Raw genomic sequence first — 72,089 nt, 5'->3', positions numbered from 1 at the left:
AAGATACCTGGCAAGTGAATATACCAGGGGATCTGCAAGGCCCAGAAGGGGAAGAGAACATTGTGAGAAGTCCTTTTGGGAAAATATATCTGGCAGGAGAGTACACCAGGGGATCTGCGATACCCAGAAGGGAGATTCCGGCAGGGGTGTATACCAGGTAAATCCTACACACCATATGAAAGGAAAAGACGTTATGGAAACGATACCTGGCAGAAAAGTACACCAGGAGATCTAAAACTTTATTGAAGAAAAAAAGGCACTTTTTGCCATCCTGAACAAAGACTCATTGAGAAAGAAGCATTTCATCTACTCTTAAAAGACTCAATTAGAAAAAGACATTTCATCTACTCTTAAAGGGCCTCATTACGACCCAGGCGGTAAGGGGTTTACGGCGGCGTAAACAGCGCCGACCCTTACCGCCTGATTCCGAGGTCCCTTAGCGCCATGGAGGATTTAACACCTGCTTTTAGCAGGTGTTAAAATCCATGGCGCTAAGGGACCTTGTTGTTAATTACGCCACCGTAATTTACGGTGGCGTATTTAACGCCTTCCCCACTCCCATTATGCCCTATGGGGCAAAAATGGGAATGGGGAAGGGTAAATGGGGATTGGGGACTTACCGCCCCGCCAACCTCGGAATGGGGCGGTAAGTCCGCCAACCACCATGGCGTAAACATAGTTTACGCCATGGTGGTAAAGGTACGACCCAGGCGGTAACTTACCACCTGGGTCGTAATGAGGCCCAAAGACTCATTGAAAAAGAGACATTTCATCTACTCTTAAAAGACTCATTGAGAAAGAGACATTTCATCTACTCTAAAAGGCCAATTGAGAAAGAGATATTTCACCTACTCTTAAAGGCTCATTGAAAAAAGACATTTCATCTACTTTTTTTAAAAAAAACTTTATTTATCATTGCACACAGGTAATGCACATACATATAAATTCCTCACCACAACCCCACATCATAAGCAATTAGTTTCCTTCCGAGTCTGATTTTTGAAGTTCTGCCATGTCCGCCAAGTATTGTTTGTACCTTGCCCATATATTTCTGGGCCTGGAGGGGGGTAGCACTGAGTCTATATACAATTCTTCGGTGTCGTTTGTCCATACCATGTCTCTGCCCCAGTCCGCCTTGGTTGGCGGGTGTGGATTTTTCCACTTAATTAATATTGCTCTTTTAGCTATTAATAGGCTCAGGTTCAACAGTCTTCGCCATGTCGGGTTCATTTTCCCAACTGCCCCCAACAAACATATCTGCGGGGACCAATACACTGGTTGATCTGCCATCCCATCTATACCTTCGCAAATCTCTGCCCAATATCCCCTCAGTTTTGTGCAAGTCCAGAGCATATGGAATATATTAGCGTCTTCCGTATTACTTCTCGGGCAGGTTCCCAGTGAGGCAGGGTATATTCGTTTGAGCTTTGATGCAGTATAATGTGTCCTGTGTATTATTTTATAGTGAATTAGTTTGGATCTGGAGTTGCATGATATTTGTTTGGTCAGTGTGCAGATTTGGGACCATTCTTGATCGTCTATTTGTTGCCCCAAATCTTGCTCCCAATTGCTTCTGGCCGTATGCTTCTCGACTGGGCGAGTCTGCATTAGGACTTTGTAGAGGGCTGAAACTGTAATTTTCTGAGTCCCTCCCGTGAACATATAACCAAGCCCCATGCTTATCTCAGGTTCGTTATTGAAGGTAGGGCATGCGTTCTGTATGGCGGTTTTTACCCTGATATATTGTTGTTTATAATTATTTGTATTTCCCACTGTATCCTTAATATCTTCCCATTGCACAAAGCATTTCACTGGAAATAGCTGTCCCCATTGTGTGATAACCCTGGAGCTCCAGTGCATTGCCACTTCACTATCTAACACAAAAGGTGTATGGGGATCCCCCCAAAGCGGCATACTTGGGTGGTATAGCCTGTCAGTACCAAAAATGTCAGCTAATTTAGCCCATGCAGTGGTCGTTACTTTTGTGGGGTCTGTGGTGTTGTAGTGCTTGGGGTTGGGTCTGGTCATCCTGTGTAGTGCTGTGGTAGCTTCCCATTCTTTCAGGGCGGGAGGTGTGGTTCCTGGGTTGATAAAATGTGTAGCCCATTGTGCCGCGTGGTGCGCCTGTGCTGCCAGGTAATATAATTCCAGCTCTGGTGCCATCAGCCCGCTCCTCGAGTAAGTGTCAGTTAGTGTCTTCCAGCTTAGTCTAGGATGTCCTCCCCAAACAAACGCAATGCAGGCGCTGTTCATTTTAGCAAATAGGGCGCGACCCGGCCAAACCGGTACTATGCTAAACATGCGCAGTTTTGGCAATGTTATCATTTTGATTAGAGTGATTCTCCCCATCATTGATATGGGTAGGGCACTCCAGCTCTTCATTTTAGTACATAAAGTGTCAGCTAATGCACTGTGGTTTAGGGCACGGGATAGTTGGGCCGTTCTAGCAATGCTCGCTCCCAAATACAAAATATGCACCAGGCTCCATATGAGACCATATACATTTTGGGGTTGTACTGTGGTTTCTGTGAGTGGGAATATTTCTGATTTGCTCGGGTTGAGGCATAGGCCAGAGTATTCACCGAATCTTTTGACTTCCACCAGGGCCTTGCCCAGTGAACGATCGGGGTTTCTCAAATATATTAAGATGTCATCTGCGTATAGTGTTATGATTTGTAGTTTGCTCTCAAGCCATAGTCCATATGTACTGTAACGTGTTCTGAGAATATCAGCCAGGGGTTCTATTACTAGGGCAAACAGTAAGGTTGACAATGGACAACCCTGTCTGGTGCCCCCACGCAACTCTAGCTTGTCTGTTAGGGTGCCGCTAATTCTAATCTTGGCGTAGGGGCATGTGTACAATATTTGAATTCATTTAATGAAATTCAGGCCAAACCCATAATTTCGTAGTACCCCAAAAAGGAAGGGCCAGGAGAGAGTGTCAAATGCTTTCCGCATATCGAGAGATACCGCTATCCCTTGTGTGTCGGGGGGTATTTTGGCCAGGACTTTGTGACATCGTCTTATGTTTGTTGCTGTGGATCTGCCCACAATAAACACAGCTTGGTCTTCATGTATCATATAGGGCATAAGTGGTGTTAGTCTAGTTGCTAGTATTTTGGCTACAATCTTTGCATCTGTATTTATTAAGGAGAGTGGTCTATATGAGCCACATTCCTCTGGGGGTTTCCCTGGTTTTAGCAACAGCGTAATTACTGCCTCTCTAGTGGTTTCGGGGAGTTCCCCCTTATTTAAGGATTCCATCCATACAGCATGCAGTCTGGGTGCTAACAGGTGATTAAATTCCTTATAGAACTCAGCCCCTAAGCCGTCCGTGCCGGGAGCTTTCCCGTTTGGGAGTGCCTTGATTGCTTCCACTATCTTTGCCTCCGTAATCGGATTCTCAAGTGAATCCCTGGTGGAATCGGCTATGAGTGTCGTTGGTATCTGAGAGAGATAATGGTCTAGCTCTTCATTGGAAATGTTGCACTGATGGGAATACAGTTCTTTATAGAACGCGTAGAATGTTTCTTTCACCATACTATGGTCTGTGGACACCATGCCGTTTGGGGTTTGTATGCATGATATGGTTGTTGGACCTCTCTCTCCTCTCACCGTTCTGGCCAATAGTCTTCCTAGACGTTCACCTTCCCCTGTATCAGCGTGCCGCGATTGGCTTATCGAAGTATCGGATCTCCTGATCCGCTGCTTCTGTGTATTCCTCTAGTTTGGACTTAATGTCTGCGCTAAGCTGTATTGATTGGGTGAGAGCGTACTGGGATTGCAGGGAGGTTATTTGTGTTTCTAATCGTGCCAGTCTACCCCTGATATCTTTGAGGATGCCGCATTCGGTGGATATCGAATTACCTCTAATGCATACCTCAAATGCCTGGCACAATATTGCTTGACTGGACACGGAGCTTTCATTAGTGTCAAAGAATTCTTGTATTTGCTGCACCATAGTGTTTTTGTATACCAGATCCCGCAAGGCTGCGGGCTTGAATCTCCATGGTGGCCTGTTAGCTGTACTGCCACGAATTTGCAATGTTAGCTGTATTGGCGAATGATCTGAGTATGTTCTGGGGTAGATATGTGTATTAGTAACCCAAGACAAGACTTCATTGTGTACTAGCCATAGATCTATTCTAGAGTGCATGTCGTGCACGGTGGAATAGTATGTGTATTCTCTCTTGGAAGGATTTAATGTCATGCATGCATCTTTAAGGTTTAAGTCTGACATATGGGTATTTTCTGTGCTGCCTTGGTTAACAATGTTGATGTGCGATCTAAGTGTACGTCAAGAATGGTATTAAAATCACTGCCACTTATCAATAGGCCGTGGGATAGTTTGCCAGTTTTTCGAATATTGTGGAGTAGAATTCCGGGGCATCAATATTCTGGCCGTAAACATTAAGAAGGACTATCTCCTTGTCACATAGGGTGCCATGAAGTAGCACATACCTCCCTTCGGGGTCGCATTCCGCGTACCTTCAATTAAACGGTAAGGTCTTATGTGCTAAAATCGCCGCTCCCCTCGCCCGTTTGGAGTATGTAGTGAAATACTGGTGCGTTCCCCAGTTGCCCCACCTGTTGCGGTCCTGTGTGGGTTTCCTGTAGGAAAATTATCTTAGGGTTTTGCCTATTGATGTATGCTAGAACCTTCATTTTCTTGATTCTGGAGCCCAAGCCTCGTACATTCCAGATCAGTATTTTAATAACGTCAGAGCCTACTTTAGCCATTATCTATGAGGAAATTGTAAGCATATGCATACTTCTGTTTTTCCGTTCCATACTTAATAACCTTTGCGCTCATTACCTGTGTGCCTTTTTTATTAATGCCGTTCATTCCATAACTGAACCCCAACAATCCTAACTCGTCCCCTCCCCCCTCCCTCACAGTTCCCCTAACTTCAACTGTGTCTTTAGAGTCTCAACCCTCCTCTCCCAACAACTTCACGTGCACCCGCTACAGGGGGGCTGTGGCAGTTCCCAGTGCCCATACCAACATAGGCTGCGTTTAATGTGACCGGTTCTGCGGTGTTACTCTCACTCGTATGTGGGCCAGTGGGGCTGTGCTCATCAGCACAATTTATAGCGTAAGACATGTGCCCCCAGAATGCGAGCCTCCCGACGGAGGGCCATTGCTATTATTAATCTATTTTTACCAAGAACGTGCTTGCTATATATATCCACATGTCCTCATGAGCTTCCTTCCGTTCCAGATTGTCGAGGTGTGGCGGGGATATGTGTTTCAGCAAAGTTTGCTGCCTCTTCTGGGAATGTAAAGAAATATATCTTGTTCTGATGTTGGATTTTAAGTCTGGCTGGATAGAGCATTGCGTATTGAACTTTCCGACTCGTAATAGTTTTTCGACTCCCGTGAAGCGTTTCCTTTCTTGTTGTACCGCCAAGGTGAAGTCTGGGAAGATACGTATGGTGTTGGCCTCCCATCTTACCTCTTGTTTTTCCCTGGCTGTTTTCAGAATCAAATCTCTGTCTCTGTAATTTATCAAGCTGGCTATGATAGGTCTGCGATATGCCCCGGGTTTAGGCTTTGGGGCGATTGATCTGTGTGTCCGTTCCACTAGGAACATTTGTGACCATCCGGGATCACCCAGGAGAGTGCGCAACAGGTCTTTGACTGCTTTTTCCATTGACCCTTTCATTGCCTCCTCCGGAACTCCAATTATGCAGATGTTGTTCCGCCGTGACCTCGCCTCTAAATCCTCGCATTTGGACTTCACTGTTCCTAGATCTATTTCCATCGTGGAGACAGTGTTCTTCAAGGTCTCCAACGCGTCCTCTGTGCCTGAAATTCTCGTCTCTGCCTCGGTCATACATGATGTTGTTTTGTCTAGCTGTGATTTGATGGAGGACATGTTGGCTGTTATCCCGTCAAGTTTGTCGTTGAGGGCTGAGAAGCCCTGTTGCATAGCTAGAAAGACCGCCTGGGAGTCCATCATCGGCGCCGAAGAAGCCTGTTCTTCTTGTGGGGGCATTTCTTCATCCATCTCAGTTGCAGTGTCCCTCTGTATTGCAGTAGTATATTTTTCGATGATTCCTCTCCCCTTTTTTGGGCCAAAGCTCTTGGGCATCGTTCTTACTCCGATGGGATATATCCAGTGGAGGGGCCCTAGAATCAAGTTTTCAGAGTTTCTTATACCCGGTGGGTATGGTATGGAGCCAAGCTAATCGAGTGTGGTGTGTTCGGTTCGCCTGCTGAGGAGGTTCTGTGCACCTGCTAGTATTGGTACTGCCCGTGCCTTATCTCCGTCCCCGGGGTACTTTCTTGCCATCAGCCCTATCCTCATATAAACTTGCAGCAATTTTGTAATAGCTTGGAGGCTGGTTGGTTGTCGGGACGTAGATCTCACGTTGGTCTTGGCCAGAGATGTGTACAGACGGTGTTTTTTGGGGTATGTCTTGCTCCCCCCTTTGTTCCCTGATTCTCACCCAGTATGAGCCAATTACAGTCCCCAGGGGGTTCAGTGTCTGTCTTCTTATTCACTGCGGGGGTTGCAGACGCCTGTTTCTGGTGTCCCCCTCACCCCTTTCAGATGACCCCCTACTTAATCTCTTCTTCTTTTTAGGGGGATAACATGGTATTGGGGGTACAAGATTGGCATTTGCGTGATCCCTCTTTGTGTAGGAGCGCCTGTTGTTTTGGTGCGGGCTGATATGTTTCGGCGTGGTCTGCAGATGTCAGTGCCGTTTATGGGAGCCGGCCTGGGTGGGCCCAGACCCAATCTCTGGGGAGTGGTGAACTGTGTCCCGGAGGGGAGAGCGTTTAGGTTACCCCCAGGAGGGGCAGAGGGGGGGTGATGTCTCGCCGCTCCCCCACTCCTGCTTTTGAAAGTTCTGGGGGCCCGAGGGGTGCACGGCCGGTCCCCCCAACTGCCAGGTTCACCGCCTCCTCCCACCCGGGTTTTCGATTGTCTTTGGGGCCCGCTGCGGGGTTAAGGGCCGTGTGTGGAATGGGCCCCGTTGGGCGCGCGATCTCCTCTCACCTTCTAGATGCTTAATACTAGCGTCCCGAGTCACTCCACGACTACCGTGGTATGTCAGGGGGTCTGCAGGCGCTCAACGGGATCCGGAGCGCCCACTACTCGCCCCCAGTTGCTGCAGGCCGTGCGTTGCTTTGCCATCTCTCACGCTGGGCTGACGCCGGCTCCTCCCCATGGCGGGTCTCCGGCCCTCGTCCTTCGCTGCAAGCGGGATCCAATTGCTGTTGTATCTCGATATCTCCTTTGCCTCTTGCCACGAAACTTCGTATCCAGGTCAGAGGGTGTTGGGGCACATTCTTTGCAAAATGTATGAAGAACCGGGCCTCATTTATGTTTATTTCGGCATTTCGGGTCTGGGTACCGCCAGAGCTTACGCGGGAGCGTCCATTTCCATTTGTGCGCAACAGCGCCCCCCCCGACATTTCATCTACTCTTAAAGGCTCATTGAGAAAGAGGCATTTCATCTACTCTTAAAAGACTCATTGAGAAAGAGACATTTTTTTTTAATTGAAATTTAGCAGAAATCAATCTACTTTTTTCAATTTATAAAAAACATTTCATAAATTCATACTAGGTTACAGAAAGGGAAACATTCTAAATTATTTACAGACAAACATCTTAGCTATTTACATATATCCAATAAAATGAATAAGGTAACATAAGTGACATCAGAACTGTCAAAGGATCTAAACATTCGTACAATAACCAATTCCATTATCAGAAAGAAGTGTAGTAAGAAAGTTCACACCGCTATGTTTAGGCTCATATTGGCAGAGTTAAGAAGGAAGGCCCATTTAAATTCAGGCTGCACGTTTGCAACTGCGGCCATATGTTTCTCAAACAATTTATTTCTCAGAGGAATCAGAGCTGTACATTCTACAATTAAATGTAATAAGGTTTCTTTTTGTGCTAGATCATTGCAGAATCTACAGAAATTCTCTGACACACCAATTTGCTTACGTTGGGCCAAGACATCTCGAGTGAGCCATAAATAAATCGTATTCTTACAATTGCCATGCGTATTTGTGTTGAGGGGGCTCTAGACAGATAAGGTTCAACAACTCCCATTCTCTTTTCAACATACCGTTTGTTATTAAAGTGCTTGTACTGCAGGCATAATGAACGCGTGAGAATCCAATATTGAAGAAAGATTTTTTTTTTTAGCTCTCACAGGATTCATTATAAGTGTTTCCAAGTTGACATCTGCCATCACCAGGACTTGATATACATATTTAGTCAATTTCTGAATGAAAATATGGTTCGATGTAAACAGATAGGAGGCTGGTACAGCAAGAATTGACAGTTCATTGATATTCACAAGACATTTACGCAGAAGAACACATAGCTGCCAATGGTATTTCGCACTTAAGGATATAATGCCCAAATCATATCTTAAACATGAACCAGGGGTGGAGTGAGGAACATTGAGAATATGTCTCCAGAACTTGGCTTCAAATTTATTCAAGGATTGGGTTGAGGTTATAGCTCTTGATTCTAACCCATACAACAAAATAGGAGAAACATTTTGTTGCCAAAAGAGGAGCACTGGATTGATGGTAAATTTGCCATAATTATATAGTATTATTTTGGTTTGGGATATGGCTGCTCTTAACTTATCTTGTAACGTATGTGTATGCACTGGGGCAGAATTATGACCTTCAAATGGTAAACCTAGGTATCTATAGTGAGATACAACATCTAAGGTGATATCTTTGACCCTCCATACAAATGTATTTCTGCATGTTAGTTTAGAGGTGTATGCTACAATTTGTGACTTTTTTACATTCATTGACAGTTTGTTTCCATCATAGTAAACAATAAGGGCAGATAGTAACTTTTGCAGTCCTGTTGGGGTCTTAGAGATAGGAACAAGATCATCAGCATACCATAATGCTTGTATTGCAGTCGAGTTAATCTTTGGCGAGTCTGATGCAATATGGGAGAAAATATCTCTAACATCATGGATGAAAAAGTTAAAGAGGGCCGAAGCCAGGATACAACCCCTGCTTGAGCCCTCTTGAAGTTCCTATTACAGCAGACAGCAATCCCATAATGGTCAGACGGACCTAAATGGAGGTTGAGGAATGCAACATAAAGATGATGTCAATCAGATCCTGGGGACATTGGGCTTTGATCAATTTCTCAATTAATTTCACTCTTGAGACACAGTCGAATGTCACGTTTAAAATAATAAACACAAAGAACAATGATGTGTTTGTATTTTTTGCTTGTTCTTTTAAAGCATTAAGTAACATTAAATTGACTGTGGTCCCAAGACCTGGAACAAAGCCTGTCTGATTTCGATTACGAGAATTGAATGACTGTGACCATTTGTTGAAATCTCTTAAGACTAGCCGGTTAAAGATTTTGCCTGGAGAGTCCAAAGGAGCTATCGGTCGATAGTTTGACGGAGTTCCACGGCCACCCTTTTTAAAAATCAGTACTATAAGTGAAGAATGACATGTATCTGGAATTTTCTTTGTAATAAGAATTTGTTGAAAAATATTATTAAGAATGATTGCCCAATGTTTAGGATACTGTTTCAACATTAGGTTGGTGATTCCATCTGGTCCAGCCGCCCGTGAAGAGGATGATTTCAATATGAGTTCTCTCTATTATGGTCTCCGAGCATTCTAAGTTCCACGATGATGTTGATTGGGTTTTGTGATGAAATGAATCAAAGGACTTGTCCGCATAAAGAGCTCTAAAGTGTGCAATCCACTGGGTTCCAGAAACTCCGCTTACTTGTGAATGGAATTGATTATGATTTGAATTTACATTTAACAGTTGCCAGATTTGAGACAAGTTTTTATTAGATGAAGCTACAAAGCTTTGCCATCTCGCTGGAACAATTTGCCTTTATAGGATCTAGCCGAGGTTCTGAAACGAGATTTAATAATCTTGCGTGCTTTGAATTTCTCAGTCGAAGGTAGGCGGTTAATAGCTTGCAGTTCTCTACAATATGCTTTCTTTGCTTGTTGCATATGCTGGTCATATGCATGATTGTATTTATTCCTGGTAGGAATATAGATATTTTTATACATTGACAAAGCATCTACATAAGATTGTGATTGACATGATGTTAGCTGCTCACACAAGGTTTAATTGAAAGAAAGTAAAGACTCTGGAGTCCACTTAAAGCGTGTTGTAGCATTGTTTATAGTTAGAGTTTGGGACATCCAAGAGCGCTTTTGTTGGTTATCAGGGCTAATCGTAGGCCAAGTTAGCATTAACATATGGTGATCACTTGCAGACTGCCTTATTATTTTAAAACGTATTGACTGCATGAATTGCGTATCAGATAAATAAATGTAGTCGATCGTACTAGACATTTCATCTGCTCTTAAAGGCTCATCGAGAAAGAGACATTTCATCTGCTCTTAAAGGCTCATCGAGAAAGAGACATTTCATCTGCTCTTAAAGGCTCATCGAGAAAGAGACATTTCATCTGCTCTTAAAAGACTCATTGAGAAAGAGACATTTCATCTACTCTTAAAGGCTGACTGAGAAAGAGACATTTCATCTGCTCTTAAAGGCACATTGAGAAAGAGACATTTCATCTGCTCTTAAAAGACTCATTGAGAAAGAGACATTTCATCTACTCTTAAAGGCTGACTGAGAAAGAGACATTTCATCTGCTCTTAAAGGACTCATTGAGAAAGAGACATTTCATCAACTCGTAAAAGACTCATTGAGAAAGAGACATGTTATCTATTCTTATAAGTCTCATTGAGAAAGAGACATCTTATCTACTGTTAAAAGCTCATTGAGAAAGAGACATTTCATCTACTCTTAAAGGGTAATTGAGAAAAAGGCATTTCGTCTACTCTTAAAGGCACATTGAGAAAGAGACATTTCATCTACTCTTAAAGGCTCATTGAGAAATAGACATTTCATCTAATCTTAAAGGCGCATTGAGAAAGAGACATTTCATCTACTCGTAAAAGACTCATTGAGAAAGAGACATGTTATCTATTCTTATAAGTCTCATTGAGAAAGAGACATCTTATCTACTGTTAAAAGCTTATTGAGAAAGAGACATTTCATCTACTCTTAAAGGGTAATTGAGAAAAAGGCATTTCGTCTACTCTTAAAGGCACATTGAGAAAGAGACATTTCATCTACTCTTAAAGGCTCATTGAGAAAGAGACATTTCATCTACTCTTAAAAGACTCATTGAGAAAGAGACATTTCATCTACTCTTAAATGCTCATTGGGAAAGAGACATTTCATCTACTCTTAAAGGCTCTTTGAGAAAGAGACATTTCATCTATTCTTAAAAAACGAATTGAGAAAGAGACATTTCATCTACTGTTAAAAGCTCACTGAGAAAGAGACATTTCACCTACTCTTAAAGCACTCATTGAGAAAGAGGCATTTCATCTGCTCTTAAAGGAGTCATTGAGAAAGAGACATTTCATCTACTCTTAAAGGCTCATTGAGAAAGAGACATTTCATCTACTCTTAAAAGACTCACTGAGAAAGAGACATTTCATCTACTATTAAAGGCTCATTGAGAAAGACATTTCATATACTCTTCAAGGCTCATTGAGAAAGAGACATGTTATCTACTCTTAAAAGACTCATTGAGAAAGAGACATTTCATCTACTCTTAAAGGCTCATCAACAAAGAGACATTTCATCTGATTTTAAAGGACTCATTGAGAAAGAGACATTTCATCTACTCTTAAAGGCTCATTGAGAAAGACATTTCATCGACTCTTAAAGGCTCATTGAGAAAGAGACATGTTTTCTACTCTTAAAGGCTCATTGAGAAAGAGACATGTTATCTATTCTTAAAAAAACTCATTGAGAAAGAGACATGTTATCTATTCTTAAAAGACTCATTGAGAAGAAGACATTTCATCTACTCTTAAAGGCTCATCAACAAAGAGACATTTCATCTGCTCTTAAAGGAGTCATTGAGAAATTGACATTTCATATACTCTTAAAGGCTCATTGAGAAAGAGACATTTCATCTACTCTTAAAGGCTCTTTGAGAAAGAGACCTTTCATCTACTCTTAAAAAACTCATTGAGAAAGAGACATTTCATCTACTGTTAAAAGCTCAGTGAGAAAGAGCCATTTCATCTGCTCTTAAAGCACTCCCTGAGAAAGAGGCATTTCATCTACTCTTAAAGGCACATTGAGAAAGAGACATTTCATCTACTCTTAAAAGACTCAATGAGAAAGAGACATTTCATCTACTCTTAAAGGCTCATTGAGAAAGAGGCATTTCATCTACTTGTAAAAGACTCATTGAGAAAGAGACATTTCGTCTTCTCTTAAAGGCTCATTGAGAAAGAGACATGTTATCTATTCGTAAAAGACTCATTGAGAAAGAGACATGTTATCTATTCTTAAAAGAGTAATTGAGAAAGAGACATTTCATCTACTCCTAAAGGACTCATTGAGAAATAGACATTGCATCTGCTCTTAAAGGACTCATTCAGAAAGAGACATGTCATCTATTCTTAAAGACTCATTGAGAAAGAGATATTTCATCTACTCTTAAAAAACTCATTGAGAAAGAGACAATTCATCTACTGTTAAAAGCTCAGTGAGAAAGAGACATTTCATCTGCTCTTAAAGCACTCCTTGAGAAAGAGGCATTTCATCTACTCTTAAAGGCACATTGAGAAAGAGACATTTCATCTACTCTTAAAAGACTCATTGAGAAAGAGACATTTCATCTACTATTAAAGGCTCATTGAGAAAGACATTTCATCTACTCTTAAAGGCTCATTGAGAAAGAGACATGTTATCTACTCTTAAAGGCTCATTGAGAAAGAGACATGTTATCTATTCTTAAAAAACTCGTTGAGAAAGAGACATGTTATCTATTCTTAAAAGACCCATTGAGAAGAAGACATTTCATCTACTCTTAAAGGCTCATCAACAAAGAGACATTTCATCTGCTCTTAAAGGCTCATTGAGAAAGAGACATTTCATCTACTCTTAAAGGCTCTTTGAGAAAGAGACATTTCATCTACTCTTAAAAAACTCATTGAGAAAGAGACATTTCATCTACTGTTAAAAGCTCAGTGAGAAAGAGACATTTCATCTGCTCTTAAAGCACTCCTTGAGAAAGAGGCATTTCATCTACTCTTAAAGGCACATTGAGAAATAGACATTATATCTACTCTTAAAAGACTTATTGAGAAAGAGACATTTCATCTACTATTAAAGGCTCATCAACAAAGAGACATTTCATCTGCTCTTAAAGGACTCATTGAGAAAGAGACATTTCATCTACTCTTAATAACTCATTGAGAAAGAGACATGTTATCTATTCTTAAAAGACTCATTGAGAAAAAGACATTTCATCTACTCTTAAAGGCTCATCAACTAAGAGACATTTCATCTGCTCTTAACGGACTCATTGAGAAAGAGACATGCTATCTACTCTTAAAGGCTCATCAACAAAGAGGCATTTCATATACTCTTAAAGGCTCATTGAGAAAGAGACATTTCAACTACTCTTAAAGGCTCATCAACAAAGAGACATTTCATCTACTCTTAAAGGCTCATCGACAATGAGACATTTCATCTGCTCTTAAAGGACTCATTGAGAAAGAGACATTTCATCTACTTCTAAAGGTTAATTGAGAAAAAGACATTTAATCTACTCTTAAAGGCACATTGAGAAAGAGACATTTCATCTACTCTTAAAGGCTCATTGAGAAATAGTTATTTCATCTATTCTTAAAGGACTTATGGCGAAATAGACATTTCATCTGGTCTCAAAGGACTCATTGAGAAAGAGACATTTCATCTACTCTTAAAGGCTCATCGACAATGAGACATTTCATCTGCTCTTAAAGGACTAAATGAGAAAGAGACATTTCATCTACTCTTAAAGGCTCATTTAGAAAGAGACATTTCATCTATTCTTAAAAGACTCATGGAGAAATAGACATTTCATCTGCTCTTAAATGACTCATTGAGAAAGAGACATTTCATCTACTCTTAAAGGCTCATCGACAATGAGACATTTCATCTGCTCTTAAAGGACTAATTGAGAAAGAGACATTTCATCTACTCTTAAAGGCTCATTTAGAAAGAGACATTTCATCTACTCTTAAGGGCTCTTTGAGAAAGAGACATTTCATATACTCTTAAAGACTCATTGAGAAAGAGACATTTCATCTACTGTTAAAAGCTCAGTGAGAAAGAGAGTTCATCTATTCTTAAAAGACTAATTGAGAAGAACAAGTTACTTACCAACAATAACGTTATTTCAATTGGATGTTCCTCCCACGTATTCCTCATCTTAGATATTTGTATCGTCAGCTTTGCTGCTTCGGAAAAAATATTTCCACACCAGAGGGCATGTGCTCGATGTCGTGGTTTTGATGTCCCTCAAGGGCTGCCGTAGAGTGTCGACGTCATCCGCAGTATAAATTGCTCGAGCCGCGCCCGCTGGCTTCAGTTATGTTTTTTTCGATATTCTCAACTGATGAGTTGATAAGGCGTCCCCTTAGACCGTAAGGTCAAAAGGAACATTGAGTGTAAAATACGTAAACTGTACGGTGGGGTAGGCTGGGAGGGTCGATGAGAAATACGTGGGAGGAACATCCAATCGAAAGAAGGTTACAGTTGGTAAGTAACTTGTTCTTCGAATGGATTGTGTCCTCCCACATATTCCTCATCTTAGATAGACTCCCAAAGCAGTGAAAATTTGGAGGAGGGAGTACTAATTAATTTTACTCATGGAGCGTTTGTAGAACAGCCTTAGCAAAAAGACCCCATTGGCATGAGGTGGAATCTAAACAATAGTGTTTCACAAAAGTGTGCACTTACGACCAGGTGGCCGCTGCACAAATATCCTGCACCGGGACACCCCTCTGAAGAGCCAGAGAAGTTGCCATGCCCCTAGAAGAATGAGCTCTTAGCCCATCTGGAGTTTCTTTACCTGCCAGTCTGTAACACTCCCCAATTGCTAGAATTATCCATCTGGATAAGGTCTGTTTCGTTACTGCCAGGCCCAATTTGTGGCCAGTGTATCCAATGAAAAGTTGGTCACTTTGCTGAAATGTTGCCAGTCTAGAAATATAAAAGCTGAGAGCCCTTTTTGGGTCCAGTCTGTGGAGCCTTTCTTTCCCCTTACTTGCATGAGGGGCAGGATAGAAAGATGGCAATGTGATCTTCTGAGACAAGTGAAAGTCAGAGACTATTTTTGGTAGAAATGAAGGTTTGACTTTAAGTATAACTTTGTCTTTATGAAAGATGGTGTGGGGAGGCTTACATGAGAGAGCCTGTAACTCACGCACCCTGCGAGCAGATGTAATAGCCACTAGTAGGATTGTCTTGAAAGTGAGAAGCCTAAGCGGACAAGAATGCAAAGGCTCGAAAGGAATGCATGTATGGAATTTTAGTACTAAATTTAGATCCCAAACAGGGACTTGAAAAGGGACTGGAGGGTACATGTTAGTGAAACCCTTTAAGAATTGAACAATCAATGGAATTTTAAAGTAAGATACCTCTTCTGAGGAGTGCTTAAAAATAGAAAGCGTAGCCAAGTATCCTTTTATTGTACCAATCTGGAGGCCTCAATTGGCTAAATTTAATACGAAAGAAAGTACCATAGGTGTATCACATAGAAATGGATCCACATTCTAATCTTTGCACCAGTTACTGAACTTGTTCCAAGGACACCGGTACAAAGATGTTGTTGCCGGCTTTCTGGCCGATAGCAAAATCACCATTACGTTGTCCGGAAGGTCCCAATCCTTATATATCAGTCTCTCAGAAACCACGCCTGAAGACTGAGTATCGTGACCTCTGGATGAAGAACCTGACCTTCCTCTTGCGAGAGAAGATCCTCTCTTAGTGGAAGATGTATTGGAAGGCAGATAAACATGTCCAGAAGGTCCGGGTACCATGTCCTCCTGACCCAATCCGGGGCAATTTGGATCATGGTTTCCTGATCTTTCTCAACCTCCTGATTACGTGAGGAATCACGGGGACTGGAGGAAATGCGTACAGGAGTGGAAATTCCCAGTCCACTACGAACGCATCCCCTAGAGCTCCTCTTGTAGGAAATTCCCTTGAGCAGTACAGTTCGCACTTCCTGTTGACACTGGTCATGAACAGATCCACTTGTGGGGTTCCCCAAAGGGAGAAGATCTCTTGAAGGACTTCCTGAGCCAGTTCCCACTCGTGGGACACTGTGCTCTGCCTACTCAGAGCGTCCGCCGCTGTGTTCTGCTCTCCGGCTAGGTGAACTGCTGACAGAGAGATTCCTTCTTATATAGCGCAAAACTAGAGCTGCATTGCCTCTCTGCACAGTGATAGTGACCCTACGCCTCCTCTCTTGTTGAGGTAGTACATGGCCACTGTGTTGTACGTCATTATCTGGACATTCTTTCCCTGTACAGAGGGCAGAAAGGCCTTCAGAGCTAGTCTGATTGCCCTCAGCTCCAAAAGGTTGATATTTAGTTTGGACTCCGATGGAGACCAACGACCTCTGATTGTCAGATCGTTGGTGTGGGCTCCCCACCCCGTGAGTGAGGCGCCGTCACTATTGTCATCTCCGGCCATGGTTGCCAAATCTCCTTTGAGGATATTGTCTTTGCAAGCCCACCATAGAAGATCTTGCACCACTCTGGCCGGAACATGCAAAATATCTGACATATTCCCTGAAAATTGGGACCATTGAGTCCTGAGGGTCCATTGAAGGGATTTCATTCTCAATCTGTCCTCTGGCACCAGAAAAATGCAGGATGCCATATGGCAGAGCAACCTCAGAAAGTCGAAGGCCGGCAGATGCTGGGCATTCTGGAACTTTGTTACCATCTGCAGAATGTGAGGAGCTCTCACCTCGGGAGGCGAGGCTTTGCCCGAGGAAGTATCCAGGACTGCTCCAATGAATTGCAGTCTTCGGAATGGTATCATATTTGACTTCTTGTAATTGAGGGAGAAGCCCAGTCTGTGTAAGAAGTGGCAGGTCATGCTCAGATGTTCCTGGGCCTGTTTGGGTGAACATGCCCTGATTAACCAATCTTTTATGTGAGGGTAGACATGAATCCCCATTCTCCTGAGACTCGCAGCCACTACCGCCATCACCTTGGTGAAAACCCTTGTGGCGGAGGTCAACCCGAATGGCAGAACTCGAAACTGATAGTGAGATCTGCCAATCGCGAACCTCAGGTACTTTCTGTGCTTGGGATGGATTGGCACATGAAAGTAAGCATCCTGAAGGTTCAATGATACCAACCAGTCTTGGAGTTGGAGAGCCTGAAGGATCTTAGAAAGAGTAACCATCTTGAACTTGCCCTTCCTGAGGAACTTATGTTTCTACATGTTCTTTTGCACCTTTCTCTAGCAGGGTTAAAATTTCCTGCAACAGGAGCAGATCTGGAATTTTGACAGAGCTGTATCCCAGTGGATGGTTGTAAAGACTGGAGGAGGGTGTCTGTACCTCTGCTCTCTATATGGTAGAGGAGAGGCACAGAGGACTCCAGCCAAGATTCTCTATTATTGGTAACGTAGTCGAGCAATCAAGGCCTAGCTTCTCAGGAGGCGATGCAGGCTGGTTCTTAAGTACAGTGTAGTCCCCAAACCCCCACAAAGGAATGTCCACACACTGTATTACTGAAAACACAGTCTTTATATAATTAATATTCAAAGGTATGTACACTATCACAATAACGCACTTTGTACTCAGAAATCAACAATGATAAATATATACAATTCTAAAGTGGTACTACCAATATTATCAGATCTCATTAAAGTGAATCAACTATACTGTTAGAATGTCACACAGATCAATAACAAGGAAACCAACAATAGAGACAAAGAAGTAAAGCAAGATGGTTGACACAATTGGCAGACTACTGGCCCAGCTACCTAGACACAGTTCTGTGTGGAGATCCCCCCACCTGGCAACCTGTAAAATAAAGATATAGCACAAGCCCAGTCCATATTGATCAATAGTCTTATTCTCTCCTATAATGTTTTTACCCCCCAATGTACCTGGTGGAGTAGAGTTCTTCGAGGAAGCATCGACGGATCCTTCTTGAGTGACCCCCTTTCAAGCAGGAGCCACAGATCGTCGAGAGTCGTCGAAGAAGGTGAACATGGAGTCGATGGCGTTGATGAGAAGTTCGAGGGTGCCGAGACCACGGTGTCGATCCAGGCGGTGCTCGTCGGCGACGTCTTGCGAGGATGAGGTGAGCGGGGCACCTCGGCGATTGATTGTTCAGGACCGCAAAGAGTTTCGGAAGAACTGTGGCCCAGCAAGGGCGTCGAGTCGGCAAAGTCTTTGTGGTCTCTGGGTGGCGGGAAACCCACCGGCGGATTCTCCTCGGCGCGTCAGCGGCCTTGACTCTCTCCGGCAGGATAAAGCGGTCGTCGGTGCGGACAAGTGAGTCCTTCGATTCAAGTGTTCTTGGGCAAAGGAGCGGGCGGCTCCGGTCGTCGGCGGCACGGCATCAAGTTGTCCCCTCTTCTGGGGCAACACGACTTCGACGGGCCTCCAACGGTTACACAAACCTGCGAACCCTGGTCGACGGCAATGGACTTCGACAGCGGCAAAGTCCTGGTGCTTGACTTCGTTATCCTCGGCGGTCCCGTTTCCGGTCGGCAGCCTTTCGAGGGTCTGACTTCCAGGGAGCTTCGGCGAAGGTCAGTGGTGCTCGATGGTCCCTCGGAGCACGGGAAGAGGGCGCCTTACCAGGTCCTCTCTCGGATCAGTCTTCGACTAATTCGGCAGCTTTCAGATCAGGTCAAAGCAAATACAACAGCAAGTCTTCTTCTTCCAGCTGGGCGTCGAGGATCAGCAGTTCCAGTTACTCTTCAAGTGTAGACACAGCTTCTGAACAATTTCCAATGGTGAGAGGTCCCCAGATATACTATCCGGTCTCTCATCCACACTGCTGGGTCACACTCAGCAGCCAATCATACAGAAGGGCATTCATGCAGTCGGTCAGCCAATCAGGCACATAGTGCATTCAGGCCATCCTCCTCCCTCTCAGACACTCACAACAAGGAATGTGGATTGGGACAAGTACCCAGCCATTCAACACTACACACTGCATTCAGGCCAGTTTCGGGCAGGGCTGTCTCAGTCTTTGTCTCGCATACCAGAAACCAGACAGCCACAACAAGAAGTGCATATTGGTCACACACTCCATTCACCCAGGTCCCACCCACAGGGTGTACCCACAACATACAGTCACTGGGAAGGCTCCAGCCAATCTGGACTGGACTTCACAACAACACCATATATGGAACTTCCACCCAACAGCCAGTCAGGGGGAAGGGACAGAGTCAGGGCTTTCCAGGACTTTGGGAAAACAAGGTAACAGGCAATAGAAAGCAAGAGGCCACAGAGGCCATCTTGTTTTCCATTAGGAATCAACTGATTCCAATGGCAGGGCCTGGGTATCCTAAAATGGAGGATACTCAGAGCACCTGTCTAATTCAGCATGGAGCTGCCACCAGCCCATACCCTGCTCTGTGGGCCACCCACAGGTGCCCAAAAACATACACTAGGGGTGCAGGGTTGTACCCCCACCCATGTGTGCCATAAGGGTATCCCATGGGTCCGTACACCAAACCAAAAACAGGAAGAGCTGCATTGCCAGGAGTCCCACATGGACTCCTGGGCAGAAAACAATACAGAACACAATGAAAAAGGACTACAGGACAAGGACAGGGAGGCCCTGTCCCTCCAATGCATTTCCAGCATCACAGTCGCCCCCCCCAGACTGAGGTTAGGGTGCCTAATCTCCCACGAGATAGACACCCTCATTCAGATGGTCAACATACCTTCTGGAAAGGCCATCTGCATTATCGTGACTCTTCCCTGGTCTGTGCTCTATGGTGAAGTCTAGCCCTTGCAGGCTAATGGACCACCTGAGCAGTTTTGGGTTTTCACCCTTCATCTGCATAAGCCACTTCAGGGGCTTATGATCTGTTTGGACCTTGAAGGTAGACCCCGTAAGGTAGGGCCTAAAACTCCAAACTATACTGAAACATTCCTTCTCAACAGTAGCCCACCTAAGTTCTCTACCCTTAAGATGTCTACTGATGAAGATGATAGGATGTTCCCTCCCTTTGTCATCTAACTGGGACAAGACAGCTCCAATTCCGGTGTCGCAGGCATCCGTCTGGACGATAAAGGGTCGGCTGTAGTCAGGTGCACACAACACAGGTGCCCTACACAGACTTTCTTTCAAGCCATCAAAGGCCCTCTACAGTCTTCAGTCCAATTAACCTTCCTAGGTTGTTTGGGTGAAGTCAGAACTGTCAGGGGTGCAGCTATGGTTCCATAGTCTGCCATGAAATTGCGATAATACCCAGTGAGGCCCAAAAAGGCTCTCACCTGGGTTTGAGTAGTGGGAGACACCCAGTCCTGTACATCCTGTACCTTACTGGGTAGAGGTTGGATTTGACCCCCTCCTACCTCATGACCAAGATATGTGACTTTCCCCTGAGCTATCTGGCACTTGGTGGCCTTGATATTGAGGTTAGCCCTTTTCAAGGCCTGCAACACCTCATCCAGATGTGTCAAATGCTCTTCCCAGGTGGAACTGTACACGACAATGTCGTCTAAGTAAGCCACTGAGCGCATGGTTGACCAATCTCTGGAAGGTTGCAGGGGCATTCTTCAACCCAAAAGGCATGACCCTAAACTGGTAGAGTCCCTCTGGTGTTGAGAACACCGTCTTTTCCTTGGCATGGTCCGTCAGAGCTATTTGCCAATAGCCTGAGGTGAGGTCAAAGGTGCTCACAAATTTGGCAGCACCTATGGTGTCCACGAGCTCATCAGCCCGGGGCAATGGGTGCGTGTCAGTCTTGGTGACGGCATTGACTCCTCTGTAGTCCACACAGAACCTCCAATCCTTGGTACCTGCCTGGGAACTTGCCTTGGGGACAAGGACCACGGGACTGGACCAGGGACTGGATGAGGGTTCAATAACACCCAGATCCAACATCTTGGCGACCTCAGCCTGGATGTGGTTCTTAACAGTATCCGACATACGGTAGCTCCTGCTTTTGACAGGCACACTGTCACCAGTATCAATCTTGTGCTTACACCACGGTGTAAGGCCTGGCGTCAGTGAAAACAGAGAGGCATACTGCTGGAGCAAAGTCCTGCAGGCCCTCTGCTGCTCTGTTGTCAAATCGGGAAAGTGATGCACTCCCTCCACTGAGCCATCCTGAGGGTTGCTATACAGCAAATCAGGAAGGGGCTCACTCTCATCCTCTTCTTGCTCTGAAGCTAGCAAGAGACATGAGACTTCTGCTCGCCTGTGGAAAGGCTTGAGCCTGTTAACATGGAATACCTGAGGGGCTACCCCTGGGATTCCCATGTCAACCAGATAATTGACCTCGCTCATCTTGGAGATTATCCTGAAGGGTCCAGTCCACTTATCTGCCAATGCCCGAGGCTTGGTGGGCTCCATCACGAGGACCTCCTCTCCCGGAGTCCAATCCACTTGCAATGCTTTAAGGTCATGCCAGTACTTATTCAATTCTTGGCTGGCCTTGAGATTCGCTGTTGCCTGACCCATCATTTGTGTCATCCTCCGTCTGAGGCCTAACACATAGTCCCCCACTTGCTTGGCGGGACCTTTAGGGATGGCTTCCAAACCTTCTCTGATCAAGGCGAGGGGCCCCTCACGAGATGTCCAAAGAGTAACTCAAAGGGGCTGAAACCAACACCCTCTTGAGGTACCTCTCTGTAAGCAAACAGCAGGCATGGCAGCAGGAGATCCCATTTCCTCCTTAGGGGCTCTTCCAAAGCACCTATCATGCCCTTAAGAGTTTTATTAAATCTCTCAACTAGACCATTTGTCTGAGGATGGTAAGAGGTGGAGAATTTATAGGTTACCCCGCACTCTTTCCACATGGTTTTCATGTAACTAGACATGAAGTTGGATCCTCTGTCAGAGACAACCACCTTAGGGAATTCAACATGGGTGAAAATGCCCAGGAGAGCCCTGGCAACCACCTTGGCAGTTACAGTCTGAAAGGGTATAGCCTCAGGGTAGCTGGTGGCATGATCAACCAAGACCAGGATGAACCGATGTCCACCTGAAGTGGGAGGGTCCAGGGGACCGACAATGTCGATGCCCACCCTCTCAAATGGTGTGCCAACCACTGGCAATGGCTGCAGTGGGACAATGACACTGCCCCTAGTTTTGCCAGACAACTGACAAGTTAGGAAGGTCCTGCAGTGGGGCTCCACTTCTACTCCCATCCGAGGCCAGTAGAAATGGGCAGAGAGCCTCTGCTTAGTCTTCTTGGTACCAAGATGACCAGCTAAGGGCACCTCATGCGCCAACTGCAGTAGGAAGGGCCTGTAAACCTGGGGTACCACTAACCTCTTGAGGGTACCAGGTTCAGGCTTAGTGGGCTCACTAACAAGGAGCACACCCTCCCAATATATCCGGAAGGTCCTAGGCACTTCTCTTGTGCCTGGGACAGGGCCTGTTTCCTCTGACCCTCGAGAGAGTGGCACTCCCTCTGTCCCTTACAGAAGTCTGCCCGGAAGGGTCCCCCTTCAGCTAACAAGCATTGAAGATCGGGATGCTCCTCCGGGTTGAGAACCTCTCCCACAGCAGCGTCTTCTGGCTCTTCTCCCACAGGAGTTTAGACGGGGTTTACATACTTGCCAACCCTACATATTTAGGCGGTAGGCTGCTGCTTTTTAAGCAGTCCTACCTCCTACCAATTTCATATACAGATCCCTCCGATTTATGGCTCTCCCAGGCCTGGCTGTCTGACTGAGGAACAGCCATGAGCCCAGCGAGCACCATCCATTCATGTGTGATGGAAAGGGGAGTGGGTTAATGGCCCATAAATGTAATTGATGCTGACAGTATTTGCAGTCTAGAACTGACCTCATGTGAGACAGGGACAGACACCTACTTCAAGGCCAAGGCAAGAGCATCAGCGTAGGCGACACCTGAGTTCTGTTCTCTCAATGTGTCCATGCAGAGATGATTTACTCCAGTTCATCCCTGGCATATGAATGCTTCCCAGTGTCTGCCGGCAGCTGCATATAGCTACACGTCTTCCAGCTAATTGTTTGTTATTCAGGTGATTACACTGTGTAAATGAATACATTTGATTAAATAGATGATATAAATTAATTTCGCAAATCAGAGTGTCAAGGTTAATGTCAAACTGAACTTTGCCTGGCTGTGTCGGGTCTGTGTAATCATGAAAACTGAAAGTCTGCCAAGTTACACAGGTGTGTACTCCAAATTATACATTATAAAGAAAAGTTTCAAGTGTGACCACTTACAAATATTTCCCTCAAGTGTGTGATTGGCTGTATTTGAAAGAAAGCTCCAGTGGCACTGGAGTTGAGTGAGAAGTGAAATAGGTTTGTCAGAATATCTTTGCTGGAGGGATTAAAAGCCAATGAAATACATTTAAAGCATTATACTGTGTTGCAAAAATGCTATGTGAACAGATACATATGAATAACCCTTGAAGAGGCTGCAATGTCCAGTGGCCCTCAGGGAACACACAGACCTTTCTCTGCAGAGTTCTGCACATATGTCTGCTCCTTGGTGTATGTAGTCAGTGCCTGTATATAAAATATCATTAACTCCATGTGCCTCTTTCTGGTCACAGTACTTAATTAAGGTGGTACACTTGGCTTCCGTAGAACCCTTTTCAATTTTTTGTATAACGCGACCCCCTCAAAGCACTTGATTCAAAGTACATAGCATAACCCACAATGCTCCTGCCATCCCTGCTTTTCCTGGGACTTCTGTGATTCTGTGGGGTCCCTTGGTTTGGTTTGTCTTGTTGAGCGGCCTGGATCTGGGCCCATCTAGAGCATTTACCTTTTTGGCCCCTTCCCGGTTGATCTCTGTGAAGGATGACCTCCACACTCCCTTTTTTAACTTGGGGGGTTGCTTGCAATTCTCCATGGGATGCTACTGCTCCCACTGTGCAAGGGGAGATCATTCCTTTTCGGTCAAAGTATGTGTCAGTCTGATCTTGGATCTTTGGTATACTTCAATAAGTACTGTGAGGAGGAAGAGGTACATGGAGGTAATACTCTGATTACTTACTGGTAGTCTGTATTACTCATATTCCTACTCTTCCTTGTCACAGTACTGACACCCGCACCTCCCTCTCCAGTGGTAAAATTAAAAATCCAAGTTAATGATGAATCAGATCATTGTTATTGGTGTGGTATAAGAGAAATAGCTGCTTTAAGGAGGCAGAAGGTGAGCACAGTGCTCACATGTCACTCATTTGGTAATTGTTTTGATCATGATAGGCAGAGGGTCTGGGGTAGACCACACCAGGCAGTCCTTTCCTGTGATTTCTTCAGGGTCAATTATCAGGTGAGGCCATTTCTGGTGATGTCATAAGGTCAAAGTTCACGTGAAATTTCCTGTGATGCTATCATGCTAATTACAATTTTTGAAACTTAAAGAATCCTACAGATTTTTGATCAAAGAATGTTGGCATGTATGGGTTTACCACTGGACCCAGCCCATCCGGAGTATGGATCCCAATGGGTGCTGTAGGAACAGCAGGAAGAGTAGGAGCTCCCTCTACAGAGGTGGCCTTCTTGTTCTTCCTTCATCTTGCCTTAGGCCGTGCCTTTGGCTCGGGTACCTGACTCACAGCCAGACCCGGTGTCACCTGTGACCTAGTGACTGCAGCAGCAGTCATGGGAGGACCATCCGAGATCAACCCCAACTCTACTAGATCATTACCTAACAGAATGTTGGCAGGGACATTGTCCTGAACCAGGACAGGAAGCTTTGCCGTCTTCTGTCCAATTACGAGTGTGACTAAGGCTACAGGCGATAATTTGGGAGGCCCACCAGCTAACCTGGTGGTTCTCAGAGGAGCACCTACATTGTCCTCTGGCTGGAGCAGGGTCCTGTCCACCACTGTCATGCTTGCCCCAGTGTCGCTCAAACCAGTAGAAGGCTGGCCATTCCAGAGGACACTTGTAAAAAATCTACGGGTGTTCTGTGGGATAGTCGCCAGTACTTCTGCGTACTGGTCCTAGGCCCCAAGAGGACACTAAGGAAATCTCTACAGGAGCACCAAATGTGATCCCTGTAGAGGAGGGGAGGACAGTGGCCTCCACCTCAGACATAGGGTAAGGGTAGGTCAGGCTGACAGCCTGTACCCCAAGTGCCTTACCTTTACACTTGGAGTCACCCCTCTTGTGATCCAAAGCCCCACAATCCCAACAAGTGCCAGGAGTGTGGGGTACGGTACTGGAACCACCGGGAGCCTGCTTTGCAGCAGGTGGACCACTACTCTTATTCCCACCCACAGATGACTTATCCCCACTAGAGTTTTGGGTCTTAGGAGAGGAGGGTTTAGGTTTACCCGACTGTGACTGCTTTTGGGACTCCTCAGCTTTCTGAGAGGCCCCCTTTTCTTTGTCCTTGTCCTTCCCACTGGAGTCCTTAGGGGACACCTAGTGGGAGACCCACTTGTCAGCCAATCTACCCAGCTTAAAGGGATCCAAAATGTTCTGGTCAGCAACATACTGACGCAGCTCTGGTGAACAGGCTTCAGAAAAATGCTAAAAAAATAACAGGTGGGACAATTCAACAAACATTTTCACTTTGTAACCATCAATCCACCCCATCATGTTCATGTGCGCAGCACTCACCCAGTCAACCCAAGACACATTTTCTCTTTTCTTAAATTCCCTGAACCTTTTAAGGTATTGGGTAGGTGTCTTGCCAAACTTGGCAATCAAAGCAGATTTCATACACTCATACTGACCCCTGTCTTCCACACTCAGCTTCAGAATACAGTCATACCCAGTCTGAGGCATTCTGCTTAACAAACACTTAGCCCAATCTCTTTTGTCAACATCATGAATTGCACAAGCCATTTCAAATACTTCAATCCATTGGGGGATATCAGAACCCTCCACAAACACACCCACCAAATCTTTCATAAACTTGGTGGCTGGGGACTTGCCACTCTCAACTGGTTTAGCTGAAGTCTCCACTCTAGCTTTCTCTAGCTGGATTCTTTGGTGCTCGTGTCCCTATCTTTGAGTATCACTTGTTGTGCCAACTCCTCTTTCTTCAACTCAGCTTCTGTTGCGAACTTTTTGTATTGAAAGGCTAACTGTTCCCGTTGTAGCTCCAATTTTAAAAGTTCAATCTTCAGGGCTTCCCCCTGAAGAGCAGTGCTGGGGTTTGGAACAGAGGCAGCAGGAATGGTGGCATTCCCAGAAACAGATTCTCATTGGTTGCATTCCCCCCTCATCAAGAGTTTCACCATCAGTCTGGTAGTCCACCAGGGCAGCTATCAGCTCAGCCCTAGACTTATCCACAAAGGGCCTGATCACGACTTTGGCGGTAACCCTTAAATCCGGCGGTAGCGCTATTACCGCCAGATTTAAGGGTCCGCCAAATCAGGACTTTGGCGGATTTCACCCCAGCTCGGAGATGGGGGGAAATCCACCAGAAATTCGCGCTATTACCGCCGGTGGGAAATCCGGCGGCGGTAAGAGTGTGAAAATTCCCCATTGAGCCCAATGGGGAATGGGGCATTCCCGAATGGGCTCAATGGGGAATGGGGATTAACATTACCACCAAACTCGTGATCTGGCGCTATTAGCGCTGGGGAGTTCGGCGGTAGGGCTAATACTGCCGGCGGTAATACCGCCGGCGTTACCGCCCAAGTCGTGATCAGGCCCAAAGTCTAATTCCCTGGCTTCACAAGCACTCTGGAGAGCCTCTAAGCTCATCCTAGTCAATTTACCATTTGCAATCGACCCCATTGCTTGTAATGCAGTTATTTGGTACACAACTAAACCTTAATTTAATAAAGTGCAGATATTTTGTAAGTGGCACGGTTATACACTGATTCTTAAAACCATAAGCTTCCCTCCGCTGCCACCAGTGTAAAGACTGGAGGGGGGTGTCTGTACTTCTGCTCTCTATATGGTAGAGGAGAGGCACAGAGGACCCCAGCCAAGATTCTCTATTATTGGTAACATAGTCGAGCAATCAAGGCCTAGCTTCTCAGGAGGTGATGCAGGCTGGTTCCTAAGTACAGTGTAGTCCCCAAACCCCCACAAAGGAATGTCCACACACTGTATTACTGAAAACACAGTCTTTATATAATGAATATTCGAAGGTATGTACACTATCACAATAACGCACTTTGTACTCAGAAATCAACAATGATAAATATATACAATTCTAAAGTGGTACCACCAATATTATCAGATCTCATTAAAGTGCATCAACTATACTGTTAGAATGTCACACAGATCAATAACAAGGAAACCAGCAATAGAGATAGAAAGGAAAGCAAGATGGTTGACACAATTGGCAGACTACTGGCCCAGCTACCTAGACACAGTTCTGTGTGGAGATCCCCCCACCTGGGCAACCTGTAAAATAAAGATATAGCTGTCATGCACAACAAATCAGTTACACAACTACGCACCACACTGCCTTATACCCCGACACACACTGCTAGACTCCCCGGGCCACAGTACGCCTCCCAAGCCATCACTTCACCTATGGTGCGAGGGAGTCGTCATCACCGGCGGATTCGGGCCGTGCGCAGAGCCCGGCCCAGTTTGTTGCCTCGTTTCCATTGGCAACTCCCGTGGAGACTGCGTTTGGGCTTGAGTACCCGATCGCGGTTACTTCCTGGTTCCGCGACGGCTTCCCGATCACGTGTTCAAGGTTCCGCTCACGTGACTGGGAGCCGGCGCACGTAAAAGCCGGGAAGTTCGAGTTGCTCACCGCTTCACAGCGGTTTCACAACTCTGTTTGGCGCTTTCAGGATTTATGTTGTTTGCTGCATCGGATTTTGGACTCAGGCTTATGAACCACGGATTGGCTTTCTTGCTCCACGGATACTGTCACTCGGAACTCTGTACGGATATTGGTACTCTGGACACTTTTTCTACGCTCAACGGATTGCTTTTGGATTTTCCCTTCTGGATTTTGATCTTCCGACCATAGACTTCGTGATCAGTTTCAAGTTCCCTTTGGCTACGGAAGGGCTACAGGTATCAGCCGGTACCTACCATCTGGGACACGGCTGCCCGGATCTTTGACGCTCCCTCGCATCTGACCCCAGGTACCCTAGCTCCATCCCGCTAGACTTAGGTAAGAACGTTTTACACACTTTTTCATATCAAAGTACTGTGTTTGCCTGTGCTAACCCTAACTTCCTTTTAACAGCCTCTGGGGTCCTCGGCGTCATCAGATCCGGCAAATCATCAAACCACCTGTGGCCTCAAAGCTCGCACAGGGAATTCCTTTACTTTCTCCCTGTGGGTGATTTGTGGACAGAGGCTCATTTACTCTTCACTACGCGGCAAGTCACGACAATAGCACAAGCCCAGTCCATATATTGATCAATAGCCTTATTCTCTCCTATAATGTTTTTACCCCACCAATGTACCTGGTGGAGTAGAGTTCTTCGAGGAAGCGTTGACGGATCCTTCTTGAGTGAACCCCTTTCAGGCAGGAGCCATGGATCATCGAGAGGCGTCGAAGAAGGTGAACTTGGCGTTGACGGCGTCAATGAGAAGTTCGAGGGTGCAGAGACCACAGTGTCGGTCCAGGCGGTGCTTGTCGGCGACATCCTGCGAGGATGAGGTGTGCGGGGCACCTCGGCGATTGATTGTTCAGGACCGCAAAGAGTTTCGGAAGGACTGTGGCCCAGCAAGGGCATCCAGTCGGCGAAGTCTTTGTGGTCTCTGGGTGGCGGGAAACCCACCGGCGGATTCTCCTTGGCGCGTCAGCGGCCTTGACTCTCTCCGGCAGGATAAAGCAGTCGTCAGTGCGGACAAAGGAGTCCTTCGATTCAAATGTTCTTGGGCAAAGGAGCGGGCAGCTCCGGTCGTCGGGGGCACAGCGTCAAGCGGTCCCCTCTTCTGGGGCAACACGACTTTGATGGACCTCCAGCGGTTACACAAACCTGCGAACCCTGGTCGAAGGCAATGGACTTCGACAGCGGCGAAGTCCTGGTGCTTCACTTCGTTCTCCTCGGCGGTCCCGTCTCCGGTCGGCAGCCTTTCGAGGGTTTGACTTCCAGGGAGCTTTGGCGAAGGTCAGCGGTGCTTGATGGTCCCTCGCAGCACGGGAATAGGGCGCCTTACCAGGTCCTCTCTCGGATCAGTCTTCGACGAATTCGGCAGCTTTCAGATCAGGTCGAAGCAAATGCAACAGCAAGTCTTCTTCTTCCAGCTGGGCGCGAGGATCAGCAGTTCCAGTTACTCTTCAAGTGAAGACACAGCTTCTGAACAATTTCCAGTGGTGAGAGGTCCCCAGATATACTATCCGGTCTCTCATCCACTCTGTTGGGTCACACTCAGCAGCCAATCATATAGAAGGGCATTCATGCAGTCAGTCAGCCAATCAGGCACACAGTGCATTCAGGCAGTCCTCCTCCCTTTCAGACACTCACAACAAGGAATGTGGATTGGGACAAGTACCCAGCCATTCAACACTACACACTGCATTCAGGCCAGTTTCGGGCAGGGCTGTCTCAGTCTTTTGGCCTCATTACACGGACGGCGGTAAGGGAATAACAGTACCAGTAAGCGATTACCGGTACCGCTAAATTCCCTATCTAATTACGACCCGGACTTGCCACTATTAGCGCAACCGGTAAGTACGGTGCCACTAATAGCGGCAAGTCCGTGGGCGTGCGACCTCCCGGTCCGAAATAGCGGCATGGCGCTAATAGCATCCCATCACAAGCTAGGCAGACATGGCAATAGCGGCATGGGAAAGACCCAAAAACCCCTTACCAGCATGGCGCAAATACCAGCATCGTGAACCACCCGTTAAGAGACCTGAGCAGTGTTTCCACCTGCCACAGGTGGACACATCCAGCACAGGTGGAGGCGATGGAGACTGTGGCAGCACAAAAGAGCACACCACACCCCTTCCCAAACCCCTTCCCACACATAAATGCTTCCAATACTGCCAGCATTACATGGGCTGGAGGACATGATTGCAGTGCGGCAGCACCAACAACAGGCAGCACAGAGGAGACGCAGGAGGAGGAGGAGGAGGAGAAGGAGCAGGGCAAGAGAGGCGCAGCAGGCACCACCAGGGCACCCAGAAATACCACAGAGCCAGCCACCAATCTCCAGGATCCAAGCCAGTCCATTGAACCAGACACCTGAGCACATACAAGCCCTGTACCGTCTGCACTGGGATACCATCACCATCATCGTGGATAAGATACATGACGACAGCGTGAGACTCATAGACATCAGAACTGCAATCCCCCCTCTAATGCAGGTGTTGACTGCGCTCCACTCCCTGGCCACAGGCTCGCAGCAGCATAATGTGTGGCAGATGCATGGCATCTCACAACCAGTATTCCTATTCACGCCGAACCAGGTACACAATGCCCTCCTGAAGCTTGGACATGAACACATTTCCTGCCACGGACTGCCCAGGAGATTGCAAACACCAAAATATGCATCTATTCACTTGCAAACATACCAAGTAGCATCGGGGCCAGCAACTGTACCCATGTGGAATTGGTGGTCCCACATCCCAATGAAGTAGTCCACAGAAACAGAAAATATTTTCACCCAATCATTTTCCAAATGGCATGTGATGCAAACAAGACAATCACACATTGTTGCGCCAGACATCCCGGATCAACGCATGATTCAATGGTCCTGCAGAACTCAACCATACCAAGCAACATGGAGCGACAAGCTGGCCAACGATTGTGGCAACTTAGTGAGTAGCAGGACATGCACAGGGCGGTGTGATTGGGGGGGAGAGTACGATACACCAACTGTGAAATGTCTGGCGTGCGTGGGACAAATGGTCATACAGATGTACTTCAATGTCCATTGGGGGACTTCACAATGTACTTGATAAGACCCCACATGAAATGTGAAGCTGCACAACATTGCATACATTCCAAAATTTCAAAGATGACACATCCATCCACAACCACATTTCACATCATGCCGCACCACATAATACACAAATCATCATCTTGCCCTCAGGACAGTCATACAGAATTCGTGCAGCACAACATCATTAGCGCAATGTGCCCTAGAATGCATGCAAAGGAATCACCCCTAGCCATGGCACATGACCACAAACCCATAGCACCAGTGAAGTGATGCCCCGCAGCACAGCAACATGGATGTAGGGATGGCTGCACACTGGCATAGCGGTACAAAATTTGCCTGGGCCCAAGGACACCTGAGGCCTGGCCTCAGCCAGGACATTTCCATTACTTGCGGAGGCATGTTTCGGGCATGTCGATTTGCATGGTTGAGGCCAGCTTTGTAATTTGCAGTCACGCAGATTGTCTGCATGCATGCTGTTAGATGTGACTTCCAATCAGAATGCAAAGAAGACATGTGTGACATGTACAGTCCACAGCAGGGTGGCCGATAACAGGTACCCATTCTTCACCCCACACAGGCAAAGCCGGCTATCCCCGGAAGAGGTTGCACCTAACCCCTGTATGGAACCCACAGAACCAGCAGGAAGAGGACAACAATATTGCACATACCCGTACCTGCGTCGTGATGGAGCAGGCATTCGGCCTCCCCAACACATAGCTCTGGTGCCCAAGCCTGCCGGGTGATGCTCTCCTGTATGGCCATGACAAAGTGCCGAAGATAACCATGGCATGTGTGATGCCGGACTAAATTTTCATCAGACGGAATGTGCCTATGCCACCTGACATGCAAGCGCCAGATGAGGATGATGTGGATGGTGATGAGGATGGGTCAAAAGGCCCGCAAGGACATGCAAGTGGCGATGGGCAGGAGGGACACGATGTGCGTCAGCATCTGATGTATCAGATTCCATGACATCCAAGGTATGACTATTATGGATGCAGATGGGTATTACTGCCCTGATGCATGTGGTCAGTCCCAAAAAGAACCATCTCCCCAATACAGTACACACACACAATGATGAATACCAAGCCTGTGTTTCAACTTTTCAACAGTGTATTGTGAACAAAAGACAAAATTTAAGTGCATGGCCCCAACTGTGCAAATGACTTTACCCCCCTCCACCCCACAACACTCCCAAGAACACCCTTACCCCCGCCCCCCACAACACTCCCAAGAACACCCTTACCCCCCTCCCCCCACAACACTCCCAAGAACACCCTTACCCCCTCCCCCCACAACACCCCCATGTGAGCCTCATGGTGTGAACGTGTCCTTCTCCACATGTGCCACCTAGTCCTTGCTGGCCCTAATTGTCAGTGCCTCCTCCGCCATTTGGTGGTTGGGATGTGGTGCGCCTCAGGTTGCGCAGAGACCGGCGTAGGGGGCTAGTTTGCCGGGAACTCCCAGAGGAGGTGGTGCCCGGTTCATCCTGTGTTGTCAGTGGGCATCGGCGCTCAATTGCGTCTGCTATGCGGATCATGGCCTGCCTGAGTTGGGCCATTTCATTGCAGATCCTGTTGGTGCATGCCTCCATGCCCTCCCTTGTCGTGCATACATACTGAGGTCCTCCCTCAGACGGCCTGCCTCAGCCACATGCTGCCCTACTAGCCCAGTGATCTCTGCCTACCTCTGGATGATGGATGAAAGGTCCTGTTGCATGCTAGGTGCTGGTGGGATGACTGCTGCGCCTTGATCCATGGCACTGGCATCAGGTGAGAATACCTGGGGGCTCCATGACCCTTCCAGGGTGGGGGTGGGTGATCCACCATGGCTACCCGGACCTGATGACAACCTTGGGCTTGCCAGTATGGAGCGTGTTGGTCTGGGAGTCTGGCTTTGATCCACAATGCCATGTGCTTCCTCCTCGTCCGAAAGTGGGGCAGTGGCTGCTGCCTCACCAGTTGAACTGGTGGCAGCAGAGTGTGTGCTCTCCATGCTGGTTTCACTTGCAGGGAGACACACTACAGTGGGTGCTACGATGGCAGCAGGCATGGCCTCGGGCTGCGTGGAACTGGTGCTCCTGCTGCCTTTGTCCCTCTGGTCATGGTCACTCCTCCCGGTTCCCCTCGAGGCTGTGGCAGTGTCCCCTGTGGCATCTCTCCTGGGTTTTTTGGTGGATGGGGGAGCAGGTGTCGCAGTGCGTGGCTCATCAGTTTCTGTGTGTGATCCTGTAGGGGTGGGAAATTGGGATATTCATCATTTATGGTTCGACCTGCCTTATGCTGGATTATTACGTCATGCCGCTCTATGCATTTGGGCCTCTTTATTGTGGATTCAGGTAATGGGGATGTTGGGTGGTTCATGCATGAATGGGTCTGTGTTGCACGTGTATGTGGTGATGCATGCATGTATGTTTGTGGCTGGATCCACGGAATTAATATGGACACATAATTGGGGGGCCCCTCCCACTTCACTGTGCATTTTTTGATGCATACACTCACCTCCATCGGACGAAGTGGCCACGCCATGCTCCATTTCTCCAACTCCCTCTGTGGATTCCACTCCAATTGTGGATGCACAGGTCTCCTCCCACTCACTGAGTTTGATAGGCGATTCGCTGCCTCCTCCTGTGCCCATAGCCAGGTTGCGGTTCGCTGCCAGTATGTTCCTGACACGGAGCCGGAGGTCGTCCCACCTCTTACGACAGTCTTTAAATGTGCGGGAGGTGGTGCCCACCGCGCTGTCCTTGTTGGCAACCTCTGCCCAGATGGCCTTCTTCTTGAGGATGGTCTCCTGCCGCATGTCGTTGCTGAAGACAACATGTGCATTTGCCGCTAGTGTCTCGGTCAGCATTATGAGCTCCTCATTGCAGAATGTTTCCTTGCGTTGCCGCTCTGTCGATTTCTTTACGGCCTTGGGCATCTTTAGGCTGTCCTGGAAAAGTGTCCTGGATACGGAGGATGGCAATGGATTGTGTTTTTAAAGATGGCCGCTGCGCTCTTTCCCGTTCCTGTGCGATGACGCTATTTCCGCTTCCGTGTTTTTACGGTGACCGCTAATAGCGGTGACCGCAATTTACATGCAGTAAGAAGGCGGAGGTGCTATTAGCACTTTGGTCGAATCCGTTCATGGACTTTTTGGGGGCTTTTACGACATGGCAGTAGGAGGATTACCGGCATGGCGCTATGCTCGTGTCCGCGTACTCGTAATAGTCTGCAATTTGCGGGCTCTTACGAGGGCGGAGACGCAAATAACGCCATGCCGGTATATGCCTTTTTTTACCGCACAACGTGTAATGAGGCCCTTTGTCTCTCATACCAGAAACCAGACAGCCACAACAAGAAGTGCATATTGGTCACACACTCCATTCACCCAGGTCCCACCCACAGGGTGTACCCACAACATACCGTCACTGGGAAGGCTCCAGCCAGTCTCAACTGGACTTCACAACAACACCATATATGGAACTTCCACCCAACAGCCAGTCAGGGGGAAGGGACAGAGTCAGGGCTTCCCAGGACTTTGGGAAAACAAGGTAACAGGCAATAGAAAGCAAGAGGCCACAGGGGCCATCTTGTTTTCCATCAGGAATCAACTGATTCCAATGGCAGGACCTGGGTATACTAAAATGGAGGATACTCAGAGCACCTGTCAAATTCAGCATGGAGCTGCCACCAGCCCATACCCTGCTCTGTGGGCCACCCACAGGTGCCCAAAAACATACACTAGGGGCACAGGGTTGTACCCCCAACCATGGGTGCCATAAGGGTATCCCATGGGTCTGTGCACCAAACCAAAAACAGGAAGAGCTGCACTGCCAGGAGTCCCACACGGACTCCTGGGCAGAACACAATACAGAACACAATGAAAAAGGACTACAGGACAAGGTCGTGGAGGCCCTGTCCCTCCAATGCATTTCCAGTATCACAATGGTCTCGAGGCCTTTTTTGAAAAGGAAGGCAGTAACCTTGAGCCACTGTTTCCATTGCCCAAGCATCTGAAGTAATGCCCCGCCATTCGTTCAGATGCTGTGAGATCCTACCTCCCACCGGGGTCTTGTGGGTCAAGGCCTCAGAGTGGCTTGCGGCAGCTGTAGCAGCGGCTGAGGGGACAGATGCCGCTGCTGGGGCTGATTTATCACCCTTTCCTCGACTACCACAAGGAAATTTCCTTTGTCCTCTTTGACTGGACTGTCCTCTTCCTCTTCCAAATGAGGAATAAAAACGAAAAGGACAACCCCTCCATGAAGATGAGCCTGAGTAGGAGTGTTGCTGAGGTTGTCATATGGAGGCGCCAAGTGACTTAGCCGTCGCCTTGGAGGTCTGCAGCTTCTCCAAACTTTCATCAGCCTTGCTGCCGAACAACCTCAAGCCATCAAATGGCATATTGAGAAGTCTGGCCTGCACATCCGGTGCAAAGCCCAACTTTCTAAGTCACGCAAACCTGCGTAGCACTGTGCTAGACGCCATGGACCTGCTAATGCTGTCAGCAGTGTCCAGTCTTGATTGAAGGCATTCCCCCATAGCCTCCTTTCCATCTTTCACAATCGCAAGGAAGCCGTCTCGCTCCTCGCCCTCAGGAATGTGTTCAGCCACTGCACTAATATAATCTCACATGGTGTATATGAATCTTGTAAAGGTGCAAGTCACATTTGTTGGCTTTAAAGCCATACTGCTCAAAGAAGGAATCTTGCAAGACCAGGCATCAATTCTCTTATCGTCCCTTTCTGGGGGAATAGAAGGGGTATGCAGACTGTCCGGTGGATGTAGCTGCCTGGACTACTAAGCTCCCAGGTGAAGGATGCTTAGTTAGATAGTCAGGGTCAGAAGAAGAAGGTCTGCATTTCCTAGCAAAATTTTTGTTCACCGCTGGTCCAGATTCTCAGGTTTCCCATGCGGCCATAACCTTCCTTGGAAGTGAAGTGTGAAAAGGAAGAACAGGATCCTTTTGAGGACCTTAGCTGAGAATGTCCGTTATGTCATCCTGTTCGTAAGTGGGTCAATTTCTGTTCCACCCCATTCATTATATTTCTATATGCTGAGTCTGCATGATCAGCAGGGTCAGGTTTGACAAATTCCAATTCAGGTGATGTGTCTATTCCACTAGCTGTTTGTAGACAGTCATAGAGGTCAGACATTTTGGACTGAGGGTCAATTAGTTCTTCAGGAACATCCCTTGTACCATACTTTATCCCAAATGGGGAAATCTTCTCTTCAGAGGATTGTTACTCATAAATAGAGGCCATAGACTTGAAAAAGTATTTTCTTGGCACATGGTGAAACATTTTACCCGTGGTTTGTGAAGGCATTGACCTTAGTTTCGCAAAAGGCGTCGATATTGGTGCCGGAATCAATGTTGCCCTCGACAAAGGCGTCTATGTTGTCGACGCTGGCTTCGATAAGGTCGAAGGAGCCTTAGATGTAAGCACCGTCGAGGAAGAAGTCGATGCTACCTTCGACACTGGCGTCGAGTAAGTCTTCGACAGATGCGTCAAGGGGACCTTCGACATAGACTTCGATTACGGTTTGTCACCTGCCGGCCTTTTGTCTGGTGTCGCCTTCGGTTTATGCACCGATAGACCTGTCTTGCTCTCCTTATGAGGTGTCGTAGAGGTCTGTCTCACGACACCCTCAACGATTTTTCACCGGATTTAGAGCATCTTGTCTCTGCTCCTTCTGTCATTTTTAGAATGAGCCGGGGCATGGTCTTCACGCGATTTCTTCGAGGGGGTCTGGGACGCGTTCTCGAAGATTTGCATCATTGAGGCTCTAAAAGCATCCCATTTTCTAGGGGAATCATGTTTTGAATTACAGGCGATAGCCCCTGTATCAGAAGACGATGAAGAAGAATAAGCAGAGGGAGATCAGTGACGCCTCTTCTTCGCCTTCTTTGAAGAAGATGAACATTTTCTTGAAAAACTCCTAAACCTAGATATTTTCGATTTACATCACAGCTTTTCCCTGAAATCTGCTGAGTTCTTATTTGTCTTCCAAGAGGCCTTCAAAGATCCTCCACCGCCGCCAATTTACCTCTTCGTTCCTTGAGAGCTTTGTTCGTCGTAGCCTGACAGGAACCGCACTCGTCAACTCGATGGTCCGGACCGAGGCACCAGAGACAAACTCGATGGGGGTCAGTTATAGACATTTTGTTACTGCAATTCTGGCACTTCTTAAAGCCAGTTTTAGGGGCAGAAGGGTTAGATGAAGAAGATATCTGAAAAGACTGAAGCGCAGTTTTCGTACACACAAAGCAAAAGCTTTCAGAAAAAAGGAACAGAAGCAAAAAGGCGCGAATCGAGCCATTTATACAGCGGATAACGTTGACACTCTACGGCAGCCCTTGAGGGACATCGACGCCATGACATCGAGCACAGCGCCCTCTGGTGTGGAATTTCTTTTTCCGAAGCAGCAAAGCTGACATTACGAATATCTAAGATGAGCAATACGTGGGAATACACAATCCATTCGAAATAGACATTTCATCTACTCTTAAACGACTCATTGAGAAAGAGACAGATCATCTGCTCTTAAAAGACTCACTGAGAAAGAGACATTTCATCTACTCTTAAAAAAGTCATTGACAAAGAGACATTTCATCTACTCTTAAAGGCTCATTGAGAAAGAGACATTTCATCTACAACAAAGGCTCACTGAGAAAGAGGAATGTCATCTACTCTTAAAAGACACATTGAGAAAGACACATTTCATCTACTCTTAAAGGCTCATTGTGAAAGAGGCATTTTATTTATTTAAATGTATAACGCGCAAAGCGGCCCTTAGTGATCGTGGCGCTGTTACAGAAGGTTTACTTAATTACAGGAGGAGTACACGATAGTGATGACAAACAGTCACGGTTACATACGTACAGTTAGTTACATTATGCTTACTTAGTTTCTGTAGGGTTACAGAGTGGTGATAGTTAACAAGCAAGATTGGTACATACAGTGAGAACAATAATTGCAAAATAGAGTTGGCAAGCTGTTCCTTGGTTACAGTGGAAACAGGACGTAGTGGCTAATGACGTGCAGATGAGTACAAAAAAGAGGGGGAGACATGAAAAACGGAGGACAAATGATCTCTCAATGACATACGTAGGGTGTTGGTTTAGATGTTCCTTGGTTACTGTGGGACCGAACCAGCCGCCCCTATAATTAAGAGAATTATGTGCCCCAATAGATCTAGTGGAGTGCAAGTGGTCTTGTGAGGATGGAGTAGCATTCTAGCACTAGTTGAACAGCTTAGTCTTGAGGGCTTTACGGAAGGCGGAATAGGACGCTTCGTTTCTGAGTGAGGTAGGCAAGGCCTTCCAGTTTTTAGGTGCCAATTGTTGGAAGCTGGAACCACCCGCTTTGGTTCTTTTGAAGGTAGGGACGTGGTTGGAGAGGTAATCTCGAATGGGTCTAGAGGAGGTGAATTGAATTATTTTCTCTGCTGGGTAAGGGGGGCAGTGCGAGCTAGATACTTGTGTCTGGTGGTCATGGTTTTAAATAGAATGCGCTCTTTAACTGGCAGCCAGTGCGCATCACTTCTAGCTTGTGAAAGATGTTCTCTTTTAGGAATGCTCAGCGCGGCTCTGAGGGCATTGTTCTGCGTGACTTGCAGCCTGTTGATGTTTTTGGCAGAGGTACCCATGAAGAGTGCGTTACAGTAGTCCAGTTTGGCACTGATGGTGGCACTGGCTATTGTAAGGCAGTTTTTGGTTGACAGATAGGGTTTGACAGCATTGATGATGGTCATTTACTCTTAAAAGACTCATTGAGAAAGAGACATTTCAACTACTCTTAAAGGCTCATTGAGAAAGAGAAATTTCATCTACTCTTAAAGGCTCATTGAGAAAGAGACATGCTATCTACTCTTAAAAGACTCATTGAAAAAGAGACATTTAATCTACTCACAAAGACTCATTGAGAAAGAGACATTTCATCTACTCTTAAAGACTCACTGAGAAAGAGACATTTCATCTACTCTTAAATACTCATTGGGAAAGAGACATTTAATCTACTCTTAAACGCTCATTGAGAAAGAGACATTTCATCTACTATTAAATGCTCATTGAGAAAGAGACATTTCATCTACTCTTAAGACTCAATGAGAAAGAGACATGTCATCTACTCTTAAAGGCTCATTGAAAAAGACACATTTCATCTACTCTTAAATACTCATTGGGAAAGAGACATTTAATCTACTCTTAAACGCTCATTGAGAAAGAGACATTTCATCTACTATTAAATGCTCATTGAGAAAGAGACATTTCATCTACTCTTAAGACTCAATGAGAAAGAGACATGTCATCTACTCTTAAAGGCTCATTGAAAAAGACACATTTCATCTACTCTTAAAGGCTCATTGAGAAAGAGACAATTCATCTACTCTTAAAGACTCACTGAGAAAGAGACATTTCACCTACTCTTAAAGGCTCACTGAGAAAGAGACATTTCATCTACTCTTAAAGGTTAATTGAGAAAGAGTCAGTTCATCTACTCTTAAAGACTCATTGAGAAAGAGACATTTCATCTATTCTTAAAGGTTAATTGAGAAAGAGACATTTCATCTACTCATAAAGGCTCATTGTAAAAAGAGACATGCTATCTACTCTTAAAAGACTCATTAAAAAAGAGATTTTTCATCTACTCACAAAGGCTCATTGAGAAAGAGACATTTCATCTACTCTTAAAGGCTCATTGAGAAAGAGACATTTCATCTACTCTTAAAGGTTAATTGAGAAAGAGACATTTCATCTACTCTTAAAGGCTCATTGTAAAAAGAGACATGCTATCTACTTTTAAAAGACTCATTGAAAAAGAGACATTTCATCTACTCACAAAGGCTAATTGAGAAAGAGACATTTCATCTACTCTTAAAGACTCGAAACATTGAGAAAGAGACATTTCATCTACTCTAAAAGTCTCATTGAGAAAGAGACATTTCATCTACTCTTAAAGACTCATTGAGAAAGAGACATTTCATCTACTCTCAAAGGCTCATTGAAAAAGAGACATGCTATCTACTCTTAAAAGATTAATTGGAAAAGAGATATTTCATCTACTCACAAAGGCGCATTGAGAAAGAGACATTTCATCTACTCTTAAAGACTCATTGAGAAAGAGACATTTCATCTACTCTTAAAGGCTCATTGAGAAAGCGACATGCTATCTACTCTTAAAAGATTAATTGGAAAATAGATATTTCATCTACTCACAAAGGCTCATTGAGAAAGAGACATTTCATCTACTCTTAAAGACTCATTGAGAAAGAGACATTTCATCTACTCTTAAAGGCTCATTGAGAAAGAGGCATTTCATCTACTAATAATGGCTTATTGAGAAAGAGACATTTTATCTACTCTTAAAGGCTCATTGAGAAAGAGACATTTCATCTACTAATAAAGGCTCATTGAGAAAGAGACATTTCATCTACTCTTAAAGGCTCATTGAGAAAGAGACATTTCATCTACTAATAAAGGCTCATTGAGAAAGAGACATTTCATCTACTCTTAAAGGCTCATTGAGAAAGAGACATTACATCTACTGTTAAAGGCACATTGAGAAAGAGACATGCTATCTACTCTTAAAAGATTCATTGGAAAAGAGATATTTCATCTACTCACGAAGGCTCATTGAGAAAGAGACATTTCATCTACTCTTAAAGGCTCATTGAGAAAGAGACATGCTATCTACTCATAAAAGATTCATTGGAAAAGAGATATTTAATCTACTCACAAAAGCTCATTGAGAAAGAGACATTTCATCAACTCTTAAAGGCTCATTGAGAAAGAGACATTTCATCTACTCTTAAAGGTTAATTGAGAAAGAGACATTTCATCTACTCTTAAAGGCTCATTGTAAAAAGAGACATGCCATCTTCTCTTAAAAGACTCATTGAAAAAGAGACATTTCATCTACTCACAAAGGCTAATTGAGAAACAGACATTTCATCTACTCTTAAAGACTCACTGAGAAACAGACATTTGATCTACTCTTAAAGACTCGAAACATTGAGAAAGAGACATTTCATCTACTCTAAAAGGCTCATTGAGAAAGAGACATTTCATCTACTCTTAAAGACTCATTGAGAAAGAGACATTTCATTTACTCTTAAAAGCTCATTGAGAAAGAGACATGCTATCTACTCTTAAAAGATTCATTGGAAAAGAGATATTTCATCTACTCTTAAAGACTCATTGAAAAAGAGACATTTCATCTACTAATAAGGGCTCATTGAGAAAGAGACATTTCATCTACTCTTAAAGACTCATTGAGAAAGAGACATTTCATCTACTCTTAAAGGCTCATTGAGAAAGAGACATGCTATCTACTCTTAAAAGATTCATTGGAAAAGAGATATTTCATCTACTCACAAAGGCTCATTGAGAAAGAGACATTTCATCTACTCTTAAAGGCTCATTGAGAAAGAGACATTTCATCTACTCTTAAAGGTTAGTTGAGAAAGAGACATTTCATCTACTCTTAAAGGCTCATTGTAAAAAGAGACATGCTATCCACTCTTAAAAGACTCATTGAAAAAGAGACATGTCATCTACTAATAAAGGCTCATTGAGAAAAAGACATTTCATCTACTCTTAAAGACTCGAAACATTGAGAAAGAGACATTTCATCTACTCTAAAAGGCTCATTGAGAAAGAGACATTTCATCTACTCTTAAAGACTCATTGAGAAAGACACATTTCATCTACTCTTAAAGGCTCATTGAGAAAGAGACATGCTATCTACTCTTAAAAGATTCATTGGAAAAGAGATATTTCATCTACTCACAAAGGCTCATTGAAAAAGGGACATTTCATCTACTCTTAAAGACTCATTGAGAAAGTGACATTTCATCTACTCTTAAAGGCTGATTGAGAAAGAGGCATTTCATCTACTAATAAAGGCTCATTGAGAAAGAGACACTTTATCTACTCTTAAAGGCTCATTGAGAAAGAGACATTTCATCTACTAATAAAGGCTCATTGAGAAAGAGACATTTCATCTACTCTTAAAGACTCATTGAGAAAGAGACATTTCATCTACTCTCAAAGGCTCATTGAGAAAGAGACATGCTATCTACTCTTAAAAGATTAATTGGAAAAGAGATATTTCATCTACTCACAAAGGCTCATTGAGAAAGAGACATTTCATCTACTCTTGAAGGCTCATTGAGAAAGAGGCATTTCATCTACTCTTGAAGGCTCATTGAGAAAGAGGCATTTCATCTACTAATAAAGGCTCATTGAGAAAGAGACATTTTATCTACTCTTAAAGGCTCATTGAGAAAGAGACATTTCATCTACTAATAAAGGCTCATTGAGAAAGAGACATTTCATCTACTCTTAAAGGCTCATTGAGAAAGAGACATTTCATCTACTCTTAAAGACTCCAAACATTGAGAAAGAGACATTTCATCTACTCTAAAAGGCTAATTGAGAAAGAGACATTTCATCTACTCTTAAAGACTCATTGAGAAAGAGACATTTCATTTACTCTTAAAGGCTCATTGAGAAAGAGACATGCTATCTACTCTTAAAAGATTCATTGGAAAAGAGATATTTCATCTACTCACAAAGGCTCATTGAAAAATAGACATTTCATCTACTCTTAAAGACTCATTGAAAAAGAGACATTTCATCTACTAATAAAGGCTCATTGAGAAAGAGACATTTCATCTACTCTTAAAGACTCATTGAGAAAGAGACATTTAATCTACTCTTAAAGGCTCATTGAGAAAGAGACATGCTATCTACTCTTAAAAAATTCATTGGAAAAGAGATATTTCATCTACTCACAAAGGCTCATTGAGAAAGAGACATTTCATCTACTCTTAAAGGCTCATTGAGAAAGAGACATTTCATCTACTCTTAAAGGTTAATTGAGAAAGAGACATTTCATCTACTCTTAAAGGCTCATTGTAAAAAGAGACATGCTATCCACTCTTAAAAGACTCATTGAAAAAGAGACATTTCATCTACTCACAAAGGCTAATTGAGAAACAGACATTTCATCTACTAATAAAGGCTCATTGAGAAAGAGACATTTCATCTACTCTTAAAGGCTCATTGAGAAAGAGACATTTCATCTACTCTTAAAGACTCCAAACATTGAGAAAGAGACATTTCATCTACTCTAAAAGGCTAATTGAGAAAGAGACATTTCATCTACTCTTAAAGACTCATTGAGAAAGAGACATTTCATTTACTCTTAAAGGCTCATTGAGAAAGAGACATGCTATCTACTCTTAAAAGATTCATTGGAAAAGAGATATTTCATCTACTCACAAAGGCTCATTGAAAAAGAGACATTTCATCTACTCTTAAAGACTCATTGAAAAAGAGACATTTCATCTACTAATAAAGGCTCATTGAGAAAGAGACATTTCATCTACTCTTAAAGACTCATTGAGAAAGAGACATTTAATCTACTCTTAAAGGCTCATTGAGAAAGAGACATGCTATCTACTCTTAAAAAATTCATTGGAAAAGAGATATTTCATCTACTCACAAAGGCTCATTGAGAAAGAGACATTTCATCTACTCTTAAAGGCTCATTGAGAAAGAGACATTTCATCTACTCTTAAAGGTTAATTGAGAAAGAAACATTTCATCTACTCTTAAAAGACTCATTGAAAAAGAGACATTTCATCTACTCACAAAGGCTAATTGAGAAACAGACATTTCATCTACTCTTAAAGACTCACTGAGAAAGAGACATTTCATCTACTCTTAAAGACTCGAAACATTGAGAAAGAGACATTTCATCTACTCTAAAAGACTCATTGAGAAAGAGACATTTCATGTACTCTTAAAGGCTCATTGAGAAAGAGACATGCTATCTACTCTTAAAAAATTAATTGGAAAAGAGATATTTCATCTACTCACAAAGGCTCATTGAGAAAGAGACATTTCATCTACTCTTAAAGACTCATTGAGAAAGAGACATTTCATCTACTCTTAAAGGCTCATTGAGAAAGAGACATTTCATCTACTCTTAAAGGTTAATTGAGAAAGAGACATTTCATCTACTCTTAAAGGCTCATTGTAAAAAGAGACATGCTATCCACTCTTAAAAGACTCATTGAAAAAGAGACATTTCATCTACTCACAAAGGCTAATTGAGAAACAGACATTTCATCTACTCTTAAAGACTCACTGAGAAAGAGACATTTCATCTACTCTTAAAGACTCGAAACATTGAGAAAGAGACATTTCATCTACTCTAAAAGACTCATCGAGAAAGAGACATTTCATGTACTCTTAAAGGCTCATTGAGAAAGAGACATGCTATCTACTCTTAAAAAATTAATTGGAAAAGAGATATTTCATTTACTCACAAAGGCTCATTGAGAAAGAGACATTTCATCTACTCTTAAAGACTCATTGAGAAAGAGACATTTCATCTACTTTTAAAGGCTCATTGAGAAAGAGACATGCTATCTACTCTTAAAAGATTCATTGGAAAAGAGATATTTCATCTACTCACAAAGGCTCATTGAAAAAGAGACATTTCATCTACTCTTAAAGACTCATTGAGAAAGAGACATTCATCTACTCTTAAAGGCTCATTGAGAAATAAGCATTTCATCTACTCTTAAAGACTCCAAACATTGAGAAAGAGACATTTCATCTACTCTAAAAGGCTCATTGAGAAAGAGACATTTCATCTACTCTTAAAGACTCATTGAGAAAGAGACATTTCATTTACTCTTAAAGGCTCATTGAGAAAGAGACATGCTATCTACTCTTAAAAGATTCATTGGAAAAGATTCATTGGAAAAGAGATATTTCATCTACTCACAAAGGCTCATTGAGAAAGAGACATTTCATCTACTCTTAAAGGCTCATTGAGAAAGAGACATTTCATCTACTCTTAAAGGTTAATTGAGAAAGAGACATTTCATCTACTCTTAAAGGCTCATTGTAAAAAGAGACATGCTATCCACTCTTAAAAGACTCATTGAAAAAGAGACATTTCATCTACTCACAAAGGCTAATTGAGAAACAGACATTTCATCTACTCTTAAAGACTCACTGAGAAAGAGTCATTTCATCTACTCTTAAAGACTCGAAACATTGAGAAAGAGATGTCGAAAAGGAATTGAGGTGAGTCCACTGGATCAAGGTAAGCCGGAGCGGAGACTGCACACGAGTAGATAGGAAGAAAGGTAAGTCTGAAAACTCAAGTAAGAGAGAGAGAGAGAGAGAGTGAGAGCTGGGACAGAAGGGCGAGTGAGCGAGCAAGGAAGGGAGAGAGTGAAAGTGAGAGAGAGAGCGATTGGGAGCGAAAGCGTGTGAACAAGTCAAAGGAATCAAGCACATGGGAGAGAGAGCAAGCGGGAGCGAAAGCGGGTGAACAAGGCAAAGGAATCAAGCACAGGGGAGAGAGAGCAAGCGGGAGCGAAAGCGGGTGAACAAGGCAAAGGAATCAAGCACAGGGGAGAGAGAGCAAGCGGGAGCGAAAGCGGGTGAACAAGGCAAAGGAATCAAGCACAGGGGAGAGAGAGCAAGCGGGAGCGAAAGCGGGTGAACAAGGCAAAGGAAACAAGCGCAAGAGTGAGAGAGCCAGCGGGTTGGACAGGTGTAGAATATGAGTGCGAGGGGATAGACCGCTAGCCGGAGGTAAACAGCGAGGCAATGCGAAGAATAGCTTCAGTATAGAACCCAAAAAAGGAAGAGAGGCTGACAAGAAGGAGCGGACAGAAGGACGCGAGACGGAAAAGCGCAGGGAAACAAAGAGGGCTGAAGCGGGCTGAATGCAGGGTAGGAAAGAATCAAAGGCGCAAGCTCGAGGAGCGGCACAGCAGGCGAAGTTAGCGAAAGGCTGACAAAGCGAGTTGCAACGCACAGCGTTGTGGGCGTGGCTACCTTTTAAAGGAAAAGAACCAGAAAAGACTAGAACGGTAAAGGACCGTAAGGTGCCTAAGTAAGTCTCCATCTTTCCCACAGTGTCCTGGGTCGCGTTGTGACAGAAAGAGACATTTCATCTACTAATAAAGGCTCATTGAGAAAGAGACATTTCATCTACTCTTAAAGACTCATTGAGAAAGAGACATTTCATCTACTCTCAAAGGCTCATTGAGAAAGAGACATGCTATCTACTCTTAAAAGATTCATTGGAAAAGAGACATTTCATCTACTCACAAAGGCTCATTGAGAAAGAGACATTTCATCTACTCTTAAAGACTCATTGAGAAAGAGACATTTCATCTACTCTTAAAGGCTCATTGAGAAAGAGACATGCTATCTACTCTTAAAAGATTCATTGGAAAAGAGACATTTCATCTACTCACAAAGGCTCATTGAGAAAGAGACATTTCATCTACTCTTAAAGACTCATTGAGAAAGAGACATTTCATCTACTCTTGAAGGCTCATTGAGAAAGAGGCATTTCATCTACTAATAAAGGCTCATTGAGAAAGAGACATTTTATCTACTCTTAAAGGCTCATTGAGAAAGAGACATTTCATCTACTAATAAAGGCTCATTGAGAAAGAGACATTTCATCTACTCTTAAAGGCTCATTGAGAAAGAGACATTTCATCTACTAATAAAGGCTCATTGAGAAAGAGACATTTCATCTACTCTTACAGGCTCATTGAGAAAGAGACATTTCATCTACTCTTAAAGGCTCATTGAGAAAGAGACATGCTATCTACTCTTAAAAGATTCATTGGAAAAGAGATATTTCATCTACTCACAAAGGCTCATTGAGAAAGAGACATTTCATCTACTCTTAAAGACTCATTGAGAAAGAGACATTTCATCTACTCTTAAAGGCTCATTGAGAAAGAGACATGCTATCTACTCTTAAAAGATTCATTGGAAAAGAGATATTTCATCTACTCACAAAGGCTCATTGAGAAAGAGACATTTCATCTACTCTTAAAGGTTAATTGAGAAAGAGACATTTCATCTACTCTTAAAGGCTCATTGTAAAAAGAGACATGCTATCTACTCTTAAAAGACTCATTGAAAAAGAGACATTTCATCTACTCTTAAAGATTCATTGAGAAAGAGACATTTCATCTACTCTTAAAGGCTCATTGAGAAGGAGACATGCTATCTACTCTTAAAAGATTCATCGGAAAAGAGATATTTCATCTACTCACAAAGGCTCATTGAGAAAGAGACATTTCATCTACTCTAAAAGACTCATTGAGAAATAGACATTTCATCTACTCTTAAAGGCTCATTGAGAAAGAGACATGCTATCTACTCTTAAAAGATTCATTGGAAAAGAGATATTTCATCTACTCACAAAGGCTCATTGAAAAAGAGACATTTCATCTACTCTTAAAGACTCATTGAGAAAGAGACATTTCATCTACTCTTAAAGGCTCATTGAGAAAGAGGCATTTCATCTACTAATAAAGGCTCATTGAGAAAGAGACATGTAATCTACTCTTAAAGGCTCATTGAGAAAGAGACATTTCATCTACTAATAAAGGCTCATTGAGAAAGAGACATTTCATCTACTCTTAAAGGCTCATTGAGAAAGAGACATTTCATCTACTAATAAAGGCTCATTGAGAAATAGACATTTCATCTACTCTTACAGGCTCATTGAGAAAGAGACATTTCATCTACTCTTAAAGGCTCATTGAGAAAGAGACATTTCATCTACTCTTAAGACTCATTGAGAAAGAGACATTTCATCTACTCTTAAAGGCTCATTGAGAAAGAGACATTTCATCTACAACAAAGGCTCACTGAGAAAGAGGCATGTCATCTACTCTTAAAAGACACATTGAAAAAGACACATTTCATCTACTCTTAAAGGCTCATTGTGAAAGAGGCATTTTATTTATTTAAATGTATAACGCGCAAAGCGGCCCTTAGGCATCGTGGCGCTGTTACAGAAGGTTTACTTAGTTACAGGAGGAGTACACGATAGTGATGACAAACAGTCACGGTTACATACGTACAGTTAGTTACATTATGCTTACTTAGTTGCTGTAGGGTTACAAAGTGGTGATAGCTAACAAGCAAGATTGGTACATACAGTGAGAACACTAATTGCAAAATAGAGTTGGCAAGCTGTTCCTTGGTTGCAGTGGAAACAGGATGTAGTCGATAATGACGTGCAGAGGAGTACAAAGAAGAGGGGGAGACTTGAAAAACGGAGGACATATGATCTCTCAATGACATATGTAGGGTGTTGGTTTAGTGGTTCCTTGGTTACAGTGGGACCGAACCAACCGCCCCTATAATTAAGAGAATTATGCGCCCCAATAGATCTAGTGGAGTGCAAGTGGTCTTGTGAGGATGGAGTAGCATTCTAGCACTAGTTGAACAGCTTGGTCTTGAGGGCTTTACGGAAGGCGGAATAGGACGCTTCGTTTCTAAGTCAGGTAGGCAAGGCATTCCAGTTTTTAGGTGCCAAGTGTTGGAAGATGGAACCGACCGCTTTGGTTCTTTTGAAGGTGGGGATGTGAATCTGCTTGGAGAGGTGAGCTTGAATAGGTCTAGAGGAGGTGAATGGAATTATTTTCTCTGCTAGGTAAGAGGGGGGCAGTGCGAGCTAGACACTTGTGTGTGGTGGTCATGGTTTTAAATAGAATGCGCTCTTTAACTGGCAGCCAGTGCACATCACTTCTAGCTTGTGAAAGATGTTCTCTTTTAGGAATGCTCAGTGCGGCTCTGAGGGCATAATTCTGTGTGACTTGCAGCCTGTTGATGTTTTTGGCAGAGGTACCCAAGAAGAGTGCGTTACAGTAGTCCGGTTTGGCCCAGATGGTGGCACTGGCTATTGTAAGGCGGTTTTTGGTTGGCAGATAGGGTTTGACAGCATTGATGATTGTCATCTACTCTTTAAAGACTCATTGAGAAAGAGACATTTCATCTACTTTTAAAGGCTCAATGAGAAAGAGACATTTCATCTACTCTTTAAGGCTCATTGAGAATGAGAAAGACACATTTCATCTACTCTTAAAGGCTCATTGAGAAAGAGACATTTCATCTACTATTAAATGCTCATTGAGAAAGGGACATTTCATCTACTCTTAGAGGCTCATTGAGAAACAGACATTTCATCTACTCTTAAGACTCATTGAAAAAGAGACATTTCATGTACTCTTAAAGGCTCATTGAGAAAGACACATTTCATCTACTCTTAAAGGCTCCTTGAGAAGAACAAGTTACTTACCAACTGTAACGTTCTTTCGACTGGATGTTCCTCCCACATATTCCTCATTTTATGATAAATCGTTATCTCCAGCTTTGCTGCTTCGGAAAAAAATGTTATCGGCAGAGGGCGCTGTGCTCGAGGTCGTGGTGTAGATTGTCCCTCGACGGACTCTGTACTCTGTCGATGTCACTGATGGTATAAATAGCTTGAGCTGTGCCCGTTGCTTCAGTTCTGTTTTTTCGATGAACATATAGGAGGAACACCCAGGCGTGCCCCATGACAGATACATTCTTCGTGAGGGGAAAGTGTAAGAAAACGTAAACTGTACTGCGGGGTAGGATGGGAGAGTCGATGAGGAATATGTGGGAGGAACATCCATTCGAAAGAACGTTACAGTTGGTAAGTAACTTGTTCTTCGAATGGATTGTGTCCTCCCACGTATTCCTCATTTTATGATAGACTCCCATAGCAGTGGCAATTTTGGAGGTGGGAGTACTAATTACAGTTTTCATGGACAGAATGCAGAACTGCCTTGGCAAATAACCCCTCATCGGAGGAGGCAGTATCCAAGCAGTAATGCTTGATAAAAGTATGCATTGTTTTCCAAGTTGCAGCTGAACAAATATATGCTGCCGGAACTCCCCTCTTTAGAGCCGCAGAAGTAGCCATTCCCCTTGTAGAATGGGCTCGAAGCCCATCTGGTGGGTCTTTTCCCGCCAATCTGTAGCATTCAATTATGGCCAAAATGATCCAGTGGGATACGGTCTGTTTTGTTACTGATAAACCCAGTTTATGACCAGTATAACTCACAAACAGTTGGTCATCTTGTCGTAATTTAGACATCCTTGAGATGTAAAAACTAAAAGCCCTCTTGGGATCTAGTCTATGCAGTCTCTCCTTTTCCTTGCCCAAATGAGGAGGATAAAATGTTGGTAGTATTATTTTTTGTGACAAATGGAAGTCCGAAACTACCTTTGGTAAAAAGGAAGGTTTAACCTTAAGGACTCCTTATAAAAAACAGTATATGGTGGTTTGCATGAGAGAGCCTGAAGTTCACTAACCCTGCGGGCTGATGATAGGGCCACAGGAAGGACAGTTTTTAGTGTTAGAAGCCTCAATGGACAGGAGTGCAGAGGCTCAAAAGGTATGCAAGTCAAACATTTTAGTACTAAATTTAAATCCCAAGTTGGAACATGAAAAGGTACTGGAGGGTATACGTTAGTAAGCCCTTTTAAGAAGTGAATGATTAATGGTATTTTGAAATATGAAACCTCTTCCAAGGTGCGCTTGAAAATGGACAGCGCAGCAAGGTATCCTTTTATTGTTCCTATCTGGAGCCCCAGATTGGCTAGATGTAACAGAAAAGAGGGCACCACTGGAGTGCCACATTGAAAAGGGTCCACATCCTTATCTTTGCACCAGTTACTAAACCTGTTCCAGCGACATTTGTACAAAGATTTGGTTGCTGGCCTTCTGGCCGAAAGCAAGAATTCCATTACGTCATCCGGAAGATCCCAATCCTTGTATCTCAACCTCTCAGAAACCATGCGTGAAGGTTGAGTGTCTTGATCTCTGGATGGAGAACCCGACCTTCCTCTTGCGAGAGAAGATCCTCTCTTTGTGGAAGACGTATTGGAGAGCAGATGGACATGTCTAGAAGGTCCGGGTACCACGTCCTCCTGGCCCAATCCGGAGTAATTAGGATCATGGTTTTCCTGAACTTTCTCAACCTCCTGATTACTTGAGAAATCACGGGGGCTGGGGGAAAACACGTACAGCAGTGGAAACTTCCACTCCACTACGAATGCGTCTCCCAGAGCTCCTCTTTGAGGAAATTCCCTTGAGCAGTACTGATCGCACTTCCTGTTGATCGCGGTGGCAAACAGATCCACTTGAGGGGTTCCCCAAAGGGCGAAGATCTCCAGAAGGACTTCCTGAGCCAGCTCCCACTCGTGAGAGACCGTGCTCTGCCTGCTCAGAGCTTCTGCCGCCGTGTTCTTCTCTCCGGCTAGGTGAATTGCTGATAGAGAGATTCCTTCTCGTATTGCCCAGAACCATAGCTGCATTGCCTCTCGGCACAGTGGTAGTGACCCTACTCCTCCTCTTTTGTTGAGGTAGTACATGGCCACCGTGTTGTCCGTCATTATCAGGACATTCTTTCCCTGTACAGAGGGCAGAAAGGCCTTCAGCGCAAGTCTGATTGCCCTCAGCTCCAAAAGGTTGATGTGAAGTTTGGACTCCGATGGAGACCAACGACCGCTGATTGTCAGATCGTTGGTGTGTGCTCCCCACCCCGTGAGTGAGGCGTCCATCACTACTGTTATCTCCGGCCATGGTTGCCAAAAAGATTCTCTCTTGAGAATGTTGTCGTTGCAACCCCTCCATAGAAGATCCTGAGCAACTGCGCTCGGGACTTGCAGAAGATACGCCTTGAAACACTTGTGTATAGGCGCATTACAAATGCCATATCATATCATATCATATTCCTTGAGAACTGGGACCACTGAGTTCTGAGTGCCCATTGAAGGGATCTCATTCTCAACCTGGCCTCTGGTACTAGGAAAATGCAGGATGCCATGAGGCCGAGCAACCTGAGAAAATCGAAGGCCGGTAGACGTGGGCATTCTGGAACTTCGTTACCATCTGCTGGATGTGCAGAGCTCTCACTTCAGGAGGCAAGGCTTTTCCCGAGGAAGTATCCAAGACTGCTCCGATAAACTGGAGCTTTTGGGATGGTATCATATGGGACTTCTTGAAATTGAGGGAGAAGCTCAATTTGTGGAGGAAGTGGCAAGTGATCGAAAGATGTTCCTGAGCTTGTTTTGGAGAACTTGCTCTGATCAACTACTCGTCCAGGTAGGGGTAGATGTGAATACCCCCTCTCCTGAGACTCGCTGCCACAACTGCCAACAGTTTGGTGAAAACCCTTGGGCGGAGGTCAACCCAAATGGCAGAACCCGAAACTGATAATGAGAGTTGCCAATCGCGAACCTCAGCTACTTTCTGTGCTTTGGATGGATTGGCACATGAAAGTAAGCATCCTGAAGGTCCAATGATACCAACCAATCTTGGAGTTGGAGAGCCTGAAGGATCTGAGAAAGAGTGACCATCTTGAACTTGTCCTTCCTGAGGAACTTGTTCAAGTTTCTTAAATTCAAGATGGGTCTCAGTCCTCCGTCCTTTTTTGGGATGAGAAAATATGGGGAGTACCAACCCCTGTTCCTCTCTGCTACAGGTACCTGTTCTATGGCACCTTTCTCTAGCAGGGTTAACATTTTGTGCAACTTGGAGCGGGTCTGGAGTTTTTACTGAGTTGGCTCCCCGTGGATGATTCTGAGGCCTTTTTTGGAAGGGGAGACAGTAACCTTGAGCTACTGTTTCCAGTGCCCAAGCATCTGAGGTAATGCCCCGCTATTCCTTCAGATGCTGAGAGATCCTGCCTCCCATTGGTGTTTTTTGCAACAAGGTCTCAGAGGGATTTGGAGGCGGCTGCAGGAGTGGCTGAGGGTACAGATGCCGCTCCTGAGGCTGATTTTACACCTCTTCCTCGTGCTCCACGAGGGAAGTTTCTTTTGCCCCTTTGAGAAGCCTGTCCTCTTCCTCTACCAAATGAGGAGCAGTAACGAAAAGAACGACCCCTCCAGGAAGATGAGTCGGAATAGGGTTTTAGAGGCTGACGCATGGAGGCACTAATCGATTTAGCTGCCGCTTTGGAGGTCTGAAGTTTTTCTAGGCTTTCATCAGCCTTGCTGCCAAACAGCCTCGAGCTATCAAAGGGCATGTTGAGGAGTCTGGCTTGCACGTCTGGTGCAAACCCCGACTTCCTCAACCACGCAAATCTGCATAGCACAATGCTTTCAGCCATGGATCTGCTGATACTATCAGCAGTATCCAGTCCAGACTGGAGACATTCCCCCATTGCCTCCTTCCCGTCTTTGACTATATTCAGGAAGCCTTCCCTTTCCTCGCTACCGCCGAAATACAGTCCCACAGGGTATGGGTAAACCTGGCCAGGGTACAGGTGACATTTGTCGATTTAAGGGCCATACTGCCTGAAGTGAAAACTTTACGTGCCCAGGCATCAACTTTTTTATCCTCTCTATCTGGAGGGATAGTGGGATATGCAGTTTGCTTTGATGTGGATGCTGCCTGAATCTAGACTTTCTGGAGTTGGATGCCTGTTTAAGTATTCAGGATCCGTACCAGCTGGTCTGTATTTCTTGGGGAAATTACTATCTGCAGCAGCAATGCTCTCAGGCTTTTCCCAGTTTTTCTCCACCCTCCTCTGAAGACAATTATATCCGTCATGTCATCTTGTTCAAAAACGGGTGAAGTGTTACCCCAACCCACATACTCAATTACTCTGGTCATAAGACTCCTGTACCCTGAGCCTGCATGTTCTGCAGGATCAGGTCTGGCAAACTCTAATTATGGGGAGGTGTCAATTCCACTGGCAGAATGTAGAGTGTCACTCAGGTCTCTCATTTTGGACTCTTGATCAATGAGTTCCTCAGGAACTTGTTTTGTGCCATATGAAACTCCAAAGGGAGTGACTTCCTCTTCCTCCGAGCCAGATTCCTCATAAATTGAGGACATGGACTTAAAAAAGTCTGACCTGGGCAACGGAGTAAATCTTCTTTCTTCCTCTACCATACGCGTCGAAGGAATGGAAAAATCCTTCGAAGTTGTTGAAGGAATCTTCGATGACTTCGATACAGGTGTCGAGGTTATTTTTGGTTTCTATGCCGAAACGGTTGACGCTGATGGCGTCGATGAAGTCGTCGAAGCCTTCGACGACTTATGTTTTTTATATGGCACCGGAGAGGTGCTCGACTCTCGAAGAGTCCTCGACGACTTCTTGTCAACTTGGGTTTTTCGAGTATCCTCGACACTACCGGTTTTTACCAAGGTAGTCTTAGACTTCCCTTTGTCGTCCAATGGAGCGACCTTAGGGGTATGGCTCTTCCGAGGTTCATTCGCAGGGTTTGGGGCCGCATTCTCGAATATCTCCATCATCTTTTTATGAAATTCTTCCCATTTTCTGGGAGAATCCGATTTTGTCAGACATCGGATTTCTTTGGTCGACTCGGAAGATGATGATGAGGGAGATCTATGTCTCCTCTTCATTGTTTAGGACGAGGAAGAAGAGTGTCGCGATCTACTCCTAGATCGACATCTCTTTGAATACCTATGGCGATCCGATTCCTGCGAATCAGTCGCTTTCTTATGTTTTTTGGACATAGCCTTCTTAGAGGCTTCCCTCCCCACCGACAGTTTACCTCTCCTCTCACGAAGAGCTTTCTCGGTCATGGATTGGCAGGAACCACAGTTGTCGGTCCGGTGACTGGAACCGAGACACCAGAGACAAACTCGGTGGGGATCCTTGATCAACATTTTCGATCCACAATCTACGCACTTCTTGAACCCAGTCTTGGGTGTCGAAGGAGTCTAAGAAGACGACATTTTCTTCACAGAAAATCTCAAGCGCGCCGTTCTCGATAGCGAAGCAATCGGAAAAACGGAACTGAAGCAATGGGCGCGGCTCGAGCTATTTATACCACCGGTGACGTCGACAGAGTATGGAGTCCGTCGAGGGACAATCAACGCCACGACCTCGAGCACAGCTCCCTCTGCCGAGAATTTTTTTTTCCGAAGCAGCGAAGCTGGAGATAACGATTTATCATAGGATGAAGAATACGTGGGAGGACACAATCCATTTGAAAGAGGCATTTCATCTACTCTTAAAGGCTCACTGCGAAAGAGATATTTCATCTACTCTTAAAGACTCATTGAAAAAGAGACATTTCATCTACTCTTAAAAGCTCATTGAGAAAGAGACATTTAATCTACTATTAGAGGCTCATTGAGAAAGAGACATCTCATCTACTTTTAAAGACTCATTGAGAAAGAGACATTTCATCTACTCTTAAGACTCATTGAGAAAGAGACATGTCATCTACTCATAAAGGCTCATTGAGAAAGACACATGTCATCTACTCTTAAAGGCTCATTGAGAAAGAGACATTTCATCTACACTTAAAGGCTCATTGAGAAAGAGATATTTCATCTACTCTTAAAAGACACATTGAGAAAGAGACATTTCATCTACTCTTAAAGGCTCATTGAGAAAGAAACATTTCATCTACTCTTAAAGGCTCATTGAGAAAGAGACATTTCATCTGCTCTTAAAGGCTCATTGAGAAAGACACATTTCATCTACTCTTAAAGGCTCATTGAGAAAGAGACATTTCATCTACTCTTAAAGGCTCATTGAGAAAGAGACATGTCATCTACTCTTAAAGGCTCATTGAGAAAGAGACATTTCATCTACTCTTAAAGACACATTGAGAAAGAGACATTTAATCTACTCTTAAAGGCTCATTGAAAAAGAGACATTTCATCTACTCTTAAAGGCTCATTGAGAAAGAGAAATTTCATCTACTCTCAAAGGCTCATTGAGAAAGAGACATGTTATCTATTCTTAAAAGACTCATTGAGAAAGACACATTTCATCTACTTTTAAAGGCTTACTGAGTAAGAGATATTTCATCTACTCCTAAAGACTCATTGAGAAAGAGAAATGTCATCTACTCTTAAAAGACACATTGAGAAAGAGACATTTCATCTACTCTTAAAGGCTCATTGAGAAAGAGACATTTCATCTACTCTTAAAGGATCATTGAGAAAGAGATATTTCAGCTACTCCTAAAGGCTCATTGAGAAAGAGACATTTCATCTACTCTTAAAGGCACATTGAGAAAAAGACATGTCATCTACTCTTAACCCTTTAAGTGCCATGGGTTTTACTTTTCTGTTACATGAGATATCTCAGCCAAATTTGGCCCCTTTTTTTTCCCACATGTAGGCAGTCATAACGCCACCCAGGAATCCTAGGTTGCTGTAGGGGGCGCGAGAAAATAACCAAAAAGGGCGAAAATGTTGTGTTTTTTCAAAATATTCCAATAAAATGGTACAAAGAAGCCTGTGGTTTTTTCCTTGTAAAAGCTAGGAACAAATGGTTTGCTGTGCTGAATTCACCATTTTCCTGGCTTTCAAGAACAGGTTGAGTGGAAACGAAATAAAATTATTTTGATGTGGTTATCAACCGTTTTGTGAAAGGTAGGCGATTTTGGCCATTTTTGCCAATTGGACATGCATGGACGGAATGGAAGAAAAGGGTAGGAAAGCCGAACTGGAGGACAGAAAGGCATACATTTCTGAAAAGTAGACAAAATTCCAAGTTAAGGAAGGGGTGATTTGCGCAGGGCGGGCAACAACCAGGTAGGGGAAAATGCCATAGATTGGGGAAAAAGTGGGAAAATGACCGAAAAAAAGGTATGTGGTGGACATGGTTGGCTTGGTACGGCAATGGCTTCTATGAATTTTGAGAAAAACAATGCTCCGCTACATTTCCCCGACTCTTGCAGTTAGGAAAGCACACATTTTTTGTAGTGTTTCACAAAACAAGTCATACCACAAGCCAAACGCTGAGCCATGATACACAGGAGTTTTATGCTTACGGCATGAACTGACGTACTTAGCATGTGTAAATCAGGAAAACCAATGTGGTGAGGAACGGCAAGCATATATTTTTTGAAAGAGCACAGGCAGACCTTTTCAAGGGTACTTTACTTGTGCAGGTTACAAAAGTGTATGGTGCCTAAAGCAGCGAAATGTAGGGCACATTTGGGAAATGAAAGGGTTGTGTGACAAGGGGCACGAGCAAATGAGACAAAACGTTATGAAAACCACACAAACACAACAAATGTCATACCTTCCCGTGTTCCCACACGTGTCCCGATGAAAACGGTACCTCACATGTGTGGGTGCACCTACCTGGGCGCCAAGGGGAAAGCCGAACACACCCCTAACCCTAAGTCTTTTCCGACATCTGAATTTCACGATTTTTCCAGACGGGCACACCATACAATATGGGCCTCGGGTGTCCAAAGCCACCAAGGAAAACAGGGAACCCCATGCATTTCCGAAAAGAGGACACCAGTGGGAATCTACAGAGGTCTGACTTGCGCAAATCGGCCCAAACTGTATTACCCAGAAACCGCAGCAAAGTCCGAAATGTGGCGGAAAAAACGCATTTTCTGTACATTTCATTCAGCTCACCCACCGAAACACGCCGCCAACAACACATGGCCTGCCTACCGTGCCGCTTTCCCACAGGTGTCCCGATGAAAACGGTACCTCACATGTGTGGGAGCACATACCTGTGCTCCAAGGGGACAGCCAAAAACACAGGTAACCCCAAGTCTTTCAGCACAGCATCATGTAAGGAATTCTGCTCATGCGCACACCAGATTTACAGATTTGGGCCTAGGGTGTCCAAGCCAGCAAGGAAAACAGGGAACCCCATGCATTTCCGAAAAGAGGACACCCGTGGGAATCGCAGAGGTCTGACAAATTGTGCAAATTGGCCCAGAATTTATTACCCAGAAACCCTGGCACAGTCCGAAATGTGGCAAAAAAACCCCATTTTCTGCACATTTTACTCGGCTCACCCACCGAAACACGCCACCAACAACACAAGGCCTACTGTCCTGTGTTCCTGCAGGTGTCCCGATGAAAACGGTACCTCACATGTGTGGGTGCACCTACCTGGGAGCCAAGGGGAAAGCCTAAAACACAGCTGACCCCAAGTCTTTCAGGACAGCATCATTTCAGGAATTCTGCTCATGCGCACCCCCTACAGATTAGGGCCTAGGGTGTCCAAGCCACCAAGGAAAACTCGGAACACCATGCATTTCTGAAAAGAGGACACCCGTGGGAATGCACAGATGTCTGACTTGCGCAAAGTGGCCCATAATTTATTACCCACAATCCCCGTCAAAGTGTGATATTTGGTGGGGAAAAAACACAATGTTGACTTTGTCTGGGGTTCTGGGTAATAAATTATGGCTGCTGCGTACAAGTCAGACCCACGTGTGTCCTCTTTTCGGAAATGCATGGGGTTCCCTGTTTTCCTTGCTGGCTTCGACACCCTAGGCCCAAATCTGTAGGTTGCCCACATGAACAAAATGTACTGTGCCGAAAGGCTTGGGGTTACCAGTGGGTTACCCTTTTCCTTTTGCGCCCTGGTAGGTGCACCCACGCATATGAGGTACCGTTTTCGTCGGGACACCTGTGGGAACGCGGGAAGGTATGACATCTTTTGTTGGTGACGTGTTTCGGTAAGTGGACAGAGGGAAATGTCTCTGAAATTGGCTGGAAATAAAGACAATTCGCAGACATTTCGCTCTGGCCACCCATCGAAACACACCGCCAATATCACATGGCCTACCTTCCCACATCCCCACACGTGTCCCGATGAAAACGGTACCTCACATGTGTGGGTGCACCTACGGGGGGCGCAAAAGGAAAAGTTTAACCCACTGGTAACCCCAAGCTTTTCGGCACAGCACATTTCGTCCGTGTGGGCAATCTACACACTTCGGCCTAGGGTGTCGAAGCCAGCAAGGAAAACAGGGAACCCCGTGCATTTCCAAACAGAGGACACCCGTGGGAATCCACAGAGGTCTGCCTTGCACAAATTGCCCCAGTTTTTATTAGCCACAATCCCGACAAATTGTGATATTTGGTGGGGAAAAAACACAATGTTCACTTTGTCTGGGGTTCTGGGTAATAAATTCTGGGCCCCTTCGCGCAAGTCAGACCTCTGTGCATTCCCACAGGTGCCCTCTTTTGGGAAATGCATGGGGTTCCCTGTTTTCCTTGCTGGCTCCGACACCCTAGGCCCAAATCTGTAGGTTGCCCACATGAACAAAATGTGCTGTGCCGAAAGGGTTGGGGTTACCAGTGGGTAACCCTTTTCCTTTTCCACTCCCCAACTCTGGTTGACCTTCTTGGGTTATTGGTTCAACTCCCTCCCCATTTCTACAGCCGATGGTCGGACCTTCCTGCAAATATGGTGCATTTCTTTTTAATGAGGACCAGCTCATGCACCAGCTCCCATGGCCCGGGGTTGCAAATAAGGTTTCCACCATGTTGGAATCAGGTGGTGTAACAACCACAGACCTCTGACTCTGCCCGTTGCCATTGCTCTCAGTCTCTGGTAGTTCTTTTATGTTAGCCTTGTGCAGGTTATCCTCCAGTGTTCCTTAATCCATTGCATCTGCCGGGTCGGGGGATCTGAACACCGGAACCAAGTTCCTTTTCCTCAGTTGAAGTCTGATGTCTGCAGACATGGCCAAAACGTCCCCTCGAGGACAGTGTCTCTTAAGATCGGCATCTGGTCTGTGCTTAGGGACCTATCACTAGGTTAGGGTATCCATGGGAGATTATGGGGTTGTGGGACGAGGAGGGTGACTCTGTTCCCCGTCAAAGGGATATGTTATTTTAAACCTTTGGTGGCCACGCAATCTCCTGGGCGACTGCCACATTTAAATTCCACAGGTTATCTCTCTGCTCTGGGTTCAGGCATGAGTGGCTGACAACATTCATAAACCAGTCATATCTGGCTCTGGCAACCCGACTAGAATTGCATAGAGAAGCCTGCCAGCAGTCAGTGGACCCCACAAAGCCAGCTTCAAGACAACACACAAAGGGAAACCAGGTGCCTTGGGGCTCCCAGACCAAGGAGGATTTGGAAGTGTCTCAGGGGGCATACTAAGTGTTTGTGTGGCCGATGAGACCTCAAACTAAGATTCATCCAACAAAATTCAGGTAATCCACTTGGGTAAAAATACTCAGGTGCTAGGCCACAGGCGTAGGGTGGAACTTGCAGTCTAACAAGAGGGCTTTGTGCACATTAGATATTAAAGGGATCAAGATTTGGTATACACTAAGGAAGGCATGGGATCAACAGTAAGACAGGCACAAGTGACCACAGTTCAAGGGTGTTTATTGAACTTCCAAAAGGGTTTGAAAAACGCCTATCTAATCCTAAATCTAAAGATGGGAGCAAGCTACGACCAGTAAATAATAATAACGCAGTCCTAGTGGTGTCTTATTAAAATAAACAGGCCTATACTAAAAAACCTATTGCCAATCCTTACCTCTAAACACAAATAGTGTGGGAAACAATGTTATGTAAAAGAAAGAAGTGTTCAAGAAATGATATGTCAGGATATTCAGAACGTTGTCCTCCCTTCCCCATGTTTTCAGCACGGGACAGGGCGGCTTAGCACAGTCTCTGGCTTCTCCAGCACGGGGGTGCAGTTCAAACATTAGCATCAGGGCCTTCTGTGCCCAAGTCTCTTTGCTTTTCAAAGTTTCTTCTTTCAGAGGGTCTGATACAAAAGACAATCAATACGTTATTTTCCTCTCAAGATTTCACACATACTCAATTTCTCATGTTATTCACTATTCACCTCGGATCCCCCTCAGCCCGGCTCAGATCCCCTTTAACACAATGTTCAATCTGTCTCCCTCGTTCGGGCTCGGACCAACTTTATCTACTTTGTCATCAGCTTGCTTGGCAGTATCAACATTGACGACTTCCGCTTGTTCACAGGGTTTTGCTTGACCCGTCGCAGGACCACTTCGATGCACAATTCTTTGCCACTCTTTCACCTTTGTCAACTTTCAGTTGAATACCTTACAGAGACCATTGAATGAGCACACACGCGATGCCGGAACACTCTGTCAAAGGTATCGTATATTGGTTTCAAAGTTCAATCACTCATCTGTTGTTCACTTTTACTTGCGTTGGTTATCACATGCATTTCATACACTGTTCGCTTCAGCGCATACCATCTAATGTTGCCGCTCGCAACCTTGGCTTCAACACAGACCTATCTGGTATCAGTTACCCCAACTCACCGGCTGTGTTGATTTCACTGGCGCTGCTTTGTTATAGGAACCAAGGACAGTACCACAGCAGCAGGCAATTCTCCCAGTCTTGATTATCAACGCCCTCCAGGTACCTTTGTCACAAATTGCAGGATTCTTCAGCCTTGTTTCCTGGTCTTACGTTTTCTATTCTCGAGGTTTCGTGAAAGTAATGGTTCCTCGTTGAAAAGGTCATGGGCACTTCCCTCCTTGCGATCCCCTTCTGTGTCATCGTTTTTCTCCTTGTATTAAACTACCATCTTGGAACTGCTGCTTCCTCGTGTGCTTTGCCTCGCCCAGAGTGTGCTCTCGTGCTCTGCCTTTTCTCTGCATGGGGAAGTGTAATGGAAGTGAGGCATGTGTGATGGTCAGTAATTGCCTGACTCTGTCTGACCATTGTATTGGCACATGTCAGGTATACAGCTCGGGTGTTAGTCTGTTTCCTCTCATAGCGAGCTGTCTGTGAGAAAGTGTTTGTGTTGTGAGGGGTTGAGTTCCTAAGTGTCATACCTGGTAGGATAGGGTAAAGGTGTTACAGGGAAGAGGATACCGTGTCTCGCCATCCGGTATCCCACTCCCACAAGTCCCCTCACCCAGGTGATCCTCCCGCACTGGTCCACCCCCAGGAACAGGATCCTAAAGCGAAGACCGTGTCCTGGGCACCTGGATGACAGATCCCCAGGGACTAGTGGGTGAGACACCTTCAGGTTTCTCACAACACAGAAAACTCAATATAGGGAGAAGTCTGTGATGATATAATATGATGATATGGCATTTATAACGCGCCTGTACACAAGTGGTTTAGGGGACCAAGATGGCCACTTGGTCCCCTGTTTTAGCCCTTGACCTTGAACAGCCACTTGTTTGTGAGGACCCTTTGTTTTCCCCGGGCGTGTCTTCACCCTCATTGACATGTTGCTGCAGTTGTGCTGTATTTGGTAGCTTCCACAGTCAGCAGGCATTGTGAGAGATCAGAAGCTACATAGTTGCCTGGTTCGGTGTTGAAAACGCCAACTCCAGGGGACGTGGCTTGTGGCCAACATATGTACAAGCACATCCCTGTGCTCCAAGTATTACACCTCATTATCCAACACAAATCTGTTTTTTTGATTTGGTGAACTGATCTCCAAGGGCGCATGGAGCATTCCTGAAGGAAAGGCTGAGGCCAAAGCAGAAGAAACTCAACGTGATTGTGAATTTAGGTGGCAAAGGGATGTTGGCCGTCTGTCCCTGCGGAGGTCAATCCCAAGATGGCCACTGTTGCGGCATTATAGGGAGAGCCTCCGAAGGCCCCTGTTTGGGTCTGATAGCAGGACCTGGATGCAGCTAAGGTGGTGGTTAAAGACATGCTGCCCGGTGTGATATGTCACATATTGGAGATGGACAAGGGAAATTTTTGCAAGAAAGAATGCCTCTTCTTAGCCCTACCTCTAAAATGAGTTCCCTATTCTAAAAAACAACCGGTGCTTGTCAGGACCTCTTGTAAAGGAACTCTGTCCAAACATATACTAACATCTATCCTACCACTATAAAAAAAGATAACATAAACTTTAGCTTAGGATAGGGTTACTTTGCTCTTAAGTGGATTAGTGGTGGCTGCTTTATTGACCCCTCACCATGAGTTCTCAAAAGCCCTTTCCATTTGTAGGCCTATTGTTGTAATTCAAACCAACAAATGTATCTCCGTTTAAACAGTTCAGTCAGTTCCAGACCTGTCGCATCTCCCTGGCTGTATTATCCTGCTTGGAAACAACAGGTTGTCTTAACCTGGGTTGGTCGTTATTCACAAAACCGAAAATGTCTCTAACCCCAGCTTTGGTTCATTTGTGCCTTTTAGCATTTTGGGCAATGGCTTTGCTCACCCTTGCTTGAGTTGCGGGACTAATTGAATTCGATACTACACAATTGCTAATTGTGGACCAGACCAGATATTAAATACATGTTTCTCTTCCTCACAGAACTCGAAATAATGTATATAGGTCTGCCCTGGAACTTTATGAAACTACAAGATGCCTAGGGCTGGTTGGAAGGAAAAGGCATAAGCTACTTGGTGTCAGATGGAGCAAGGCAGACGGACACAGCTTGGTCACAAGAAAGGAGAACCAAGAGCCCCTGACATTTTAGGATGTAGAGTATAAAGATGGAATACTAACCAGATTGGATCAGCAAGAGCAGAATACTCCAACAGTGCCAGAGGGAGTTGGACATTTTCACAAATAATCTAGCTATAATAGGCCTAGCGGGAGGAACGGCTGATGAGCTTCAGGTATCTGGGATCAGGGTGGGAAGAGTTTCTATTACAGTATATAGTTAAGTGTCAAGAACGTTGATCCCTACAACTAAGGGGACGTTTACGACCCGGGTGGTAAGGGATTACCAGTACCGGTAAGGGCACCGGTACCGGTAATCCCTTACCACCCTATTACGAGTTCCCTCTGCGGGTCCTCCCTTAACGCCTGGTTTTACCAGGCGTTAAGGACGTGACCCGCAAAGGGACTTTGGTGCTAATAACGGTACCGCAATTTGCGGTACCGTTATTAGCGCCTGCCCCATTCCCATTGAGCCCTATAGGGGCTCAAATGGGAATGGGGAAGGGCTCTGGTGAATGGGGAATTACCGCCCCCGCCAACCTTGGAATGGGGCGGTAATAGCTCCATTCACCAGGGGGGAGTCGGTAAGGATTTGGAGGCAGCCATGGCACTAATAGCGCCATGGTTACCTCCAAACTCCTAATGAGGCCCCATGTCTGTAAAGTAACAAAGCCTCAAATTAGGGAGTATTGACCCTCATAACGGACTGCCCCGTTAAAATGCTTCACTCTCCATGAGGCATCATACCAGGTCAAGGGTTAAGATTAGGACGATTGGGGAGTAAGTGGTTTACAGTAGGGAATCAGAGAAGGCAAGCCCTTGAAAGGGCAGAAGGAGGAACATATAGTTGAAAAGCTCACAAGGATGAGCTTCCAAGGTCTGAGTGATGGTCAGCGAGGGACTCCTAAGGCAGGGATCCTGCTTAGTGCAGTGTTTGGGGGAGTAAAGCCAGAGCCATTCCTAAGTAGAATGCAAGGGCCGCCAGGCTACAAGATTGAGTTCACAGCTTGTTCTATGGGTAAATGAGTGGCAGGTGCTTTCCCTTTGGAAAGGGTGGGGACAGGGGTGGAGTGGCCTATAGGGAACACTGGCGTGTTCCCAGTAGGGCTCTGCAACCTGGGCCTCTTTTGTGTGGTTACCCATGTCATTTCCAAATGTTCGCATAGGAAAAGGGTTGAGCCTGCTGAAAATGTGTACTATGGGGTCACTTTGAACATTATTTGCAGACCTCTTTTGGTTCCCAGTCCCATGCTGGGTGGGGTGGAGGGTGGGGGGGAGGGGGCGGGTTTGGAGAGTTCTGTTATGTTCATATTGTTCAGTTTATTCTGACCATACAGTTTTTTGTGCCTCCTCAGCTCACACGTGGCTTAGTTGCTTCAGCGACACGGCTGGACACCATTTACTTTTCTCACATTCTGGAAATGTGATTTCTTGTATGTCTTGGTGCAACAACTGTCGGCTCCGCATCAAGACACTAACCTGTAGGTAGATGAAACTCGATCTGAGGTTATAAAGATCACCTGGCTGTTCTTTGTCCTGATCGAATCCACAGAGGAACAAAGAACTGCAGGGTAACCCTCTGGGGAAGAAAACCCTGGACTGTTGCTGGGTCGGGATCTTTACTGTGGAAGGCCTCGGTGGAATTCTAGGTCAGCAGGACTTGCAGAACACATTTACCAGAGGTGAATTTCATAGAACCGGATCAGGGATTTGAAGTGATGCAGAGTGGGTGCGGATTACTCGCGGCACTAGAAAAGGGGATAGTGCACAGGGAGATGGTAAGAAATGGAAAAGAGAACCACAATCACACAAGATCCTGCACACTAGGGTCCTAAGAGGTAAAGCCATGGGAATGATTAACTGATGGGACAATAAAAGAGGGAGGGAGGATTGGTAGAAAAGGCTGCAGAGGCAAGTAGATTGAATGAGATTGAAAGACCGCTCTGTGACCGCACAGAGCAGTCTTTCTAAATCAGACTGAGAGCCCAGGAGATGCACACAAGTGTGCGCAGGGGCTGACTGTTAGGCAGAATCCTGTGCAGTTCCCTGGGGGAACACTGCAAAAAGATTAAGACTACAGGAGTAAGCACTAAACCCAATTGGTAGCAGCCTGCACCACCCAGATGTACCTGGTAGCTGTGGCTGAGCAGTCAGACTTCTCTCAAGATGAGTAGGGCATTATACAGAGGACACACAATAGGGCCAAAAACACAGTGGAGCAAACATACACTGACTAGAGCTTGGTATGAAATGTATATAATTATTTATTTAAAACACACTTTAGGAAATACACTAGCACTATAGAGCAAAGCAAGTTCAAACACAATCAACAAAAGTATACACACCTCCCTTAATAATTATTAGACAAGTCTAGGTCACAACACCACTATTTGTAAAACAGATGCGAGCGCTTAACTTAGATGGCACTCCAATAATTAAGTTAGAGGGAGAAAAAAGACAGGTCATGAAAATAAAACAGTTCCCAACACTTTTCTAAGACCAGAGCAAGCTAGTGAAGGCAGAGTCTACTGTAGAGCCAAATTCATAGGCCAGGTCCACTTAAAACGGAGCAAGGCGAAATGTCCCTAAGATCACACAGTTTAATAATGCACTCAAGTCTTTGCAAAAATGTTCAAAAGAGGTTGGTTCGATGCGAAAGATAAAGTTAGAGGGCATGGGGGCCAACCCAGTTGGAAAGCCAAGGATTTAAGGGTCACCTTTAGCAATCCGTGGAAAGGGAGGCCAGGTGGAACACAGTACCTTTAAAAGTGTGGAAGCTCCAGCGGTGGCAGTTGTTCCTGGCAGCAAGTGCAGTTCGTGGTTTCGACCAGGGAAGGAGAAGATCTCGTCGAGGAGGAAACTTGGAGTCGTTGCACTGCCCTGGGATGGACCAGTCGCGGAGTTCGTTCGTTTAAAAGGTGCGTTCCTTTTATTCCCGGTCCTGCTGGACTGAAGCTTGGCTATCCGGCCGCCGGGTGCTTGGCACTGGCGATTCGGCCAAGGGACGTCCTGGAAGGCGAATGTCGAATTGGTTAATCCCACCAGCTCAGGGGGAGAAGACTCTTACAGCAGAAGATCTTCTCTTGTCGTCGGGGAAGTGGTGAGGTCGTTGCAGCAGGGCTCCACCGGTGGTGTCGACGTTGCAGATGGCTCAGCTTCTCCCCTCTTCGGATTTCCCTGGTCCAGCGGCGACTTCTGAAGTTCCAGTCCCAAAAGCCCTGCTTTTAGGCAGAAAAACCCCATTCAACAGCCTAGCTGTCACTCATACATGCTAAGTGGTGAGCCGGGCGGCTCACCACTGGGCCAATCGGAACAGAGTGTGACTTGGGTTGCTAAGGCAACGCAGTCCAGGGTGTCAATTCCCCCACCCACACATCCTGTGAATCCCAGACAGAGTGGCACCAGTTGGAGGGCTTCTGTGGAGAAGCTCGCCAAAAAGTGGAACAAAGGGCCCGACCTTGGTTGGAGTTACAGAGACGGACACATACGCCATTTTGAAAAAGAGTTTAGGCGAAAAGACCCAACCGGCGATTTTATATTAATTAAATAAACCGGCGGTATCTTTACAATGCACCAAAAAAGTGGTGCGTTTAAAATGAATGGGAATCTCCCATAGGAAATATTCCGGTGGAATATTTCGCGTGGTAACCACTGCCACCAGCCAGAAACTCGACAAAGGGGGATTGGACAGTGCCCCCTTGGAAACAGACCCAGGGGCAAACTAATTAACCCCTTCCAGTACTTCCACAATATGATGGTTTGTACTGGTTCTGTTCACAATTTTGGACTAATAAAGCCAATGGTGACTTTACATGCCCTGGGAGACAGTAGTCAGTCCCATGGTATGGAGTCTATGTTTGGGGGTCACTATGACACCCCTGTGTTACTGCACTGAGGGTGCTGTGTAACACATATACCAAAACAGATGATACCCTATGAAATAAAAGACCCCATAGCCCATAAGCACATACCAAGTCAAAAGACATACCTCAAATCATGCCTAAGAGTGGGAACAAAAAGAGTCTCACTCTTAGCAGGAGAAAAAAACAAACCCCAAAAATCCAGCAAAGCTGCTGGGGGACTCACTAGGTTTGGGAAATTAGCCTTATAAGAGAATTCTCCCTAACACTGACGGGCACAGATTGCTTTGGAGGTGGTGAAAACCAGGAAGGGCCACTCAGTATCTTAGACTCCCATAAAGCTTTTGACTCCATGGAGCGGAGCTATCTGTTCAGAATAATGGACAAGATGGGCTTTGGACCAGTGATCACTTAGTTGATGAAACTCCTCTACAATAAACCAAAGTCCAGAATAGAGGTTAATAGAGCAACCTCATCCAGTGTTGATTTCATCAGGCAGGGATGCCCCCTGTCTCCGTTGCACCTTGCTATTGTGAAAGAACCTGTAGTGGAGTGGATCCATCTATTCTCTCCGAGAGGTGAATCGTGCTCCATGCAGATGACATCTTACTTTACCAAAGGGTCTGCAGAGGCTCATACCGAGAGTAATGGATATGAGAGAATTTGGCAGGCATGTGGGAATCAAAAATACCTTTTGATAAAGCGATACAATTTCCAATCCATGAAGGATGGGCTCCCTGTTGAGGGTAGTAGTCAAGGTCTTCAGATATTTGGGAATATACGTACACCTACATGAATCCTGATTCAGCAAGCAGAACCTATCCCACCACTTAGACGTTTGCTTCAGGCAGGGCGGGGAGCATTGTACGACATTATCATGTTTCCCAAGTCACTTATAGAACTCCCATTCAGTCATTAGGAATGGAGATTATAACATCGTAGAGAGAACCCTCTGTACTTTCCTATGGCAGGGCAAAACCTGACGTTCTTTAACTCCAACTGGGATGGAGGATTGGGACTTCCCAATTTATGAGCATTACTGGGCCTTCCAGTTTGCAGTGATGAATGGGAAGAATAGAGAAGGCAAGCATGGTGTGGTAGACTTTGAACTGCATGATAGTTCCACTCACTGCAATGCTCCCTCTGTCACAAAGGCGGTGAGGGCAGCTTGAGAGCAAGCAATGCAGAAGCTGGCCTGGAGAGGTAAATTAACTCTTGCAGTACCTTTATGTATGAGGAAATGATATCATTAAATAGATCCACAACTTAACCTGGTTTGAGAGTTGGAAAGATAATGGATTTGTGGAGCACATCATTAAGGAAGGGGTTATTCTATCAGTCTAGCAGGGGTCGCCTCGTAGAACTCACCAAAGAATTACAAAAGTAGTTAAAAAGGAGTGTACACCGGTGCAAGAAGTAACACAGTTGTATTCAGGGCGCTAAACGCAGCTAGGACAGCAAATTCAAACAGATCAAACAGATCGTGGAACTGGACTGCATGAAAAGATGCTGTCAAAGAAACTCCCCTTCACTAAGAACATTTATAGAAAACATAATAATTAGCATGTGCAATCATGCGACATGAAACAATCTCCCCACACAAGTTTGATTGGACCTTGCACTTTGAACCCATATAGAAAAGCATACATTGCAAGCAATGATTGGGTTGGCTCACTTTCCCACACCGCTCTATGTTATACCTTGTGATGTCACAATCCACCCCCAATTCCCACAGCACAAAAAGTAGTCACTGAAACATTTGAGACGCCCAGCGGAACTTTAATAATCTGCCCTGGTCGCCTCATCCTGATACTCATGAGAACGTCTGCCCACCATGTCACCATCAGAGCCTTGAACCACGGGAATACTGCTACACAAATGCTGCATATCGGGGACGTGGTAACCCTTTCCCAGGGACAACGTTCTATAGGGCGATTTAAGACTGCTGTGGTTCTTGCCGGCTCCATTAGAAAATTGCATTTTCATAAATGATTTTGAATTATAAAATGGTCATATATTCATTACTTGCTGGAGGTACCTGTGAGCTCTAATCTGTTGACCTCGAAAAGTAACAACCACTGTGTTCTTCCCGCAGTGCTGGCCTGGGATCGCAAACTCTGTACTTATTCACCAGCTGCAGCTGCCTTTGCCGCAAACAAAATGCCTGCACACGTTTAAAGCACAAGCAAGCTTTTAGGGCCTATTTACTGTGTTTCATTCTACCACTAGGCATGATATGATATGATATGCTATTTATAACACGCTTAATACCCAGAGGTTTAACCTGTGGTGCTCCGTGACGTCTTGCTTCCAAGGCAAGTACGTTGCCCCTGAGCTATCCTCCTGAGACATGATTATACTTACCTGTGCCCCAGCATTTATGGATTCGTTTTGTTAAGCCTTTTATTTCACATGTATCAGAAAGAGCCCCCTGCGCTTTTCCAGTGCTACCTTCGCAGCACATAAGTGCGTTCAATCATACCGCGCTGAACTTGCATTATCATTACATGTGCTTATCGGTGAGATACCTTCTACAAGGCATGTTCATGTCATATGGCCACATCACTGCTGAGACTGACACAGCGGTGGGAGAGAGCTATAGAGACCTGGGGGAGAGAGAACAAGAGACCTAGCAGTGAGAGCGAGGATGACTGGTTGAAGCTGTGCACTATCCGAAAGAGGTGGCAATTTGCTTGCAAGGCTGCCTGATCTAGTTCATTGATCTACACTTTTGAACACTGTATTTATTCTAGCCATCGACTGGATTAAGGCTGAACCTCCAACAGTCGCTAAATAGAGATCAGGAATGGACGCAGTCATGGAGTTTGACAGATTAGTTTGCAAATTCAGGAGTTGTCCCCAAAACGTTGGGAAAATATGGGATGGATGGAGACTGCATCGGGACCTCAGTTGAGTAGTTCTAGAAGATAACAATGGAAAATGTTTAAATTGTGCACCTTTCAGTCAGATCAGGAATTTGATGAGCCAAGCTGCCAGTATTCTAGTGCGTGGTTCATAATACTGACTGGGGGTTGGGTGAAAGGGGGGGCACTGTCCACACTACATGCTTATTGCTTTTATTATGTTATTTTGATTGTACTTCTTAATAAAATGTGTAAGAGAAAATAAGTGCCAACGCCAGCTGATAGGCACAAGAGGCAAAAGCACATTATTCTATGGAAAGTCAAAGCAGAAGCGATTCTCCAATGGTGATACTCAAGGTTGGAAGTGCTGGGGACCATTCACCCGTATGAGTGCGCCGCGGCCCAGTGCAGAGGACTGGAATATCTTTGACCCCACAAAGCAAATGACATAAACGTTTGAAGAGATCTGGGATTTAAGTCTGTTACTGCTTTTGTGACGTCTAAAACATAATCACCTTTCCTTCACTGCTCCTCTGCCTACAGCCAAAAGTACTTAATAATGTAAAGAAGGGGCTTTCATCTGATCATCACAAGATCACATATTAGGCGTCTCCGGAGAAGGGGACGGTGATGGGGGCTCCGTACCCATCTTGTTTTGGCCACGCATCCTGTGTGCTCTACCTACTGTTTCATTGGCTCGTTATTGTTATTGCCCTGTTTTCAGGTCTAAACCAGGCAAGCACTTCTAGTTCGCTAGAAGATTCTGGAGCGACTCATCTATGCGCAGAGACCTAGAGACATTAGATGTTATATTATATGATTTTTTCTAGAGCCTACTGCCATCAAGGTGCTGTTTGGTGGAAGGCGCTTTGGAAGACCGTAGTCTGCAAACATGAAAATTCAAGTGCCTTACATTGCATACCATTAGAAGTTAGAAATTAGGTGACTATTTAAATAATAGCAGAGATGACTAGTTTATGGCATTATAAAAACTGTCAATGACTATGCGATAGCTGGACTGAGTTTTTTCTTTCATGAGACTCTGTTGTATTTTATGAGTTGCAGCGCAAAAGGCGGGAATGGGTATTTTAAAATAGTCTTATCAACCCCAAGGGCAACTGTCTACAGTTCAGGGTTCTGCTGTACTTTTATATGCAAAACATATGCATACAGAATAACATGCACATTACATGCATGCTCATGAGATATGTCTGATACATTCAATGCATGTCTTCTTGTCTGGACCATTGGGTTATTGCAGTACAAATGTTTTATATTGGATACAACCCGAGTTGCAATGAAGTGAGAAAAGCCAACTTTATTAATGGTGATAATACATAGCCATCAATAGCGAAAATGCAGCCTAAACTACCCCTGCATGCTGAGTTTAAAGAATGTGCATGAGACAGAGGTGTATCCTAAAATGTCAGAGAAGGCATCCAAACTACCCTGCACTCGCTTCTACATTGGCCAGCTGCAGTGCGTGCCCTCTGACCCTCGCCGCCTTCTCATGCTAAACCAGCTGAGAAATGTAAACAGGTATGTGCAAAACAAAGAGGAATCTTGCAGCTCCCTGAAAATTGAGCAAATGGCATCTGGGTGGATAGGATCAGCCATTTTGTGAATGCCTCGGCAACTTTCTAAACTGGGTCTAGGGCTGTAGCATGCTGCCTGTAAGAGCCACTATACTACGCAGCTTGTTTAGTCTACCCTAACCTGTGTATAGTCCTATAGATGCACACAGTCACATATACACACATATACACACAGACACACACATACATGTAACACACATACGCAGATAGGGATTTGTGAGACAGAAGATTGCATACTTGCGTTGCCATGTTATGGTTTGGTCCATTATGGCAGCGCTTGGGAAATGTCCATTGCTTGATTTGTAGTTACGTCTGTCGTGTAGTAACATTAACGTTTGTGTTATGTAAGACCTGCCAGTGTTATGTTCATCTGTGTTCTAATTGCTTAATTGTGCATGTAAATGAGTTCCTGTTCTAATTCTTGCATCTGTTCCTGCTAAAAACAAGTACTAACAAAGACCCTGATTACGACCCAGGCGGTAAGTATACGACATTACCGGCATGGCGTAACTAACGTTTACGTGCTGGGTCAAAGCCGTAAAAAGCGGGACATTACGACCCATCGTGCACGAGCATTACGCCATGCCGGTAATGTAAACTGCGCAATGGCGGTAATGCCCCAAAAACGGCACATACTGGCATCGTATGCCGCGCAAGGTGCACTACCGCCACCCCGACCACCGTTCATAGCGGTGACCGTAAATAAGCAGAACCGGAAGTAGCGTCGCCGCGGCGGAACGGGAAAGAGCACGGCAGCCATCTTTAAAAACACAATCCATTGGCATCCTGCACAACCACTGGACATCCGAGCCTGAGACCCGGCAAATATCATCAGCAACCTTCTTCCTGCAAGAAAATGCCTAAAGTGCTAAAAAAAGCCTGTGACCGCCAGCGGCAAGACCGCATCACCAGAGAGGAGCTTACCATGCTTGCGGAGACCCTCCAGGAGAATGCTGCAG

This window comes from Ambystoma mexicanum, chromosome 8 (genome assembly GCF_040938575.1).
Source record: "Ambystoma mexicanum isolate Mex_15411 chromosome 8, UKY_AmexF1_1, whole genome shotgun sequence".
Taxonomy (NCBI): Eukaryota; Metazoa; Chordata; class Amphibia; order Caudata; family Ambystomatidae; genus Ambystoma; species Ambystoma mexicanum.
Note: the sequence above shows the minus strand (reverse complement) of the source record.